Below are 52804 nucleotides of genomic sequence, written 5' to 3' on the forward strand. Positions count from 1 at the left end.
AGGTCCACTTGCCATAAATTTAAGTATTTAAAAGTTATCAAATGAACAAATGGTTACATAGTATACTCTGGTATTTCCTTGACAAATACAGCCTCATAATAACCTGAAAGGCCAGGTTGGAATTCTTGGACTCCTTGGTGTCAGTGGTGGCCTGCTCTCCGATTCCAACCCCCAGCTCCAGGGCCTTGTGGTTAACTCAACCAAACAAGATGTAAATTGGCTTTGGCCCCGCCTTGGTCTTTGGTTTGCATACACTTGTGACAGTCTCCCCTTAGGAGAATGGACCTAGGAAGAATACCACAAGTCCTGGAAGAGAGAGTAGGGGTCATTTGGGCAGGGAATTCTGGGGTCCCGGGTATCCAAAGTGTGGTCAAGGAATAGGAACAAGAGCTCTGGAAGTGTCATGCTCTATTTCTGGGAAGAATCCTTGGCTCTGGTGGTGTGTGGCTGGAGGAGAATGAGTGGAGCCTTCTCAAGTGTGGGGTCTGGGACATGGGCCAAAGTATCCCTGGGCCAGTATTAATTCTGCTTCTCCGTTTTGCATGGCCATGGTGGAAGCAAGGTAGCTCTGGCCAGCCTCAGTGTAGGTACTGGCACCTGAAGGCCAAGGAAGGTATAGCTGATTATTTTCCTACCAAATGTTAATTTATCTTGATATGAAGTTTCTGGAAAGATGCTCAGCAGGTGGCTGGAACCCCATCACTCTTTCTTTTGCACTGACTTTCCTTATCCTAGGGATCCCTCATCAAATTGTAAAATTGAGATCATGGCCCGAATTATTCTACCATTTAGCTCTTCCTTAACTGCAGTTATATTGACAGTTCAAGGGAGCGTAACTCTTTAGTCTGGATTCCAGATACTTGCCGTTTAATCTTCTCTGTTCTTTTGGGACATAGACTTGGTTTTCTGAACAAATCTATAGATTCATGGTTTTCTCTAGGCTTAGAATTTAAAGGAAGCTATTTTTCTCCATTCTATTAAGTTCCAAGTTATATTTTCTAATATCAAAAAGATATATAAACACAATTAGATAAAGATATATTAAGAGTTCTTTTTGATATAGTGTTTCATGAGAAATGGTACCGTGATGTATAAAAATAAAAGTTTACTTCTCCAACTTAATAATCATTTATTTTTTTTTCATAGAGGAGAATAAACTAAGTTCCTGTGACATAAGTTTCAAATATACATTGAGGCAAAAATAATGTTTTGGGGTTTTCTTGGTCAGGAAGTAATTTGAAGATAGTTTAAAAATTTTTAAAAATATTTGCTTATGCAGTGGAGGCTTTTCAAAAGTTATTTTTAAAGACTGAGGAATTAAGCACCTGTCATTTTCACCAGCTGGTGTAGATGTTAAAAATTACTGTCACTCTTTCACCCGCTACTCTGTTTTGCACCTGCTGCTACTTGAGTTATGGGCACTTCACACATGGTAATTTAATAAGGTTAGGTCCCATGACAGTGTGCTAGATGTTATCCCACAGGAGCTAGAGCAGTTTTATAAGGTCTTGTGGGAAAAAATATTAAATATGAAGCTTGAGACAAAAACGTTGTCACATTTTTCTAAATGAAAGATGTTAAAGGAGTATAAAAGATAGGAAATTTAACTACACATTTCAAAAAATTAGCCTTTCATGATTGGACTCTTGGTACCAGTCAACTTCTCTACGTGGTGACATTTATAAGTAAAAATAAAAACATTTTTATTGCCTTCTGTATTGAAACCTGCATTGTTCAGTATGGTGGTCATGAGCCACATGTGTCTATTTCAATTAATTAAAATGAGATACAATGAAACATTCAATTCCACAGTCACACTAGCCACAGTTCAAGTACTCAGTAGCCACATGTGGCTAGTGGTTACCCAATAGAACAATGCAGATACAGATTTACATTTTTACCGCAAATTCTGCTGGACGGTGCTGTGTGAAATTTCCAGTTCCTGGTCTTAGGCGAACTCGGTCTTAAAGACCTTGAGGCCATTGTGAATTTTCCTTATGACTGATTGTAATGTCCCAACATTATCTTGGCTACAGAAGCCTAAGTCAGAGTTGAAGCTGTGGTCTACTGGAATCCGAGAGACCTTTGCTAAAGTTAGGAGGAGCATGTGGACATGAAGCGCCTAACATCAGGAAAAAGTTGTGTCAGCTTCCAAAAATGTCTAGGCAGGCAGAGATTTTATAATCCCATATATTTCTGATATCTTTTGAGAGAGTGGGAGAACTATTTATCGCTGCATCTCTTCTAAATATATATTAACTTGCAAATTCTGCCTTTGTTCTGAAGAAAAGTGACATGTGATAGCATTATGACAAGATAAAGTAAGTTTACACTTTGAATTTTTCTATGAATTATTTGACCATTTAAGACATGTATTAAAAGATTGAACCAAGATTTGGGGACACAGGCATGTGAAATAGAGGGGAGCATAGCAGGAGACAGAATATTAATAGATATGTTCTTGAATAACAATCTCATCCCAGAGAAGTTTTTTAAGTGACAGCTGAAAGGTCACTTTAAATATTATCCTTGAAGACATTCAGTGAGAAGGATTAGGGCTTATTAGAATTTTCTAATAGGCCAGATTATCACTAGAAGTGAAATAGTTCAAACCATGAATACAATGATTTACATGCAACTGAGAAAGCCTGCTTTCATCTTGATTTGCCTGGGTAGTTTATATTAAAACATCTCTGATCCTCTGAATTTCTTCAGTTCTCCATTTCACTTTTTCTTTCTTTCTTTCTCTATTTCTCTTTCTTTCTTTCTTTCTCTCTCTCTCTCTCTCTCTTTCTTTCTTTCTTTCTTTCTTTCTTTCTTTCTTTCAATATTTTTTTTATTGATTTCAGAGAGGAAGGGAGAGGGAGAGAAACATCAATGATGAGAATCATTGATTGGCTGCCTCCTGCACGCCCCCTACTGGGGATCGAGCCCACAACCAGGGCATGTGCCCTTGACCAGAATTGAACCCAGGACCCTTGAGTCCACAGGCCAGCCCTCTATCCACTGAGCCAAACCAGCTAGGGCTCCATTTCACTTTTTCAATAATATGTGATTATCACTACTATTCATTCTGTTATTTTCTATATAGACTATACTGATTTGTTCTTTTAATTCATCAATATTCTATACATTGACAACAGAATTGAGGTTTTAAAACTTATTTTCTCTAAGAAGATAAAAGCACAATGCAAGTTGAATATTCCAGACTGAACAAAATTATTTATTGCTCTTTTAATTTAAGGATGTTGATTAACCCATGGTAGAAAATAAAGAGTGGTGCTTGGGTTTGAGATGGTCAGTATTTTATCCTTGTCTAGAGCAGGAGACACTTGGTTTGTGTTACATAAATGCAATTCAGAGAGAAGTGTAGATATAAAAAAATTCAGGGAGTCCTCAGTCTAGAATGGTCTACATTGTTTTGTTTTTCTGAATGATGGTAAACATATCTGGACATGGGTGTTATAAATAAGTTTCCAGCCAGTCTTCCTAAACAATGCTTGATCTGTAAAGAAAAGGGGAAATGAGTTAGATTTTTATTTTAATGTGAAGTGCAAAGAAGAAAAAGCACAAACGAGCCAACACTTCCAAGGTAAACTATTTCCTCGTTGTAAGAACCTGGTTGCAAGTGCTTAACTTTGACTGCGATAACATGGTTTTCTAGAGTGGTAATTGTTAAAAACCACATGTTATTCAGAAAACGTAGGCCCTTACTTTAATTAGTGTTATGTTCCAACTAAATTAATTAACTACTTTGGATTGTTGACTCTTCGTTGCATACTCATAAGTACAAAGATAGGATTTATATATTAAACTTCTGAAGTTTTTGCTTATAAACTTATACAAAATGATCTATTTCTAAATAACCCATTTCAGGGAGTTGAAGTTTTCTGGTTCATATAAATAACTTTTAAGAAATAATACTAGTTATATCGACAGACTATAAAGTGAAGCAGTTAAAGAAAATAAAAAAAAATCAAGAAAGTCTTAATAGTAAAGAGGAAATATATATATACCTCAAGAGCTCCATTTAGATAGACATGATATGCTTGACAAAAGCTGTAGGCACAATACAGACAGTTTAGAGTTAGGAAACAGTCAAATTTAACAAAAAAGAGGTTTTGAAAGTTACTTCAATCCTAATTAATCTTAGCTATAACACTGAAGCTTATTTTTTATGCTCTGTACAGCCTGCTATACATATTACTGGATTTAGGGCCTTTCCCCTGATTTTATAAACTTAATTTTTGAGTAAGGGGCACACTCACATGGTTAATTATTTCTTCTTTAAAGTATGGAAGAGTTTATAACAAAAAAGTTTCTCACCACTGTCTCCCAGATATTTAGTTTCTCCTTTATAGCTAAGTTCATAGAGCTATTAAACGCATATAAGAGAATACAAATATATGCTTCTTTTTAAAATATACATTTTTATTGATTTCAGAGAGGAAGAGAGAGGGAGACAGAGATAGAAACATCAGTGATGAGAGAGAATCATTGATTGGCTGCCTCCTGCACGCTCCCAATGGGGACCGAGCCTGCAACCCGGGCATGTGCCCTTGACCGACATCAAACCTGGGACTTTTCAGTCCACAGGCCAACGCTCTATACATTGAGCCAAACCAGGTAGGGCCAAATATATGTTTATACATTTTTTTTTACAGGAATGATGGCATACTCTGCAAATTCTTTTGCACTTATTTTTCTCACTTAGTAATATACCCAGTATATTGGAGACATTACCATAACCATAAACGAGAATGTCATTTTTTAGGGCTGTAGGATATTTCATTGTGTAGATGTACCAGAATCTATTTAATCCATCCTACATTAATGAACATTAAGTTGTTCAAATATTCTATCTAATAAAGAGGAAATATGCAAATTGACCATCACTTCAACACACAAGATGGCCGCCCCCATGTGGTCAAAGATGGCTGCCCCCATGTGGACACAAGATGGCCACCACAAGATGGCTGGCAGGGGAGGATAGTTGTGGGTGATCAGGCCAGCAGGGGAGGGCAGTTAGGGGTGACCGGGCTGGCAGAGGAGGGCAGTTGGGGGGGACCAGGCTTGCAGGGGAGGACAGGTGGGGGCGGCCAGGCTGGCAGGGGAGGGCAGTTAGGGCAATCGGGTCAGCAGGGGAGGGCAGTTAGGGGCCACCAGGCTGTCAGGGGAGGGCAGTTAGGGGTGACCAGGCTGGCAAGGGAGGGCAGTTAGGGGCAATTGGGCCGGCAGAGGAGCAGTTAGGCATCGATCAGGCTGGCAGGGGTGTGGTTAGGGGATGATCAGGCTGGCAGGCAGAGTGGTTAGGGGCAATCAGGCAGGCAGGCAGGCGAGTGGTTAGGAGCCAGCAGTCTTGGATTGTGAGAGGGATGTCCAATTGGAGAGGGTGCAGGCTGGGCTGAGGGACAACTCCCCCCCCCATGCACGAATTTCATGCACCGGGCCTCTAGTATACAAATAACCATGTATCACTCATTTCACTTGACTGCAAGAATGTCTACATTCCTTGAAGTAGATTGTTAGAACTGCTAGTACCCCATCACCACGCAAGGATTTAAATGATTTACATTCCCAGCAGGAATGCATAAGATCAGCTTTTTCTACACATTCTTCTCACCCCAGAGGTTGGTCAAACTTTTAATCTTCAGCAATCAGCTTATTTAAAAATGGTATTTCAGTGTAGTATCTATCTGCATGTCTCATGTTATTAATGAAGTTTAGCATATTATACTGTATTTGTATATATACTTTCCTTTTCTATGAGGTGTCTGTTCATGTATCTATTAATTTTTTTATTAGGTTGTGGTCTCTTTATAAATTTATAATTGTTTTTTATTAGGAAAATAAGCTCTTAGCAATACTGATTGCAAAAATATATATATATTTTTTGGTCTGCTCTTTGTCTTTTAACTCTGCTTCTGGTGGCTTTTTCCATATAAATTAAAAAAAACATTATGTAGTTGAATTTGTCAAAATTTGAAGTGCCTTCTGGGTTTTATATAAGTATTAGAGAAGTCTTCCAATTCCAAAAGTTATAAAATAATTCTTCTGTGGCTTTTATGCTTTTTGCTTTTACATTTAAATGCTTGACCCATTTGGAATTTATTATGGTATAAGGTGCAGATCTGATTTAATTTTCTAGATTACTATCCACTTGTCCAAACAGTATTTATTGACTGATTCTTCTTTTATGTAATATACTTACGGTAATAACCAAATTTAAAACATGGTTTATGGAAAAGAATTGAAGTTTAATCAAGATTGTCAGTGAAGGTATGCTTGGCTGAGTACTTTCCTTTTCTCCTGTCCTCTTCTCTCTCTCTCTCTCTCTCTCTTCCTTCTTCTTTCTTCCACTCTTCTCTCTGCTTTTCTTTTTTCACTTTTCCTCCAGTCACCAGACTTCACAAGTCTAAATTTACATGAAATCTAGCAACAGCCCTGCCAGTGTGGCTTGGTGGTTGAGCATTGACCTATGAACCAGGAGGTTACAATTCGATTTCTGTTCGGGGCACATGCCCAGGTTTCAGGCTGGATCCCCAATAGGGGGCATGCAGGAGGTAGCCAATCAATGATTCTCTCTCATCATTGATGTTTCTATCTCTCTCTCCCTCTCCCTTCCTCTCTGAAATAATAAAAAAAAAATCTATCAACATAGCTTTATTGAAATGTGACTAGATTAGCCTTTTAGGGGAATAGATAAGTTTCTCAATTTTATTGGAAAATTTTAATTTATATGTATGTCATGCAACTTTGTTTTGCATCTTTATTTTGTGTAGTGTGTTGCTTTTCAGATCCTCTGGGTGAAGCTGCTGTAGATTGGTAGCAGGAAATAGATAATTGGTCCCTATGAAAGGACTTTCATATAGTACCATGCCTATCATTAATGATGTGACATTCACTAATAACTAAACCTCTTTGGCCCTCAATTTCCTCATTTTCATATTGCTTTATGTAAAGGATTTTAAGATATCTCCAACTTTAATATTCTAATAAATTTTATTCGAACACAACCCTGTCTATATTAAAGAGATGTGATAAAGGTCTAACAAAAAAAAGTACACGTGAAAACATATTTTAAGCTGTTTAACAATATACAAGAGTGCTAAAACCCACTGGAATAAACTATATATATATATATATATATATATATATATATATATATATATTCAAATCTTCACAAGATATCTTTGAAGAGTTAGAGTTATTATATAGTTCATTGATAATAATTAGCATGTGTATGTTCAATAAGGGAGGTGAAGAAAAAGAAATTATTTTAAGCTCAAAAGGAGTCCATAATCAATCTAATCATTTAAGAGATGCAGTAACTACCAGAGCACATGAGATTGTACCTTCATAGTTGATGCATCCATTGGAGTCTTCTTGACCTTGCAGCAGCGTTTCCACCTCTTCCTCTCTCATCTTTTCACCTGATGAAGCAAAACTCTTTGTTCAGAAGGGAGGTCAGAGAATATTTTCAAAATCCCACCATAAGTGATTAGTTTGGAACTCCTGGAGACTATGACTAAGCTCTTGGAGGATAGGAACCAAGCCCTTCCTATTCCTCTCCCACTTAGTAGGTTGTCAATAAATGTTTTTGAGTGAGTGAATTAAGTGCACATTATACACGAATATCCAAACTATATCCTATGAGAACTACAGTGTTTTACTATTCATTACCAGTAATTTAAGTTACCATTTTCCCCAAACTCACTCATTGACACTGTAGTCAATTGAAATGGTCGTTAACTTTTGACTGTTCTTTTATATTTTTCCTTTGTAGTCTTTTCCCTTACCTACCTTGGTTATAACATGATTCCCCCCAAGTCATACTCCTTCTTATATAGTCTGTCCTACTAATTCCACTAAAACAAATGTCCTTACCCAGTGTGGCTAGAACGTGACGGAGTTCAGCACCCATGACTGTGCCATTGCCTTCCTTGTCAAAGACACGCAGACCCTCAACAAAGTCTTCATAAGTGCCCTGCTCCTTGTTGTTAGAAATAGCTTGCATCATGGGAAGAAATTGTTCAAACTCAATTTTCTTGACATTCATCTCTGGAAGAAATTGCAATTTGGAGAGTGTTAGCAAACATAAAATGCCATCTCTGAGTCTCAAATTAAACTTGAAAGTTTATTCTAGATGACCTGAAAAATCTTCAAACAGTGTAAATTTCAATTGGTAAGTTGCTGATGAGAAAAATTTGGTAATAGTTAGTAGCCTGAGCTCTGGAGTCCTAGTCCTTGAACTTTTATCTCCAATCCACTGTTTACAAGTATGTGATTATGGGCAAGTTGATTAACCAATTTGAGTCTCAGCGTCTTCATCTCTAAAATAGAGATATTTCATAGTGTTAGTATGAGAATTAAATGAGATGACACAAGCCAAGTTTGTTACAATATCTGGGACAACTGAGTACTTAATGTTAGCTGCTATTTTACTAGTATTGTCAATTTAATATTTTTTAAAATATATTTTTATTGATTTCAGAGAGGAAGGGAGAGGAAGAGAGAGATAAAACATTGATGAGAGCGAATCATTGATTGGCTGCCTCCTGCACACCCCCCCCCACCCCCCAACTGGGGACCGAGCCCACAACCCAAGCATGTGCTTTGACCAGGAATCGAACTGAGACCTCCTGGTTTGTAGGTCAATGCTCAACCACTGAGCAACACTGGCCAGGCTTAATTTAATATTTTTATAAATACTAGGGAAGCTATATAAAATTATACTGATACAATAAACCCATTAGCATGTGAATATAGTAAAACTTAACTGAACTTTAATATATAGTCCAACTTTGTTCTGAGCTTTTGTAGGGCCTTCGATTTCTTTAAATTTTAGCTAATTTTAAAAAGAAGCTTATGAGGAAAGAATGCGTCAAATGTTTTGTGAACTTCTGACTTTTTTGTAGTTTAGAGGCCTGCAGATGATAGGACAGTCTTTAGTAATTTTTGACAAGGTGAATCATATTCACAGTAAATGTAAAATAGACTATCCAGATGTATGCAGTGTATAGAGTTATGTACCCCTAAAATCAAAATTCCCTTTTACTAGTCTTTCCTCATAGAATACAAATCTAGTACATTGAGTAATAGTAAAAAGGTTGAATTGAAATGCTGAGTAAATGAATATTTACTTAATAATTCCATTAAAGATGGATGTTTGATAAGTTAGAAATGGCACTTAAGAAGGAAGACTTGACTTACTATTCTTTGACTTTATCTCACTCTCTCAGCTATTATTTTATGTGATTTACCTGAAAATTTCCCTCCAAAGAAAATGAACTGTGATGAATATTCTAGCAGGCTGATTTAGAGTTAGGTTTTCTTGAAGTAAGTGTTTGTTTGTTTTTTCTTTTGCAACACAAGAAAATTGTCATTTTAATTATCAAAGAAAAAAGAAATTATTTGTTTTCTTTTTTTTTCCTATGGCAAAGATAAACAGCCCACATGTCTACTTGAAAAAAACGTCAATTTGGTCTTGTTGTTGTTATTTGTGTATTTGTTTCCCAATAGACTATTATATTTTGCCATGAACCTTTGGGATTCAATTTTTTTTTCTTGTTCTAGACTGAAGCCTGGGTTTCTGTGTTGAGCAAATAAGTTCTGCAATTTTGCCACTCATGTATGTCATTGACTTTGGTCCCATGATTTAACTTGGGCGACTGAATGCAGGTTTAGCTTAGATTTTCAGGTCTTTTTGTAATTCTCTGGGCATAAAAAAATACTCTTATTAAGATGTCATCTGTTTTTCTTAATTAAGATAGCTGAGTTTCTTTTAAGAGACTTACAGAAGCAGGGTGTCAAAAGACAGGCCATTGGGCAAAGTCAGCAGGTATTTTCTGTCTCCTGAAAACATTGATTTCATTTATCTGGCTTTTATCAGAGTAGATATCCTCTCGGGGTGTGCTATTATAATTTACTTGGAGTTATTTGCAAAGTGCATTATGTTTTAGTCATATTTAACATCTTTGTCAAAATGTAATTTTGCCTTTGAAGGTTTGAAAAAAATGTGTAGATTTGGGTTTTATTTCATTTCATTAACCTTTAAATTATGAGCATTAAGATAAGATGATGATAATGATGTTAGCATTAAATATTATTTCCTCGCATTAGCATGAAATTTTATCAAGCTTGCAAATTCTCAAAGGAAGGTTAACTTACTTTATGAGGGAAAAAACTGACTCTAGCCAAGTGGCACACTTACCATCAAAAGCCAATTAAGTCCTATTCTGTGAGACTTATTTCTTAATAAATCTCTCTTACTCTAAAACACACACACACACACACACACACACACACACACACACACACACACACTTCAACTTATTGGGAAAACATGGGGTTTACCTTCATTGGTGGGATTTCCCAGAACCTTCTTGACCTCTGCATTGGTGGGATTTGTGCCCAGAGCCCGGAGGACATCACCAACCTGGCTTAAGGTGATTTTGCAATCACCTGTCCTGTCAAACAGGAGAAACGCCTCCTTGAAATCTGTAAGAAGCAAGAAGCATTAGGGGGCTTTTTTTCTTTCTTTCTACCTCAGACCTATAAGTTAACCCTAATTTCATCAAAGATCCAGTTCAAACTCTCAGCTATTTTACAAGTATTTCCAACCACTGACGTTGTGATTGCTAGATTCTCCCTTTTCCTAGTTCAGACAATCACAGACAAGCCCTTTCACTTGGGGGCTATTTTAAAGCAGCATTTCCAATTTCAAGTCATATGTTATTATTAATCGGATATGGAAATTGGAGCCTCTAGTCATATTTGTTCATATTTTTTTCATCTGCGTGGGAAGCAGGGATGGGTTAAGGAATTCTGAGGCTTTAAGAATTCCTTATATAACCTGTCATATAATTAATATTAATAACATTTCAAGAAAACAAATTTTCAAATGGGGTTGTGTTTATGAGGTTAACACAAACTTCTCAAATTACATGGGAAAAAACCTCCTCTTGAGTTACAAATTTCCTAGATACTCCCCTTAACCAGTTTTCTTCAGGAGTAACTTCATTTTTTTTTTTTTTTCAGAAAAAAAATCTAGAAAGGTGAGACAAATCTCAAAATTCTATAAGTGGTCATTTAACCATGTCAATGTGTGACTGTAATAGGCTCCTAGTATAAATTATTCAGAAGGAGGAATATGTGTTTGGGTCTGTTGCTATGATAATCTATTCTTTTTTCAGATTATACATATGACAACATGTTGCTATGTTAGCATTAAGTACATATTTCCTAATGAAAATTTTATGGAGATAATGGCAAATTCACATGCACTTTTGAGAAAAAGTACAGATGTCGTAAATACTCTGCCTAGTTTCCCCCAATAGTAACATTTTGCAAAGTTATTGTATACTATTGAAATCAGGGTATTCACATTGATAGACACCACCACTTGCATTCAGATTTCCATTTTACTTGTACGTGTGTGTGTGTGTGTGTGTGTGTGTGTGAATAAGTACATATTCTTAAAGTGAATTTTTAAAATCATGATCACTGTATTCCTTACTTTTCCTAAGTTTTGTCATTCTTCTTTAACAGAATGGTTTTGCCTTTCAGAATTACATTAAAAAAGAATTAAGGCATGTACACCAAAAAGACAGAAAGAGGCACCACTATGGATTAGGGGCCAGTAAAGACATTTTAATAGAACCTTCTAAATTTAACTAAATGAATTTCCTGGGGAACCCAAAAGTACTGATGGCAACTTGTGGGAGTTAATACTAACCACACTCAAAAATCATTTGTGAGTGAAAGAGGTGAAAGCAGTCTTCTTTTAGGCCATTAGTTGTTCAGGATCAAAAGGTACCTTCTGGATAGATTACTCAGCAAAATACCCTATTTTACTGTTCCTCCATCCACTAATCTAAGATTGAACCAGACATTTTCACTGTCAACTACTGTGATCACGTTTCCCTTCTTTGCTAAAATTTCCCCCTCATATTCTCTGCAATTTGACTATAAAAGATCATTTCCCTAATCTGAAAACATGCCCCAGGCACTGTGGGGTCATTAAGTCAAATATTGTTTCATCTTTCTAAGGGACATGCGAAACTGAACTATTCCTGTTACTGGCTCTAGGCTTTCATGCAAAATTGCTCAGCAGGCTCACTATTACCCTAGTCAGATGCTTGATATAGAAATAGGAATTTTATGGGCTGTAATAGAATCTTCCTGACATTAAACCTTCTGTTGATTTAAAGGCTAAGGCCAGAAAGATATTGTTCTTTCTACCCCAGAATTTTAAGGCTTACATTTTTCTCTTAAAGAGTCAAGAACGTGGGTTAGCAAACTCCTGCCTAGGGGCTGGCCACCTGTTTTTGTAAACAAAGTTGGAATACAGCTATTTGTGTATGTATTGTCTATGGCTGTTTTCATCAGCAACAGATCTGGGTTCTTTTTACAGAGACTGCATTTGCCAATGAAGCTTAACATATTTACTCTTTGATCCTTTCAGAAAAATAGTTGCCAGCCCCTTGTCTAGAACAATACTGCTCTAGAACTTTCTGTGATGATTGAAATGTTCTATATCTGGGCTGCCCCAAAATGTAGCTACGAGTTACCTGCAATTCTTGAGCACTAGAAGGCAACTACTACAACTGTGGAAATGGATTTTTAAATGTATTTATTTTTAACTATTTACAGTTTAAATTTAAATAGCCACATGTGGCCAGTGGCAACTCTACTGGACAGCATAGGAGGACTTAGACCTTTAGGATGCTATGATTTTCTAGTTGTTATTTCTTCTTTCCTCCAAACTTATGAAACATTCAAATAGAGTAGCCTTGAGCAAAACTATGTAATGATTAAACAAGGAAGTAATCAAAGGAAGTCTTCATTCCTTTCTGAACAAATAGGATTTCCATTTCATTTAAAATGCTACTAAGAAGCATTTGTTTTCCTGGCACAAGAGAAAAACCAGTCCACCATACCAATATTTACCAAACTCTGTATCTAAAACCTATTTCATATATGAAGTATTAGGTCTCATAGTAATAGTTTAATAGGTTTAAATTTCCCTTCTGTCCCTTTAAGGGTTTTAAAGTCTTCTATTGTTTGGTCCTACCATAGTTTGGCTTTCAAAATGACCCTGTAAAGTAGATATTTAAGAGGACTGGGATGAAGTTAGCTGAAAATGTTGCAGCATCACTAGTTACAAATGTATCAAAAATCAAACAAATTACAGTAGAAGTACCAACTATTTTGAATAAAAAATAGTCCTTTGTAGTATAATTTTATAGGATATTGAGTTCTGAGTCATGAAGTTATCTAATTGTTCTACATGAGGCCATCAACCATGATGTGGATACATGTGTCTGTACTACAGCTACTACAGCAAATATCCTCTTTTTCCTTAATTGATGTTTGCACATGAGATAGTCCAGACACTAAAACACAGGAAACTGTGGAATTCTTTAGGTGGAGAACTGAGTCTTTGAATAGGTCCTTATTAATCACCTTTATTTATAATTACATATTATATACCATAACATGTCTAATATAGAGACTTATGACCAATATTCTAAGTTATATATCATACACCTAATTTTTTCTTCCCTTCTCTCCTATAGATGTATTTCTATCTCTCTTTATTTGAATATGGGACACTCATTCCATAAAACATGCCTCAGTACACTTCTAGTGAAAAAATAAGATCTTATAGAGCACAGGATTCTTGGATTCCAAGACTGAAAGGAGAAAAAAATGGGAGTGTTAGGGAAAGTATTCTGATTCTCTTGAATCGTAAGAGTTTAAGTTTTTTAGTTAGTAACCTTTTTTATGAAAGAAATTCTAATGAATTTAAGCTAATACCAGATTTTGATCCTATCATTCATTCTTAGGGTCCTTGAGCAAGTCCCATCCCCTCCCTGGAAACCTGTCTTACTGTTTTCCCCCACAGTTTATGACAAATACTCTTCCCTCTTTGTGAATTTACTTTTATATTTACTTTACCCATTATTTCTCTCAATGCATTATAATGCCCATTGAGATTATGGAGATTTGGTAATTGGCAGTTTTATAATAATTAGTTTATTTTTCAAATTGAACAATTCAGACTTGCAAAATCTCTCTTTAAGTATTTGATTAACGAATTAGCCATCCAAAATTGACATCTTTTTGGGGTACACATATGTATAGATATTTAGAAATCAGGGCGTATTTTGTAGTGTTTATCTATTGTTTGCTTAAACCTCTGATCACTAATTATAAGGCAGGGCTGCTTGGGGGTGCTGAGAGAAGTTAGAGTGACTGAGAGCATTTATATTTAGAGTGGCAGCACCAGCGGGGGGTCATTAGGAAGAGCTAATCTCATCCAGAGGGAGTTGGCTTTCCAAATCCATCTTTCTGAGTGTGCGCATATTAACAGCAATATCTTTTAAACTTACCATCCTGCTGTTCCTGAGAGAACTCGATCTGTTAGAAAGAAATTAACCACAAAGAATATTTTAACCAACCAAAAGGTCCTGACTTTACAGTGTATCCAAGCTCATTCCCTGAGTCATCTTTAAAGTAAGCTCCCAAAGTCAGCCTACTTTTCAGAGTTCAGGCATAGCTTGGACACTAATAGGTTGAGCCAGGTAGTCACATGCCTTGGAGATAAGTGATATTTCTGAAACTAGGCAGTGTTTTGCCTACATCTGAATTAGAAAAGCTCAATTCACTTACCAGCAATCTGGTCAGCACTGAAGGACTGCAGTGGCGAGAGGGAGAAAGGAAAAAACAGCTAGTACTCTTTCAAATGCATTGACAGAATTGAGTGCTGTCTGTCCTGAGATTTTTAGAAAGCCATGTAGGTTTCATAGAATAAGAAGGTTGCCTTAGGATACGTTGGAGTCTAGGATAAATAAAAAGCTATTGCAAAAGATAGTTAGGGAACATCTCTCTTTAATGAATCAATGGTTTAACAGAGGCCAGGTCAAATACTTCCTGGAATAAGATAATAACCTAGAGTGTATTGAAGATATGTCTAATACAGGTACACTGTTTTACGAAGTACAGATGCACTGCATTGAAAAGAATCATCACAAGTCGTCCTCCTTTTAACCACCACATTTTTACTTAATGCATCGGAAGTAAATTACTCAGCTTTAGAAATTGGCATCATTGGATTGTTTTTTAAGGTGTAATATTTTCCTATAGTTGCAGAGTTTTTTTTCTTTCTAAATTTAGATATAATAAACCTTATGTGATATAGCAAAAGTTGATGAATCATAAAGTACTTTGGGGACTAAGTCTTATTTTTCCAGCTGGCATAATAGCTCAAATGACCTCTTCTATCCTCAGCCCACCTCACCCAAAACCCAAAGCAGATTCTAAAGACTCATATTGAATATGCTATCTCCCCAATTCTGTTTTACGCCTGCCTTTTTTCTCAGTAAGATTATAGCCCCTATCTCTTTCCTCCTGCAAATGACAAATACTTTTCTCGTAGGACCCACCATGATGGAGCTGCTGGGCTGCAAAACAGCGGCGAAGATGAGGAGTTGAGGGCTGCTCCAATCCCTGAGTGGGGCCACCCTGGCGGAGGCTGCCTTTTATTGCTGGGAAGCTGTGACCTCACAGTTCTATTCAGGTTTCAGAGAGAGAGAGGTAGCCACTCCCTTTGGAGAGTTCTTTAGCTTTCTTAGGGCAAAGAGGGAAAGGGATCTGTACCCTGAGGGCTATTTTTAGGAAACCAGAAACCATAGTAGACAGCCATAGTGAGCCCGAAGCCCTTCAGTACTTTTATGGTCTTTATCTCTGAGATGCTCCCCTGGAGTGTCTTCCTTTAAGAAGCTTATTTGTTCAGTGGCAGAGGAGGCTCGAATTTCTCTAGGGGCCTGGGCTGACCCCTGCTCTCAGTGAATTTTAGACTTTGCAAACTTCAAGTGAGCAAGTCTTGGTATTAATGAAACGTATTGGATAGGACTGGTTTGGGGTTTCAATTGGCAACCCCTTGTGGAAAAGTTCAGAGGACCTGAAAGGCATCACACATTCTGTGAGTTTCTTAGGGTTCACCCAAGTGGTAATCTGGCCAATTCTTGAAAATCTGCAATTAATCCATTTTTGCAACCTGTATTCTCAGAAGTATAAAGCTTATCTGAACCAGGAATGGTTTTGATCTCTGTTTTTCACCATTTTCCCTTAGTACCCTTAGGGTTGGGTATTTTCCTCCCTTCCTGTTATCTTTATGGTGGCTGACCAGTCAAATTTTTTGAATTTCTGAAGTTCTTCTAGGCAGGAAAGCTGATAGACTCTGTGTGTGTGTGTGTGTGTGTGTGTGTGTGTGTGTGTGTGTGTGTGTAAGCTTTATTCCTGTTTCTTTTTAAAACAAAACAAAACATTATGCTAAGTGAAATAAGTCAGTCAGAAAAAGCTAAGAAGTGTATGATTTCACTCATATGTGGGATATAAGACTGAAACTCATGAACACAAACAGCAGTGTGGTGTTTGCCAGAGGAAGGGGGTGGGGGAAGAAGAGGATCCTAATATATGGTGACAGGAGAAGATTTGACTGTGGGTGGTGGGCACATGGTGCAGTATACAGATCTTGTAACATAGAAACCCACACCAGAAACCTGTATGTTCATGTTGACCATTTTAGACTTTGCACCCCAATTAATGTAATAAAAAATCAAAAATAAAACAAGACATTAAATTTATGGTGGTGACATTGGAAAATAACATTATATGAGTTCAAGTGTACAATTCCATAATACACCATCTGTATATTGCATTGTGTGCTCACCACCCAAAGTCTAATTTCCTTCCGTCACCATATATTTATAAATCCCCTTAATCTCCTTCAACCTCCCCACTCCCCCCTTTCCCTCTGGTAATCACCGTTATCTGTTGATAGACCGTTTTTGCATTCTTTTTCTCTCCTTCTATTTGAGATTTAAAAATTTTATCTAAGTTCCTAGTAGAACATGCTGATTCTGTTTCTGTCATGTCAAACATTTGATGGCTCAGTCTATAGACTGAGAAACAAAAGAACCCAGAACAGGGGGCTGTGGGAGGCAAAGCTGTACTTTAGAACTTGAAAGGTATCCCAGGGAGTGGCTGGTAATGGGTTCTCCTGGTAGCTTCTCTGAACATAGAGGGCACTCTCTTCCTAGAATGGTACTGTGCAAAATGGTACAGGGAAAGATTGGTCTTAATACGTTCACTAATGTTCATACATGTCTATCAGTTTTCTACTTATTTAAAGCATCTCACAGGCATAAGAATGTTGGAAGTTCTAATGTAAGTACTATTTTCGCATGACTTTTAAAGAAATGGTCACAGAAAGCATAAAGTCTCCCCCTGCTAGACAAATGTATATTTGCAGCTTTCCCTTAAGCAATTAGGAAGAAATCAGCGCTAAAAATGTGTATTACTTTTTGTTCAAAGACTACCGATAGTGAAAAAAAATCTCAGAGGGTCTTGAGTTCCAAAATGAGGACTGAAAATATAATTTAAGCAATATTAGTACCCAGGTAAACATATCTTCATAAGTAGATTGACACTTTGAGAGAGTTAATAAAACTATTTAAACACTTTGAATCATTAGGGGAAAATAGAAGGGAGGGACAATTGATAATTGTGTAATTTGAAGCTTCATGATTTTGATGCAAAATTTAAAGGCTTTAGAGAAAACCATGTTTCTTTGTGTGTTTTTTTTTAGTCTTGTAATTATATGTATTATGTTATTAAATTTGAATTGCCTATGAGTAATATTGAGAGCTAGCATATATCTTTAGCAGAGCTGATAAATATAAATAATACAAAGTAAACTCATCAAAGTTTTCCTATATAATGATTTTTTTTTTTGAGTAGAGATGTGTATCCTTGAGTACATATAGAATATGGTCAATTTGTATAAAATCTGTTAAGTATACTGGGAAGTCATTTTAAAAGTTATGTTTATGTTGTGAAAAAGCTATTTCTTACCACTTGGATATCATGTAGAGGTTTAATATTATTAAAATAGAGAGGTAGACAGTTGCCAAACTATTTAACTCTGTTTTTTCTCTGAACTTTATCATGTAGAGAATGAGAGTTTAGGTTTTTTGAATCTATTGAGAATCAAAGTAAACATTTAAGCTAGTTATTGACAACCGTGGAGAAGGCTGCAGTATAGTCTAGTCCAGGGAATAAACTACAGTTTTCAAGTTAGAAAACCCAGGTGCTGTGCTCATAGAATAAATGGGAAATGCTATTTATTTCCTGGTACACTTTTACAAATGACAAAAGCTTTCTCTGGCATCTCTTCTGGTATTATAATGGTGAAGTAACCAGCACACCCCCCCTTTTTTTTTTTTTAAATAACCAGCCCTTTGAACATGACTTTGACAAATACAAAATGGCAGCTGATTTTGAGCTCAGTTTGCTATATCATCATTTGGTTTATTTTAAAAATTAGATTTAAGTCTCTCTTCTCATATCTGTTTCTTAGAAATTAACTATTCTTCAAAGTCCTGATAAAAGATCCTCCTCTTGAAAAGAACCTTTTCTCTCTGCTTACCGAGCTCCCTCCTTCCACTCAAAGATGACCTTTAACCTTCCGATTGTAAACTTCTGGGTAGCACAGGTCATTATGAAAGCCTTTGTCCATGATATGAACCCAGGTGCAGGCTTACTCCAACCTCTCCCTCTTGGTGAGCTGCCTTTGCCTTTATTCTTTGATGTTATCCCTCATAATTATAAAATACCTGCCTACATTAGATGATCAACGGATTTTCATTAAGTTAAAATCATTAGAACACATGCATAGTAAGCTCCTCCTTCGCACATAAGGTCCTCCTCTAGGATATTATATTCCCTGAGGGAAGAGACTTCATCAGTCCCTTCAAAGAGCTCACACTGTAGAGGAGGTGTCCTTTGACACGCCATCTCCAGCCCTGAGAACTGCCAAACACATAGTAGGCATGCTCATCTTGATTTAGTGATGTATGTGCCTTTAGATTTCCAGAGCCTTTGCTTAGATTCTGTGTAAATGTTTATGATCAAGACCACTACTTTGCAAACCCTCAATTTGTTTTCTTTAAGTTGTTTTTTTTTCTCCATCTCCGCCTATGTACTTATATTAGACCGATAGTAAAACAACTACATTCCGCATTTTTGTGAGTCATATACTGTTTGGCTTTGGATTTAGGTAGGTAGTAGTGTACAAGGTACTGGTACTAAATATGATTTTTGTTGCAATATTTATAGGTCTTTTCTCACTTTGAGAAGCATTTTTCTAAAAGTAATCATGAGGTTTGGTTATCTGATTAAAAGAAGATAAAGTCTCTCGTATATAGAAGGAATTTAAAGGAAAAGTGTAAAATGCATTTAATCAAACAGGCTCTGGAATTGATGTATGTTATGATTTGGTAGTATTAACCAATGTCACCCCAATAAATTTAATTAAAATATTTTTTAAAACTGCTAAAAAAGATGTAGTAAAACAAGAAGAGCTATAGTAAAAGGTGATTTGGGAGATATGTGTTGTTGATACTGAGGGAAAATGCCCACGAAGGAACACAGACCACAGTCTTTAAATAACTTCATCATCACTGCAAGGTACATGGGACTGATCACTGGTGAGACTGAGTAAAACAGTCAATCTACCAGGGCCAGCTTTCAATCAAGAAAACATCGCTGCAGTCTTCTCTGATTTAATGCCTGGCAGAGAGACAAAGATCTGGATGTATGCAAATCCTAAGGAAAACTTTATTAATTTTTCAGGCCAACCTCACAGAGTTACTAGGAATCACCATAAAATACCAGTAGAAGTCTTATTTTAAAACTTTGAGCTTTGAATTTCAGAATAACTCAATTTAAAGGAAATAAATATTTTTTGTTGCATTGTTTTTACCTCAACAAAGGATATACTTAGGCTGGTGACTATAATCTACACTAATAAAAGAGAAAGATCCAGATTGACCATACCTCTGTGACACCCACCAGCCAATCAGGAGTGAGTATGCAAATTAACCCAACAAAGATTGTGGGTTAATTTGCATACACAGGCACGGAGCAAAGACTGAAGGCTCCGGCCCAAGCAAAGACTAAAGACTGAAGACTGAAGACTGAAGACTGAAGACTGAAGACTGAAGACTGAAGAGGCTTGACTTCTCCGCTGTGGCCAGAGTGAAGGCCTGGGTCCCGGGTGCCAGAGAAAAACCAGTGCCAGCAGCCAGGGGAAGGAAGGCCTATTGCATGAATCTTCATGCAACGGGCCTCTAGTAATGGTATAAAAAGGTAAAATCAAGAACAATGAGAATATAGTACTGGCCCAGATTGTCCAATAGAGAGAGAATAATAGATGGCTATGTTGGATAATTGATCTGAATAGATGAAGAAATGATTAATTCTCTTCAAAGATGCTTAGACTAGTCAACTAAATTCAAGCACATTAGAGCAAAGGCTAAATTATTAAAGTAACACAATTCAGACCTACAAAAATTAACAGAGAGACCTATGTAAATTTTAACAAAACATTTAAAATGTGACCCAAGTCTACATTTCAGATTTCTCATCAGCTTTTGCATGGTTAATAGTTGATAAATAAATCTAAAATTTCTTGTGAGTTGTATTTTTTCTAGTTGTATTTATTTGCATGTAATTTGTTAAAAATCCAAGTTGTATTTTTGTTTTTCCCTTCTTTGATTTTTAAAATATGAACATCAGAAAAATTTGTTGTGTGTGTTATAAGAAACTAGAGGCCTGGTGCACGAATACGTGCATGGGTGGGGTCCCTTGCCCTGGCCGACAATTGGGACCCATAGGGGCTGTCTCACCCAATCCCGATTGGGGCTAATCAGGGCTGATCAGGGCTGGCTGGCGGCGGGGAGGGACCACGGGAGGTTGGCCAGCCGTGGGAGGTTGGCTGTGGGAGCACACTGACCAGCAGGGGGCAGCTCCTGCATTGAGCGTCTGCCCCCTGGTGGTCAGTGTGCATCATAGCAATTGGTCAACCGGTTTTTCGGTCGACCAGTCATAACAGCCACTTAAGCTTTTATATATATATAGGTTATAAGTATCTGCTTTTTCCTACTTATCTGGAGAAAAAGTTCCTTTTGTGACAATAAGTATACATGAATATTGGCATTACTATTTTAGAGGTTTCAGGTCTTTTGATATAGTAGAAAGAAAACTAGATAGGGATTAAACCATTCAGAATTTTGTTCTGGTTCTCATAACAAATCATGTGTCTTTGGATTAAATAACTTCTCTTATCATAGCTTCCTCAAATATAAACTATTATACTTAATGATTTCTAGGGCTGTTTTGGGTACTACAGTTTTCCATCTTTTTGTTAGTAGAATCTACCTCAACTCACTTTTTCTAGTGGAAAAGGGTAGGGTGACTAAAAATTCAATTAATAATATTATTTTGAAGTAGTTTAGTTAAAGAGGATTTAAGCAAAATATAATTTCAAACACTGTGTTCAGTTGAGTCAGATGTTTTATAAACAGGAGATAGTATATAACTTTGGGCACTTGATAGATTCAAAGAACCTCATTCACCACAGTGGAAATAAGTATAAAAAGTTGATTAGGAAGTGATTTTATCTTTAGGGAGAAGTTTCTTCTCTGGCTTCAGCTCACCATTATTAATTTATGACTAGAATAGCAAGGATTTATCATCCATATAATTTAAATTTTAACTAGTGTCATGATAAGCAAAGGATAGAGTCTTGCTTGTAGAAGCAAACTCTTAAAGACCTTCTTTTCATACAAAAAGTATTTCAGTATGAAAAGACGCGGAAGAAAGTGCAGTATCAGCAGACTAAATATAACCCTTCCCACAATTTCCATGAGTCAGATGGTGCTGAATGCTGGTAATTATGGACTGACTTCTAAAGACAACTTGCCAGGGGTTGGTGCAGTTGCAGCACTAAAATGTCGAGAGGCTAAATTTGGTACTGTCACTTCATGATCTTCTTGACTTGCAAAGGTTTCATTATCTTTAACGTTGAAAGTGCTACTCGCCATTAATTGGTGAACATATCTATTCCTTTCCAAACCGCATTTTACTTCACAAAGACATCAGCCAGTGGTTTGTAATTCAAAATATAATATTAGAGAGAGATACCGATGCCCTTAATATTTTTCCACTTCTTTCCACCTGTTCTCTTTTTTTTACAACCTTAGTGTTTGAAAGTGGAAACTTGATGCGGACACTCAGAGATAGTCTTAAATAGTTTCTGATTTGCTCCTGAGGTTATATTCACATCCCAAATGGATTAATATTACAATTGATTGACATTGTAGTTTTATTAAAAATTAACTCGTATTATTGAAAGACCAGAGTAAAAACAGACAAACTCTTATAATTATATAGTGAAAACTTAAAAGCAACTTATATATGTTTCCCCCCCTTTCCTTCTAAATAGAACTTGACCAAATGTGTTCTCTTCCTCAAACTGGTTGAGATTTTATTATTATACATGTGGCATTATATTTCTATAAATAACCCCAGTTAACATACAGTTGGGATTTCCAGTTTAAACCATGTTGTTTACTTGTAAGTAGAAATCCCATACCATTCTCAGAATATTAGCCTGTTGGCAAAATTTGGAGGTCAGATTTAATATATGTGTATGTGAAATTAAAAACATACTCATTTTAAAAATTTAATCAGCTTCACTACATTTAACAACATTTTAAAATAATTTGGTATAACTTAATTTTTTTCAGCTTTTTTGGGATATAAGTGACATATAACAGCGATTTTCAACCAATGTTCTGCAAGATGTTTTAAAATGTGCAGTACTTGACTATTTAGTCAGGGGCACTGACTGCTTTTCCCTTAGATTGTCAAATAAAAAAAAGGCAACAGCCAACACAATGATAGCTGTCCAGTGTGAATGAATCAAAATTATACCTATTTTTTGTCAGGTCAGCAAAAAATATTTCTTATTGTGCCACAAAATGTTAGTAATTAGTTTATGTGCCATGAGGGGAAAAAGGTTGAAAATCGCTGACATGTAACATTGTGTAAGTTTAAGGTGTACACGTGATGATCTGATATGTGATGATTTTGATACTGTGAAATAATTACCACAATAAGGTCAATGAAAACGTCCATCACTCACATAGGTATCTTTTATTTAAGTGAGAACTTTTAAGATTTGTTCTCTTGGCAGCTTTCAAGTACACAATGCCGCATCATTAGCTCTAGTCACCATGCTGTATGTGGATCCCCAGAAGTTATTCTCTTATACCCTGAAGTTTGTATCCTCTGACCACTTCACTCTTTCCTTCCACTTCCACCCCGACCCCTGGCAATTACCAATCTACTTTCATAACAGCATTGAAAAAAATATACATGTGCTGTTTCCAACTTTTTATAGGAAGCTGTAGCACAGTGGCTAGGAGTCTTCCTTAGTTCCTAATATTCCACCTTCCATGTGTAAAAGAGAACACAACCCATCAGCAACAGATAGATGATAAGATAGGAAAGCTGCGGAGAATAGAACGGTAGTGAACGGCCAAGGTTAAGGCAGGAACTTGCTCTGAGGTGTGCTTGTCCCTCCCTCTCGTGGTGACACAGGGCTGTGCAGGGTAATAGAAGAGCCACTCTACCTCACATGCTGGAGAGAAAAATAGTCTCCTTTACACATTCTTACCAACAGCAACTCACTCTTTGTAAACAGGAGGCAGGTTGTAATATGGTTAACACAGTGGACTCTGGATTGGCCTGTGAGGTTAAGCCTAGCTTCATCATTACTAGTTATCTGATCATGGATATAACACCGAACCTCTTTTAGACCCTTTAGTTTCTTTTCTTGCAAAACGAGGCTAAAACAATCTCAGTGCAATGTTTTGAGGGTTAAATAAGATAATAGGGCACAGAGTAATTCACAAGGAATGTGGTTGTTCTTTTATAAAGAACTTTATAATTTTCAAAACCTTTCATGGCCATGACCTTATTTGATTTCCCCAACAATTCTCCTAAGGGGGGCTGGGTTTGTATTAGCCTGGTTAGATGTGAGGGAAAAAAAATGTATAGATTAACACTAACAATCCCACACCCTGACCAGAATAAGTTAGGTGTCACAATGTATACATATATTTGCCTCCACTGAATATCCATAAGTAAATAGATATATTTATTAGGAATGCTATATTTCCACCTTACCCATTAAATTGAAAGTTTAAGTTTTCCCAAGCACATGGTCAATTGTTGCTGTGAGGCTTGTTACTGAATGAGTTTCTGTCAATGCATTTTGTACCTTTACCACTTTTTGTAATATCGCCTGCAATCTAGTCAGAGATGACCCGATTGAGTGGTGAATACAATGAGAATTAAAATTTAAGCCACACAATGACAGGCATGATTCTTAATCCCATCACTTCACAGCAATCCTGACATATAGGCTATGGCATGCAGCATGCAAAATATTCACTTACACATTGAAGAGCTTTAAAAATCTAGTAGCATGGTCATTTCATTACTTACTTTTGTTATTTCGTTTGGTTGTAATTTGGGGCATCAGGTGTTAATTCTTGTGTTTGCACCTACAACTGTACTATTCAGGGTAGGTTTTAATTCCTACACTTGAGATTCTGTCAGACAGTGTTCTTTAGTCAGGGCATGGTTGCTGGAAGTATCATCTCTGTGAAAGCAAAGAGCTCGCAGAACCGCCTGGAACAGTAACTTCAGTGTTCAAATATCAGCAGAAAATGTGTTTTTGAAAAAGGATACTCATAAAAAATCCATGGAGATAAGACATCATATAAGCATTTCCTCAGATATCAAAGGTTTTATGTCAGAACATTGAAGAAACTGTTCTAAACAAATAACCAACAAATCAGGAGGAAATAAAAATTTTAAAAAAAATCCTCACCCAAGGATATTTTTCCATTAATTTTTAGAGAGCTTAGAAGAGAGAGAAAGACAGAAATATCAATGTGAGAGAAACACATTGATTGGTTGCTTCCTGCATGCGCCCTGACCAGGGCCCCGGCCAGGGAGGAGCCTGCAATCTAGGTAGTGCCCTTGGCCAGAATTGAACCTGGGACCCTTTGGTCCGCAGGCTGACACTCTGTTCACTGAGCCAAACTGGCTAGGGTGGAAATAAAATTTAAAAGCACATTTAATAAAACCGCATTTAAGAAATTGATAAAACTAATTAATTTACAAGATTGTTCAGAGTTTATGGTGAGTCAACTATATGGCTGTTAAACATGGTATGTTATATGAAACACAGATACTGGCTGGGAATAATATTGAGGAATTCAATATTACCATGATTATAATATTACACAAAGATCATTATGCTTAAACTTCAGCATTACTCAAAGTCTAAAGGACAGATAGATTTCTAAGTCATATGATTTATGAAAGAAAGTTTAAAATCCAATTAAGTTTTTTATTAAGTTTTCAGAAAGTTAATGAACACATAGAATAGCTCTATTAATTTCTTTAAAGTTCATTTTCTCTGCTTGAAGAAAGTTTATAACATATGAGGTAATATAACTAGGAACATTATTAAGTGATTAAAAGCATCATAATATGAAATGTTTTAATGTGCATTTTAATTAGCCTTGTTACCTACTTGGATGAAATTAAGTTATAAAGTCCTCAAGTTGCATCACATTCTTTGGCCATGTTATCATACCTATAAATAGGTACTCATTTCATATTGATAAATGAAAATCATTGAAGGCATTGAAATTCCTTCACAAAAATATATTCATTTCACTTCTATTTTCTTTATTTACTCTTTCTATCAAGGATTGGCTCTCTGGACTGGCTGGCATGGCTCAGTGGTTGAGTGTCAACCTATGAATCAGAAGGTCACGGTTTGATTCCGGTTAGGGCTTGATCCCCAGTGTGGGGTTTGCAGGAGGCAGCCAAGCAATGATTCTCTCTCATCATTGATGTTTCTATCTCTCTCTCCCTTTCCCATCCTCTCTGAAATCAATAAAAATACATTATGTAAAAAATAATTGGCTCTCTGAATTAAAGATAAAAGTTAATTTCTTCCTGTTTCTTCTAGATTTACTTAACTTATTTTTGGGTTTGTGTTCCTTACTGGGACCTATCACATCTCTTGTTCTGCAGTGAAATAATGAAGATGGAACAGACCCCATTTTTATAGAGACTCCGAGGAGTATTTCCTTCTTTTGCTTAGTTGCACTAGCTCATACCAGCTTTAATTCAACCTATAGAGGAAAAGATAAACCAATTTTCTGCTGACTATAAACAAGGAATCCGTTTAATCTCTTGATTAAAAGAGTGATGTTTTGTCTTGTCTTGGAGTCCTCTTACCTGCCAAGCTAAAATTTTATTTATTTACTTATTCTTACACAGTTTCTCAGGGAAGAACATTAATGCCTGTTTTCATTAGTGAGATACTTCTTTTTCTTCTTAAGATAAAGGTACATTTTCCCCTTTCCAGATACTTGTAGTCCCAGATACAAAGAGAGGGTATTGTCTTATAAATCACAATAAATAAAAGGGGAATTGCTTTGACATTAATTTTTATCTTTAATGTTAGGATAGAGCACAGAATCAGAGGATAGAGACAGCCAGAATTACTGGAGTGGCTGGAATCACGCTTACTGTACAATGTAGTCAGCATGCATCTATACAGCTACATTAACAAGGTTGTGAGGATGAAACATTGGGTTTCCTCTTAATGAGCTGTATGCAGGCAGTCCTCATGGTGGAAGTATATTTATTAGAAGGTCTGACATGCATTTCTCTTCCTAAGTAGATATTCATTAAAAATAATAGTTCCTAACAACAAAAAAGTAGTTCCTAACCACCATTATTAGATTCTATGAAAATTTGACTTCAGTTATCTATAAACTCAAGATAAAATATTTATGATAATCTACTCCTACTTTGAAACATAAAATTTCATGTTTCACTGGGACGTTACAAGAATTATGAATGTATTTATTTAACTTCAGCACATATGTCTAAAGATGATCTAAGTAAATATTTATGTTAAGAATATTTTTAAAATATGCAATTATAGTAAAATAGTCAATGAAGTGTTTATCTATAGGTCGGCATTGCCATTGCAAGTAAAGTGTCAAGTTAGCAAAATTCAGATTTATTGTGTACTGAACTTTTGACTTAAGGGAAAAGAGCACGCATAGGCACTTTCACCCATGCGTTTTCCATATAAGGCAGGGTTCTTAGGATGTAGACCTTAAAACTGTCCTTTGGACCAACCTCAGCCCAGTGAATGAGGAGAAGGGGCACATCTGATGGGTTACATCACTGAGAGGTAACAGCCTCATGCATTGCATCATTTTTCTAAAAGCAGCTAACCTTTTGCTATTCAAGAACTGTGATTACAGTCAAGTGTTGACACAAAAATTAATCACATTCTCCTTAGTTCAAGGATGCAAGAGCTCAAAGACATAAACTAAAAGCCATACAACCAACAAGTTTTACAGCACTTTTTGTGTTAGTTTCATTTAGAAACAGCTCACACATTCTGAATTAAATCCTGTGTATAAATAAACAAGATGACAGTTATAGTCACTGAAACACTTGAGCACATAATTGTCTGCCCTGCGATCTCATTTAGTGTTGTATCAAGTTTTATTAAGCAAAGCTGAAGGGGAAATTAGCTTGAATTGCAAAAATCTTCTCTTTTTTTCAGATGAAATAAAGCTGCTGTCAAATAAGGACATCCGGGACAACTGGGTCTTCAGCTGTTTTAAAATTTTTGGAAATCACTGGAGGGACTCAAACATTCTTTTTGATATAGCTTTAAAGTAAGGGATCTAGTTTCTACAGAGATTTTATAAAAAATTAAACCAAGTATTTGTTTAAATACTTGTAAAGCACCTTTACACTTATATAAATTACCCATAAATTGCACTTTAACAACTTAGGGGGGGGGGGGGAAGGAAACTAGAGAGCAAAACTATAGAGAAAATACAGGTCCCACGCGCAATTACCATACTCATGGTACTTTTATTGAAATTATATGTTAGAGTTCATTTATCTTTTAATCAGGATTCTCTCCTCTCCAAATCTACCAGTTCACTTACTAATGGCATTTGTCTCGATGAAAAAAAATATACCTTTTGCAAGTTTCTAGAGTTCCCTACTGCCGAAAGATGTTTCAGTGACCAAACCATTCACCCGTGTCGTTACCTTAATGGCAGAGAGGTCAATCTTTTCTTCTTTGGGTGGGGCAGGTGCAGGCGCTGGGGCAGGGGCCGGGGCAGGAGCAGCCGCGGCAGGTTTCTTCACGTCCTTCTTTGGTGCCATTTTGTTGAAAAGGATGGGTTTTTTAAAAAAGAGAGAGAGAAGGAGCACCCAAAAGAACCTGTCAAATGATTCTTGGAAGAGGAGTGGTGGTGCCGTTGATCCCCGGCCCAGTGTCTTGAAGGTGGCCCCAGAGTATTAAGTGGTCTAAGGGCCTGCATATATATTTCACTTTGTGCCTAACAGAGTCTCGCACAGGAGGCTGGATTGGACAGCTCGCTAGTCAAGGGGGATGGCATTCCTACTCAGTCTATAAATGGAGTCTAAAGGGTCAGGGCTTCATCATATTTTTTTAAACTCCTCTTGCTTTTTTTTTTTTTTCTCCCCACCTCCATCTATAAAAGAGAAAGACGTATGCCAAAGCCCGTTTCAGATCCTTTGGTGATAGTAAAGTTGATTGACTGATACTATTTTCTTCGTGGAATTATGATTCTGCTGAAGTTGTAAATCTTTTTTTTTTTTCACGCCATGCCGAAGAAGGTACTGAGGGATTCTATTTCAACTTGGAATTTTGGCAGGGAGTGTCACCAACTTTCACCCAGCTCCTATGCTCGTGCTCCTCCCCCCTTGCCATAACTCACAAGAATATGTTGGTCAGCAAAGAGGCTGTGATGTTTAAAAATAAAAGCAGACGTATAAGGAAAGCCCATCAAGTCTTAAACTGGTTTCCTTTCTAGGGAGCACAACCTCTCTCTCTCTTTCTTCTCCCCCCCCCCGCCACCTCCCTTTCTCTCTTTTAAACTAGATGCTAAAGAAAAATAATTTAAAAATACTTTTTATAACTTAGTTTTATTTCTATGATTTAATGAAAAATATCAAATGGAATGGAAATGACAGCAAGATTTACCTTCTTGCCAAATAACTTCTTTTTAACAGTAACTTTCAAAGTAGACACCCATTTTATTTCCTAAATGGCATAAAGTCTGATTATTTATTTATCACCTACATTTTTTATCCATACTAAGGAGATAAGATAAATTTTTAAAGTAACCTAAGTGGCCAGAGAAATAAAGAGAGAAAAGGACTTTAATTATCAATATGGTGTAAGTTTGTTTGGGTGAGTGACAGGTTTCTTTTCTGTCCTTGGTGTCCTCAGTTTGCAAGGCTAGACTCTCATATTAAGAAGCATAAGAATGCCCAGCAGTGGCTCTGTTGGTCGAATGTCGTCCTGTGCACCACCGAAAGGTTGCCGGTTCAATTCCTGGTCAGAGCACATGCCTGGGTTTCAGGCTGTATCCCCAGTAGGGGTCATGTAGGAGGTAGCTGATCAATGATTTTCTCTCATCATTAATGTTTCTATTTCTCCCTCTCCCTTCCTCTCTCTGAAATCAATCAAAACATGTCTTTTAAAAAAAGCACACTGGTAAGAATAACCAATATACTATCCTTACTTCTGTTCTTTCAGGTTAATTAATGAGTAGGTATTAATTAATAAACAGTAGCTAATTTGAGATTTAAAAAGAGCCATATTTATTCATTATATATATGAGCATATATACACACATATATACACTTATGTATATAAATATATATGCATAAGTATATATATATATAAGTATACACATATACTAATTGTTGAATATAGTTGTGTTTAATGATATAGATTCATTAGCCATTTTCTTTTGGTCTGATATAAAACCATTCTCCAACTTGGAGAAGGTCATTATTCCTTTCGGTAGTACCATTGAGAGATTCAGACTGTCCTATTAGCAATAATTCACTTAGGTCACCACTGACCCCTAGCCTCCTTATCTCATATGGTGGCCTGATCTGCTGTATTATTTTATCCGTATATGTGCAGGAGATGCTTTTTGATGAGCTTCCTCCCCCATGCTGCCTCATACCCAGGACCTAAACTAGTTGTGACCTAAATTAGCTGTGGATACTCATTTCTTACATATAAGACAGTCATGAGAATCTGAGCATATTTTATCTAAGTATAGTCTTTGTCTCCAATTTAAATAATTAGAGAATTTAAAAATAATGCCATGTTTTATCATATATATGCTATTTTTGTAAATAGCAGGAATTTGTCCACCAGTTTGCTTTCCTTTGGATTATCAAAGGGTAGATGGGGTTTTTCTGCAATTATTGCATGGTGGCTATGCTCTTACTCTAGCTCGCAGCCTGTATTAATACTTTGTTCCATGTGCAGAAATCTCTTAAGACCCACGACAGGTTTACAGATAAAAGAGTTTCGTGTTCCAAGGCAAAAATTCTAAATAGGAACACATTTATTTTTCATATTTAGGGGGAAAATGGCTTGATCTTACTATAGTTCTAAATCCTTTAATGTTACCAAATATATATCACGATTTATGACTTCACAGAAGAAAATGTGCTGGTGTAGAATTTTCTACTTGAAAAGTAGAATCACAAAGGTAGAATGCCATTCATATCATATGAAGGGTACATGCCACCAGCAAATTATTGTTGATATTAACCTTGACCATGTGGCTGAGGTAGTGCTTGTCAGACTCCTCTCCTAAACCCATAACCTAGTCCAAACATGCAAAAACAAACAAAAAACACAGATCAAAGCCAAATTGAGGGACATTCCACAAAATTCTGACAAGCAGTTAAAAATTGTCATGGTGCCCTTGTTGGTGTGGCTCAGTTAGTTGGAGTGTTGTCCTGTATACCGATAGGTAGTGGGTTCAATTCCTAGTCAGGACACATAACCAGCTTATAGGTTTGATCCCTGGTTGGAATGTGTTTGGGAGGTAGCTGATTGATGTCTCTCTCTCTCTCTCTCTCTCTCTCTCTCTCTCTCTCTCTCTCCTTTAATCTCTCTAAAATAAAATAAAAAATTTAAGAAGTCTGAGAAATGGTCACAGCCTAGAGGAGCCTGAGGAAACATGAAGAATAAATGTAATGTGCCGTTCTGGGTGGAATTCTGGAATAAAAAATGGACATTAGGTAAAAAAGTAAGGAAATCTGAATAAAGCATGGCCTTTAGCTAATAATAATGTATCAACATTGGTTCATTAGTTGTGACAAATGTACCATACTAAAGTAAGATGCAAACTATAGAGGAAACTGGAAACTTTCTTCTCAACTTTTCTGCAAACCTAAAATTTCCTAAATGAAAAAAAATATATAAAAAACCCCCAAGAATTAAAAAGAAGTAAAAATCACCCTGAAACTTCAAAGAAATGAGGTATGAGATCGCATTCCTACTTTTGTGTGTTGATCAGCTATATTACAGAAAGAGCTTCTCAAAATCTTCACAATTTACAGCGCTGAGACCATGTGGCCTTTTAAAAACTGATTTGTCCTGTTGGACAGAATGAGTGTGTCACTTAGCTATGCATTATTAAAATTATGTGTGTAGAAAGAAGAAATTAGTAGCTTTCTGAAACTATGATCTTGAGTAATTTTATGTGATAATCAAAATGAAATTTCTCTCTTGACCCCTCCTTTTTAAAGGACTGTGTGACAAGAGTGACTTCTAAGGAGAAGGACAGGACGGGCGACAGCTGAGGAATCATGTTCTTAGTGACAGCTGACACACTCCGTGTCCAGATCTTCCAAGTGTTCTTCATGCTTAACTGTACCATTTGCTGTAGAAGCTTTTTTTAAATGCTTACCAAAGTGCAGGAGAATGGCCGAGAAGGGACAAGTTCATTACTAAAGATGGCTCTTTATATTCTACCTTCTAATTTCATTGTGGGTTTTCCACCCAAGAGCTGACACACATTAACCTGTATCTTACATGATAGAGGTTTTAGGTTCTTTTTGGCTAAGATAAAATACTTGTTTCCTTCTTGGGAGGTGGGGCCCAGGAAATGAGATTAACCAGTATTTCCCCTTCATTTCACTGGTCCTTATCACAGCTTAACATGCTTAACCCCACAGACTAGGCAACCACAGGGATTTACGTATTCCACACATACTGACCACCTATTATATGCTGGGCTATGTTATAATAGGCACTGGGGTTACTAGGTGTATAAGATGGATTTGATTTCTGGTCTCTTGAAGTTCTGTTGGAAACTGGGGGCTGTGAAAGATAGGAATCAATCAAATGAAATGATTTCAAGTTGTCATAAGCAATACAAAGAAAACAAACCAAGTGCCATGAAAATAATTACTTGAGGTGAGGTAGACACCCACTTTCAGCTGCCATTTCAGCTTAGAAGAAGACCCTTTCCTGGTAGTTGGCAGGTTTCACATAATTACATGCTCTAACAGCTGCTTCCTTAGATTTTAGCCTGAAGTTGACATGCCCACCATGCCCAATAATTTGCTTACCAAAGCTCTTCTATCACCTGCAATTTATTTCCTTGTCTGAGCTTTGTCTGTAAATTACAATCCACATTTGGTGGATGAGGACTATATGGAAATCACATCTTTTTATTGACTTTTCCACTTAACAAATTGAATGAAAAGTATAGTTCCTGGTTCTGAATCTGTCAAGCCTAATACATAGCATTTATTAAACCACACACTATTCCAATCACAATTTGCCCCAGCAAGAATCAGACTGTATTTGTGATTTACTCAGGTAATGATTATGTAGCTCATAAAGCTCAACCTCAAATCTAAAGCAAGTGGTGAATGGTTGAATTATTCTTCGATCAGAATGTTACTAGAGAAATCTGGTTTACTTCTCACTGACCTGACTCTGTGATCATTGACAAATTATTTTAGCTTCAGAGAGCCTTAAATATAAAATGAGAGGAATGTATGAGGTAAAAGCAAACATTTCTTTGTGCTGCAAAGTTCTGTGATTTTTGCTTTTTGAATAGTATTGTTATTATTAATGGCCATCCATTGAGGGTTAACGTGCATGATCTTCATTAATCCTTACAACTCTGAGGTAAATGTATAATTTTCAGATAAAAAGACTCAGAAAGGTAAAATATTGCTCTAGTTATAGCTTAAGTGTCAAAAAACAGAAACAGAACCTGGTTTTGATACAATCTAAAGCCTAAGCTCTTAACCAATTCTTCCTATTGGCTTAAGGAAGAATAATTAACATGTGAAAAACTATGTGGGTTGCACCTTAGCCCTTCAGTTACGACAGAATTAAATCTTGGTTTGTAAAAAATGACCCACTTTAAGGTTACCTTTCAGAAGAAGAGGGGCATTAAGGTGGAATAGAACTAGCTTCTAGGACGCTAGCAGAGATGCTGATGTCAGGGACACCTTGGGAGTACTGGGAGCCACAGAGTGGAAGAGAGCACATAATAGTGATAGAACTATACTCATGGCGTTTATTATCCAGAAGGGTGATATATATAATTCATTAATGGGATCATTTTCTATGGAACTCCTAAGGACCGCCAACAGGCTGGATTTAATATGGTACCTACTGCTTCCCTACTCTGCATTCAGGGCTCTGTTCCCTTTGTAACTGATGCTGTAGCCACACTGACCTTCCCTGTCAGGGCTTGCAACTGCTGTATGCTTTGCCTGTACTACTTTTCCACACATCTTTTGATGGCAGCCTCCTGAGATAATTTTTTTTTTACCCTGAGATCATTTTGATTTCAGTCCTAATGTTACCTCTTCAGAAAGACCTTCTCCAATCATGCTATCTTAAGCAGCTCCTATTCTGGTGATTCTTTTTAAAAACATATATTTTATTCATTTTTTACAGAGAGGAAGGGAGAGAGGTAGAGAGTTAGAAACATCGATGAGAGAGAAGCATTGATCAGCTGCCTCCTGTACGCCCCCTACTGGGGATGTGCCCGCAACCAAGGTACATGCCCTTGCCCAGACTCGAACCTGGGACCCTTGAGTCCGCAGGCCGACCCTCTATCCACTGAGCCAAACCGGTTAGGGCCTGGTGATTCTTTAGAATGACATTTGGTTTTATTTTCTTTGTAGCCTTTATAAGTTTTACATTTTTAATATGTTTTCAAATATATATAGGAAGTGAGCTCTATGAGATTGTGGACTCATCTATCTGGCTCTAGCTCCCAGATCATAGTAATCCCAAAACAAATATTTATTTATTGAATGGATGAATAAATAAATGAAAGAATGTTATAGGCTTTGGTGATGGCCAGATATGAATAAATTACCTGACAGTTTGGAGTGCCAAAATTTGAGAGCTAGGAAGAACTTGAGTAGCTAGAGGAGAAGAATGGCAATGAGTAGAGAATGAGCTATTGGAACTGTGGACAAAAAAAGTGGTTCTATGGGAAGTAACCTTACAGGGTGATGTGATCATAAATTCCTAACTGGGCAGGTCATGGTTGGTAGTTAAGCCTCAGGCATATAACTTCTTTAATAAAAGGTTTATCTTTGTCTTAAGCAAGCCCCATCGATTGTTCGGTGCATATTCATCTACACACCCTTGAAATAAGCAGCAACCACTCTCCAGAGAGCACACAGTCTTGTTAACTATCCTGTAATGCAGTCCCCGCTTGCTTTCTCCCACCTCCATGTGATCGTCCTTATTTTCCATCCTTAATTTCAAATACATAAAAAACTACAAAACTGTTATTCTCCAGAACATTTGAGATCTTGCTCCCCAGCATAAGTCGTCAATTTGGTTCAAATAAACCCCTATAAAAATTCACTCCAGGTTTGGATGTTTTTTATGTGGGTAGAATCCATTCTGAAAAGACAAAAGCTTGGGCATTATATTTAGTTGAAGTGAGGGAAAATGGTGGCTTAAAAACAATTTTAATTATGTAAAGTTTAACTATTAAGAGAATAGTCATTAGTTCTCAGTGTGAGGCTAACAGGGATGAGTGAGAAGATTTTCAGTTAAGAATAAATAACTCACCAACTGGGGATTATGAGATACTCCAAGTGTGCTGACATGTTGTAAACCATTTTCTCTTGAGAATAGTTGGGTGTTCCCAGAAGTGGAATCACTGGGTCATAAGGGAGCTTCATTTTGAATTTTTTGAGGAAACTCCATACTGCTTTCCACAGTGGTTGCACCAATCCTGCATTCCCACCAGCACTGCACAAGGGTTCCCTTTTCTCTACATCCTTGCCAACATTTGTTGTTTGTTGACTTATTGATGATAGCCATTCTGACAGATGTGAGGTGATATCTCATTGTGGTTTTAATTTGCATTTCTCTGATGATTAGTGACTTTGAGCATCTTCTCATATGTCTATTGGCCATCTGTGTGTCCCCTTTGGAGAAGTGTCTTGTGCCCTTTTTTTAATTAGATTGTTTTTTTGGTGTTGAGTTTTATAAGTTCTTTATAAATTTTGGACATTAACTCATTATTAGATGTAACATTGGCAAATGTCCTCCCATTCAGTGGGTTGTCTTTTCATCCTGTTGATGGTTTCCTTTGCTGTGCAAAAACTCTTTAGTGTGTTATAGTCCCATTTGTTTATTTTTCTTTTGTTTCTCTTGCCCGAGGATATATCAGGAAAAAAGTATTGCTATGAGAAATGTCCCAGGTTTTACTGCCTATGTTTTTTTTTTCTAGGATTTTTATGGTTTTGAGTCTAACATTTAAGCCTTTAATCCATTTTTAGTTTATTCATGTGTGTGGTGTAAGAAGGTGGTTTAGTTTTCTTTCTTTCTTTCTTTCTTTCTTTCTTTCTTTCTTTCTTTCTTTCTTTCTTTCTTTCTTTCTTTCTTTTTTCTTTTTCTTTTTGCAAATCTGTCCAATTTTCTCAACACCATTTATTGAATAGATTATCTTCAGTCCATTGTATGTTTTTGCCTCCTTTATCAAATATTAATTGGCTATAAAGGTGTGGATTTATTTTTGGGCTCTCTATTCTGTTCCATTGATCTATTTGTCTGTTTTTATGCCAGTACCATGTTGTTTTGATTACTATGGCCTTGTAGTATACTTTGATGTTTATCCCAAGAAATTTGAAACACTAACTTGAAAGAATATATGTACCCTTAGTTCAGTGGTCGGCAAACTGCGGCTCACGAGCCACATGAGTTTTTAGCAAACTGCAGCTCTTTGGCCCCTTGAGTTTTTAGCAAAGGCCAGCTTAAGAGTACCATAATTAAGTTAATAACAATGTACTTACCTATATAGTTTAATTTAAAAACATTTGGCTCTCAAAAGAAATTTCAATCGTTGTACTATTGATATTTGGCTCTGTTGACTAATGAGTTTGCGGACCACTGCCCTAGTTCATTGCTATTTACAATAGCCAAGATTTGGAAGCAGTCCAAGTGTCCACCAGAAGATGAGTGGATAAAAGAATGGGTAAGAGAGTGTATTTACACAATGGAATACTACTCTGCCATAAAAAGGAAGAAAATTTTACCCTTTGGGACAGCATGGGTAGACCTGGAGAACATTATGCTAAGTGAAATAAGCTAGTCAGAGAAAGACAAGTACCATATGATTTCACTCATGTGTGGAATTTAATGAACAAATTGAACTACCAAGCAAAATAGAGACAGACTCATAGATAGAGAGCAGGCAGACAGCTCAAAGGGATGGGAAGGATGTTGGGGTGTGGTAAAAGAATTAAGCAAAACAGAAGAGAGAGAGAGAGAGAGAGAGAGAGAGAGAGAGAGAGAGAGAGAGAGAGGAAAAACTCATGGACAACAGTGAGGTGATTGCAGGGTCTCATGGACAACAGTGAGGTGATTGCACGGTGAGGGGATGGAGGTGGGAGAAGGCATAGAGGGGATAAATGGTGATTAATTTATTTTAAAATAAATTAATTAAAAAAAGAATAAAGTGCAAACTTACTAAGAGACTAAGAGTAGGTAATAAAGTTTCTCTTTCTTTCTTTCTTTCTTTCTTTCTTTCTTTCTTTCTTTCTTTCTTTCTTTCTTTCTTCTTTTTTGGTTATTTGCACTCCTTTCATCACTAAATTTTTAACTAGCGTTATTTCTTCAGCACTCAATAAATCTCCTCTGTGTGTAAGTAGGAGACTGGTATTATTTTTCTCCTCTGGTCTTAGTTAGTTACCTTGTTAGAGGTCACACAACATCCCAGGCAAGCAGGGCCAGTGCTCAGGAGTCTCGTCTTCCCAGGGAAATGGCGAGCAGGTGGAAAAGGAGTCAGTGTGATTCTTGACTTCCCTTGGCGGTGGGAGGTGTAAGGTTTCTCAAAGAGGGGCATTTATAGTGATTAAAATTGCTCAGGGCTTGCTTCATAGTGTCATTCTGGTCCAGTAGTATGTGATTCTGGCAAGAGGGGAGTCTGAGAGGGACAGAAAATCCCAGACAGTGGCACAGAAGGACATGGGGTGTAGATGCTACCTCAGTTCATCTAATAACGTGGATCAATCTCACATAGTGTTGAGCTAAAGAGCTCAGATATAATTCCACTTTTATGAAGTTCAATATCAAGCGAAACTAATGATGGCGTGAGAGGACATGATGGTGGCTAAAGGAGGGTGGGCTAGTGATGGTGGTTACACAAATATGTTCACTTTGGGATAGTTCGCAAGCTGTACACTTAAGATTTTTGCACTTTACTGAATGCAAGTCACACTTTAATAAAAACTTCAATAAGGAAATGACACACTACTTCCCTCCAAAGTAAAATGAATGACATTGGATGGAATCAAAGGGACTTATTGTAAGGGACTCAGAGAGCAGGGGGGTGGCTGTCTTCGTTTTGGAGACGGGCAGCAACTGTGGAGATAAGAATAGCCGAGGGCTGACAGTGCATCTGCTGCTTCTTGTCCTGGTCAAGGTTTTCTAATTCGGGCCCAGGAGAGTATCCATGTCTCCGGAGGCCACACTGTGGCATGTTAAACATTCCCTAAGGAGCGGCGGCCTCTGTGCAGCTGGAGGAGTTTTAGAGGAGGGGACAGCACCAAGGGCATGCTTGTCTTCTTGTAAACTGGCACCAGGATCTAAAGAACGCAAGACACCTGTTTTTCTCTAATTACAGATTTTTTACATTGAATTTATTGGGGGTGACATTGGTTAATAAAATGATATAGGTTTCAGGCATACAATTGTATAATCTTACCTTATAATAGACAAATATGCAAATTGACCGCACCTTCGCTACGCCCAAGCCACGCCCACCAACCACGCCCACCAGGAAACCGTTGCAGGGACGTTGGGGTGTGGCGGAGCCCAAGGCCAGGAAAGCCTCCGGGCGGAGGCTTTCCCGGCCTTGGGCACCAGCAGGGACCCTGCACGGATCGAAGGCAACGACCAGGGGGTCGGCTCCTACGATCCGTAGCAGGGACGCTGGGTGTGGCCGAGCCCAAGGCCGGGAAAGCCGCCCGAGGCTTTCCCGGCCTTGGGCACCAGCGGGGAGCCTGCACCGATCGCAGGAAACCACTGGGGGTCGGCTCCTGCGATTGGTAGCAGGGACGCTGGGTGCGACTGAGCCCAAGGCCAGGAAAGCCTGGGGCGGAGGCTTTCCGGGCCTTGGGCACCAGTGGGCAGCCTGCACCGATCGCAGGAAAGCACTGGGGGTTGGCTCCTGCGATCCTTAGCAGGGATGTTGGGTGTGGCCGAGCCCAAGGCCACTGCCCGGGGCCAAGCCCCGACCCTGAAAAAGGCAGAAGGCGGTGGCCACAGCCAAGGCCGGTGCAGGCAGCCAGGTGAATGAAGGTCTATTGCACGAATCTTCGTGCAAATGGGCTACTAGTGTCATTATAAATGTCATTGTGAGATTTCTAGTTTTTTACTTGCCTAATTCATTCTTTGAGATCAAGTAATTGTGAGCTTTTCTCGCATGGAGGAAGTTGGGACCATAAAAGCTGGGGAAAAGGCCGAATGGGATGCCAAGGCTCCTTTCTCGGCTGGTAATGAAGTATTTGTAGTCAAGACCAAGCGTGAGTATTGATTCTCATCAAGTGGGGTTCTTTACAGAGTGAAAACGTTGTCTGCCCTGGAGTGAGCCCCGTGGGACGGTTCGCGCCGCACTTTTTCAAATGAACAGATTAAGCCCCTCATCAAATGTTTCTTCTGACACATCCGCACTGTATGCATTCCAGTCCCCTCGGTGCCCCTTTGGCAGTTAGGACTCTTGTAGCTCCAGCCGCACAGCCCATGTACCAGCTGGCAGGTGATTTTTCCCCTTCCCTGGACTGTGAAAAGGAAGAATGAGATTGCTGTTTGTCGAAATAGATGGTATATCTCAGAAGCCCCATTTCAATAATCTTCTGGAGGCAAGAATGAATGTGGGATTGGAAAGGGCATCAGGACATGGCTAAGCAAATAGCACGAGGTCCCTCAGCACCTGGCCAGCCAGCCGTGCTACAGTGTGACTTCGAGGCTTTCCATTTCACAGTCTCTGTCTTCAGCAAACAGACTCTGAAAGGTCTTGCACAGAGGCAGAATTTTAAGTCTGAACACTCAGGAAAGTTGGTCTTCGAAATCCAAAGCTGTCACATAGTCCCCTGAGAAGGGCCAGAAACTTTCTAACTAAACCTTTTTATGTCTCCAGTAGTTGTTAAATCCAATGTGCCTTGAGTTTTCCCTCCGATTTAGTCTTCTGAGATGTATACATGTCCGTGTACATTTCTCCAACTTCAGGACTGGACTCCGCCATCACAGGTGTATAGCAAACGTCCATGGTGCTGGGCCTTGATATTGCAAGTCAACAAATCCAAGATATCCTGGCAAAGGGAGACATGGGTTGGAGCTTGGAGAAGTGAGGAGCCAGTAGGTTCTGAGTGCTCAATTTGATGTGTGGTTTGATCCCATTTGTTTCCTCAAATTATATTTCTTTAGGTGTGAAGTAGAGGGCTATCTAGAGCAGGCCTTATGCCTGGCTGGTGTGGTTCTGTGGTTGGCAGTTGGGGGAGCGGGGGACCAGGCCTGCAGGGGAGGGCAGTTGTGGGTGATCAGGGAGGACCAGGGGGGACCAGGCCTGCTTAGGGAGGGCAGTTAGGGGTGACCGGGCCGGCAGAGGAGGACAGTTGTGGGGGGACCCAGGCCTGCAAGGGAGGGCAGTTGAGGGGGACCAGGCCTGCAGGGGAGGGCATTTAGGGATGACCAGGCCAGCATGGGAGGGCAGTTAGGGGCAATCGGGCCGGCCGGGGAGCAGTTAGTCATCAATCGGGCTGACAGTGGAGTGGTTAGGGGGTGATCAGGCTGGCAGGCAGAAGCGGTTAGGAGCAATCAGGCAGAGGCAGGCAAGTGGTTGGGAGCCAGCAGTCCTGGATTGTGAGAGGAATGTCCGATCACCCGTTCAGGCCCGATCCTGGTGGGATCGGGCCTGAACGGGTGGTCGGACATCCCTCAAAGGGTCCCAGATTGGAGAGGGTGCAGGCTGGTCTGAGGGACACCACCCCACCCCAGTGCATGAATTTCATGCACCGGGCCTCTAGTGAGATTATAATCAAGATGTTGGCCGCAGTCATCTGTAGAGTTGACTGGGGCTGGAGGATCCAGTTCCAGGGTGGTCCAGTCACATGGCCACGTTGTAGGGACTGGATATTGACAAGAGGGCTCAGTTCCTTGCCTTATGGGTCTCCCCGAATGACTGCTTGAGTGTCCACAATATGACAGCTAGCTTCTCCAAGAGCCAGTGAACCAAGAGAGCAAACTGAAGCTGCAATGTCTACTATGACCTAGCTTCAGGAGTCACACCCCTTTATTCTCAATGTGCTGTTTGTTACTCTTCAGCCCTATTCAATGTGAGAGGGGACACAGGATGTCCATATCAGAAGGGAAGAGTCATTAGAGGTCATGTTGCAGGCTTGCTTCCATGGATCCCTACATGGTTGTGTCCTTTGATTTCTGGGGTTTTTCATCCCTGTTTCTCTTCCTCATTCAGCCAATAGCAATATCAACCCTCTAATAATGAGATATCTCAGGACACAGAGACCTATAGTAGAGATCTGCATGCAAAACCGTATGTGCTTATTAGTATCAATTTTCACATGCACAGAGATATCTTCAGGCCAATCGTTGTGCCTGCTTAAGTAACAAACACCTAGAAGGTTCTCAACAAATAGAATTTTTTTGAACAAGAGAATGAAAAAAATAAACAAAGGGATTGACTTTTCTCCCTCATGCACCTGAGGGCTGGTTTTGTGCTGTGATTTACATACACAATTGCCAGACATCAGAAATACACATCAATTTTAATCAAAAAGAATTAAATGGGCCATTAACTTTTAATTTTCATAGTCTGGGTAGATGCCTATCAGACTTGAATCCCATTCAACACAAACCAGACAATTCTTTCACTTTCACTCATGGGCAGTTTTATCCCTTTCTTCTTTGGTTTTTCTTAAAAAGTATTTACATTTGGTGAGTTTGATTCAACCATTAAATTTAATGCCTAACACCCAGCATGGGTATTTTTAATTCTATACCTACTTGCCTTAGTCATAATCCATCTCTAAAACTATTCTATAAATGTTATCCCTCTGGCCTCAACTACTATCATTACATTTATATCCTACTTACTTGTAAATGCTTTTGGAATTTTAAAAGTATCCACACTCCAATAACCTACCCAACTTATCTTTCCTTAAAAGGTTCAGAAACTGTATGATCCAACTGTAGCAGTGAAGCATCGAGTGACATTTTATACCATAAGAATGCCATTCATTATGATTCTCATTAAGTGATTTGGTGGCTAGACTTTGCTAAAGAGATTTTTTAGAGCACGGCCAGAAAATCAATATTAGGAGCCCCCATCCAGTGCTTGTGGGAGAATATAGTTATGGGTTAATTACGTTGTAGATCAATTAACAGTATCTAGTGCAGTTGAAATTGTATATATCCTATGGCCCAGTAATAACAGTGCTCGGTGTAGATATGCTCAACCACTGGGGCCTGAAACTGTACCCTGCAGCATTGTTATATAAAAAAATTGGAAAGCATAAACGGTAAAAACAAAAGCGGATGACAGCACAAGGCATTAAAAATATAAAATATTGATATAATTCATGCAATGAAACATTCCATCAAAGCAAAAATGAATAAAATAGCACACATATCAACATAGGTGAGCCTCACAAGCATTACATTGAAGGACAAAAAGCAAGTTGTTCAAGCATCCATAGTGCATGAGTCCATTTGTATTGCTTAAAACATGCAAACCAATATTATATGTTATTTATGGCCTAAACAGAATGAAAATACAATATCAATAAAAATGACAAACCTCAAATTTAATATAGGAATTTTCTTTGTAAGAGGGAGGGTGAGTCAATGGGACCTGGGGTTGGTAGATAGAGGGATTTAATTGTAGTTTTAATGTTTTATTCCTTGTGCCTGATGGTAGGTTTTTACTTTGTTATATATACTTTGCAGGGTATTGCATAATTTAAAAAAATCCAAAGTGTGTACATCTTCTGAGAACTATAAGTTGGTGGCTTGATGATGAGAATTGGAATAGGGTTATAACAAAGCCTAATATATGTGCAAACAACATTTATGCAATAATTCTCACTGGAGTGTCCACATTTTTTTATATAGACCTCTGCTACATCCAACATTGACTTCATCTTTTATCCAGGTAATTATTCTGTGTAAAATCAGATGTAGCCCTCTCTCATTTTCATCTGTAAAAGTGAGTTGGTTGCATTAGGTCATTTTTGGCCTAAAATGTATTATTTGGCTGTAATATTTGATTAAGGTCTAAAATTTTGGGTATTAAAAATAAAGAGCCTTGAAAATAATCCAGGTTACAAAAGGGAGAATTAGCCTCTCAAGAATTTCTCAACTACTTCCCTCACATATTTTAAATAATGTTTAAAATATAAACATTCACCCAGCCAGTGGTTGAGCGTCGACCTATGAACTAGGTGCTCACAGTTTGATTCCCAGTCAGGGCAAATGCCTGAGTTGCAGGTTCAATCCCCAGTGTGGGGTGTGCAGGAGGCAGCTGATTAGTGACTCTCTCTTATCATTAATATTTCTCTCTCTCTCTCTCCTTCTCCCTTCCTCTCTGAAATCAATAAAAATATATATTTAAAAAATATATAAACATTCAATGAATATTTGTTCTCCTACTCTTTCTATTTGCCTTTCTAGTGTTGCAAAGCTGTTCAGGAAAAGGAAGGGAGAAAGAGATGAAGGAAGGGATACTCTGAGGGTGGCTAACTTCCTCCCCCACCCCCTTCTGTATAAGATATAGTTGCTATACTTTTATCACTAGGCAAGTGCCTAGAGATTTGCAGATTAAATTTGTATAAGTGCTTTGGGGTTTCCCTCATATAGTCTCTGAGCATTCTATCCTTTGTTGGTGAAATACAGGTCTTGATGCTTATCATTGGCTATCCTGGAATTCCAGTAATTATATCTGTACTCTAAGTTCCAGTAATTATATCAATACTAGAGGTCTGGTGCATAAATTTGTGCACAGTTGGGGTCCCTCAGCCTGGCCAGGGACCCCGATCAGGGAGAGACCATGGGCTGGCCGTGGGAGGTTGGCTGTGGGAGCACACTGACCACCAGGGGGCAGCTCCTGCATTGAACATCTTCCCCCTGGTGGTCAGTGCGCATCATAGCGACCGGTTGACTGGTTGTTTGGCCGACTGGTTGTTAATGGTTGCTTAGGCTTTTATATATATATATAGATATAGATATAGATATAGATATAGATATAGATATAGATATAGATATAGATATAGATATCTTTAATTTTTAGAAAATGACACCCCAATGTTCACAGAGTGAAATTTCCATCCTCCCAGCTGTCAGAAATATAGAAAAAAAATCTTAGGGAATAAGGAAAAATAAACTCCAGATGCAAGGACATAGTTGTTCCAAGTTTCATTAAAGCATTGGTTCTCAACCTTGGCCACACATTGAAATCTAGGGGAGTTATTAAAAAACAAACAAACCAAAAAACCCAAACACTGATGTCTGGTCTCATTTCCAGAGATCCTGATTTGTGTATTATGGATGCAGACTGGACATCAAAAAATCAAAGACTCAGATTATTCTAATGCACAGTAAAGTTTTGAAACACACCTTAAATTATTAGAATTTTTTATAAATTATTTAAAAACTAGAGGTCCGATGCATGAAGATTCGTGCAAGAATGGGCCTTCCTTCCCCTGGCTGCTGGCACCACCTTCACTCCGGCCCAGAGCCGCCTTTCTACCTTCCAGAGGCCAGGAGCAGCTGGGGTGGTGCAGAATGCCTGCGTCGTCGCCATGGCGATGATGCAAGCATCCCGCCCCACCCCCAGCCACTTGGCACCTGTGTATGTAAATTAATCTGCCATCTTTGTTGGGTTAATTTGCATACACATGCCTGATTGGCTGGTGGGCGTCATGAAGGTATGGTCAATTTGCATCTTTCTCTTTTATTATTGTAGATGTGATTGAAAACTTATTGACACCTGTTGAGTCGGTTTATGCAGATTAAAGATAACTAGTTAAAGGTCAGTGCTCTCCAGAGCCAGGCCCAATGCAGACAGAAACGAGAACCACCAGGCAGAGTGTGAGGGAGGAGGAGTAACATTCCTTCCTTCCTCTGTGTGAGTAGAAGCAGAAACCTATTACCAGTATTGCTGGGTGTTAAACATTTGTGAAATGGTATCATATGTACTTAGCAGGTGCTTTGGCTATAGTGAGATTTAATACATATTCACTGAATAGATGAATGAATAAATGAATAAAAGAAGGAAATGTTGAATAAGAGGAATACTCAGTGATATATAATCATACTCCTGAGAACTAAAAATCACCTAGCAATTCTATGCCACTTCAGAAATAAAGAAGTTGAAAGTCCCATATCCCTATTCTCCTTATTCCCCTGGCATTGTAGAAAAGCACTATATCTTTGTAATGTTGATTCTCCCTAGTCTTAATGGAAATGAATATTGCCTCTCATCTCAGCTCTGGTTCGAGTTCACCCATCATTTTAGTTCCCTCTCAGGAAGCTGGAAAAGGGAAGTTCTTGCTTCACAGCTGTCCTGAGATCAAGATGTTCCCAAAATAAAATTAAACACTAAACATTCAAGGACATTTCAAGATGAGATATGCTTCTTTTTAAAAAAATTTTCTCGGCAGTACCTTTAAGTGTTGAAAGGAACATTTGCTGAGTGATAGTTTGGGGCTATATTTCCTTATCCGCTAGGGAAGTTGGTTCCGTATCCCACTCCCCCTTGCTGTGTCTTTGCCCTCTGCCCCGAACAGCTGTGAGCTTGTTCACAGAAGATGCGCTTTCGCTTCCAGACAGCGTTTAGCTCCCCTACATCAATTCTGTTAAAGGGGCTTCATCTCAGGGTGATATTTACACCACTTCAGGTTCAGTGAAGTTCTCCTCAGCCATCCCAAGGGAGGCAGGAACATACTGAAGAGCCTGCTTCCCTTATCTCTCTGCTAAATCAATACTGCACTTGACTGCTTCCCACTTGACTCATTATTCACAGTGTTAGAAAAAAAGCTCAACTCACGTTGAAGAGAACTGGACCAAAAACGAAGTTCCTAAGTGTGTCAGACTAACAAGAACAGGGAGGGGGGAAATCCAGGAAATAATTTTGGGTGATTATTTTCGCCTTTCATGTGGGTTTTGTTGTCATGATACAAGGTTTCTGTTTCTTTTGGGTCCCCAGTACAGAAGAGAAGGAAGGCACAAGAAGTGTTTGTTTTCTTTTACTTTGAAAACTAGAATTACTGCCACTCATTTACTTTAGGAAAAGTCTTATTTTATGTTAAACAAAAGTAAAAATGTTAACATGAAAACAGGAAAAAGACTCAATGACATAACTCCTTGGGTTAATTCTTTTTTTTTAAGTTAATTTTTTTTCTGTTTATAAAACTACACCTGCTTATTGTAAAATAATGCAGAACTCTATAATGTAGAAAAGGTAAATTTTCCATAATTTCTAGCAATAATAGTTTAGCATGTATTTTCAAGGGTTTTCTATACATAATCTAACATAGATAATCATAATGTAATAATAATAATCACATTGTTTTTATAAAAACAGGTTGTATTCTTATTGATTTCAGAGAGGAAGGGAGAGAGAGAAACATCAATGATGAGAGAGAATTATTGCTAGGCTGCCTCCTGCACGCCCCCTACTGGGGATTGAGCCTGCAACTTGGGCACGTGCCCTGACTGGGAATCGAACGTTCATACTAGTAGGTCAACGTTCAACCACTGAGCCATGCTCACTGGGTTCTCTTGGTTTTTCTTTAACACTTCCACATGGCACCTCTAACAGCTACGGTGTACCAGGAAGTGCTGTGATTTAGTGTGTGGGGATATTTTGCAAATTAAAAGAAACGTGATGGAAGTCCCTTCATTATTTGCTTGCTTTTAATGCTATCAGACCCCAGTGTCTTTAGAAAAAGAGATTGTGTTTCTCGTGGTGTGTGTGTGTGTGTGTGTGTGTGTGTGTGTGTGTGTGTGTGTGTGTTTGGGGGGTAATGAATAATTAGATATAATGTAATTCCGTCTCAGGAAATATTGGTGAACAAAAGACCCATCATGGACTTGAGGCAAGCCCTGTGCTTAAAATATGGTGTGGCATGCACTAGAAAGGGTTACCAGCCATCTGCTACTCATAATGAAAATTTTCATACCTATAAAATTATAAAGTACTTTATGCATGTAAAAATACACGGACTCATAATAAACTATACACATACTGCTGCATCTCGCTTTATACATTTAGCATCGTTTTTGAGATTTATTCATATTGATACATTGCTCTAATCCATTAGTTTTTCATGACTGTATAATATTTCACCATAATTTACTTATCTCTTTTCCTGTTGATGCTGAAATGAGCATCACTGTGTATGGGTTCCTGTACACCAGCATGAGTTTCTTTAAGGTATACAGAATGGACTTGCTAGTCCATAGGGTTTAGGCATCTTCAACTTTGCTAGATAGTGCTGTGGGTTGGCTTCCAACAATAGACCTCAGTTGTATATTTCTGTCATGTATGAGAGTTTCCAATGCTACAAGTCCTCATTAAATCTTGAAAAAGTCAGGTTTTAAAAATACCTTCCAATCAGAATAGGTATAAGATAATATCCTTTAATTTTAACTTGCATTTCAACCATTAATGATAATAAGCATTGCTAGTAATATGCTCATTTGCAATTCAATTTACCTTTTGTAAATTGCCTGTATGCAGCCTATGCCCATTTTATAACTAGATAGGCTTTTTTGTGTGTATTTCTCTTATTCATTTGTAGGAACTCTTTATATATTCTGAATATAAACCATTTTTATATGCTTTGTAAATATTTTCTCAGTCTGTAATATATGTTTATATTCATGTGTTGTTGTATGCAGCTTTTTTATTTTAAAGTTGTCAAACTTATTAATCATTTATAGTTTGTGCTTTTTATTTAAGAAATCATTTTTAAGAAATCTTTTATAAGACCAATACTTTACCCATATTTTCTTTTATATTTCTATATCTTTGAGTATGATGTAAAATAGAGATAATTTTTTAGCATATAAATAATAAAATATCTCGAGACTAGGCATTGAACAGTCCATTTTCCCCTCTACTGATTTGTAAGAACATTTCCAAGAAATTACAAGTGTCCATATAGCTGAGAATCTGTTTTTGGTATTTCTACTCTGCTCCTATGGTATATTTCTCAGTGCCTGTGCTAAAATCTAAAAGGCCAATCACTATAGTTATATAATAATCAAGCTATACAGAAGGATGATTTTCCCAATGATTCTATCTTGGAGAAATATCATATTCAAGTGTGTTATGGTTAAAATACATTTAGTACTAAATGTATGATTCAATGAAAGAGACCAAATACATTCTTATTCCCTCCAGTTCCCTCATTTTTATATTGTAGAAGGAAATTAGACTCTTGGTTAAAATATATCTTTCTTTAAATTCAAGCTCTGCAAAGAGTACTTAGCATGCTTGAAGGTCACCGCTGATGAATAACTTGGAATCAGGCTATTAATATTCGCAGAACATGCCTGTGCTAAGTGACATGATTGTAAAATATTCTAGAAGCCAGCCTTGTAGTGCTTTCTCGTAGTATTAAGTGTTTCCAATAAAATCCCACTAAAGAATGGAGATTAGTGTCCCTAGTAACAACTTTGTATATTTCATCTCACTATAATTTTATTAAAAAATGAATCTACTGTACATGAAGCCATCTGTCTTTGAGAATTGATTACATGTTCCTTAATATTTTTTTCTTTTTTGCTAGTTACTTAGAAGCTTTACACCTATTTTAGATAACTTTACATTAAGGATACTTGCAAATATATTTCACTATGAATTTGAATGGTAAAGCAGTTTCTACTGGCTTTCCCTTGAGAAAGCTGAACACTTAAGTACACACTTACCTTCTCCTTCTCAACTCCTAGAATTTATTGATGTCACCTGGAATTTTAGGCCCACATCATTATTTTTTTCATTATGCATCTTTTTCTCAAAAAACATTTTAACATTAATGATACTTACTTACATAATTTTCAAATTTATTTTAAATTTTGTATATTCCCCTTCCTCAGGTTCTTTAATTTAGATGGCTCACATCCTTAAATGAAAATTTCTAGCAATGTTACCTAACCATACAGTTTTTACGTGTGAGTTGTAGGAAGTTCCTAGATCCCCATTCAGTGTGGACTCCTTATCAGCCTGGAGCAGTGGTTCTCAACCTTTCTAATGCCGCGACCCTTTAATACAGTTCCTCATGTTGTGGTGACCCCCAACCATAAAATTATTTTCGTTGCTACTTCATAAATGTAATTTTGCTACTGTTAATGAATCGTAATGTGAATATCTGTGTTTTCCGATGGTCTTAGACGACCCTGCTAGCGGTTCTCAACCTGTGGGTCGCAACCCACAGGTTGAGAACCGCTGCTGTAGAGCCTAAGACCATCGGAAAACACAGATATTCACATTACGATTCATTAACAGTAGCAAAATTACAGTTATGAAGTAGCAATGAAAATAATTTTATGGTTGGGGGTCACCACAACATGAGGAACTGTATTAAAGAGTCACGGCATTAGAAAGGTTGAGAACCACTGGTGGAGATTCAAACAAGAGTGGAATTTTACCACAGTCATTGCTCCATGTCATCTTCTGATTGAGCGGATTTTACTGTGAATGGGAGGGTCAAGGAAGAATTCATTATTCTTCTGGTTTGGCTTCCTCTGTGCTGTGATTAACAGTGATAATGTTGTTTCTTTCTTTCTTTCTTTTTTTTCAGTTGCTATATTTCCTGCAGAATGTCATGTTTTTTATGAGACTTAAACTTTGTTCACAGGTAGTAAGGGTCATTCATATATTCAGGAAATAGCTCAAGTGCTTCAGAGATATGGGCAAAATTATTGTCAAACAGGATTGGGAGTATCAGAACTTGGATGGACTTGGCAGTAGTGCTTAATAAATCTTTGTTGAATAAATAACACATGTGTTCCAATTAGAGCAGGGGCAGAGGGCTAACCTATCCTGGAGTTTCCTACATTATCTTAGCAAATACTACCTCGTGAGAAATCCCTCAGTTTATCTTTGCTCCTCCCCTTGTTGACAGGTTTCTGGTTATGAATTCTTAGTATTTTCTTAATGAATTTCATAGTGATTTCATATCCAACAGTTGCAGGGTTTTAAAAAATTAAAATACAACTGTCAGTTTATTCAGTAAAATATTGCTAATCAATATAGATAACTTGTAATAAGAATTAATATGCACCCACAATCACTTTAGTATTTTTAAAACACCCAGAAAATGGTTTTGATAACTAAATTTAATGACAAATGTTTGTAAAGATGTGAGGGTCTCTTTGAAGGCATTGATGTTTAATGTGTAATTTAGAACTGTTTCCAGTTGGAACTTTTGAGGCAGTACAAAGCTCTCTTTCAAATTCAGTATTATTGCATGCAATTGAATACTGTTGGAGAATAAAATGAGCCTAAACTGGTATATGTGTAATTAGTTCTATACTGCATTTTGTTAATTTTGTGAGGAATTCAAAGCAAAAGAGACAAAGCTTCAGCTACAGTATTAAAATGAACACCAGCAGAATATTTCTGAAAACTCTTTTTAAAAAATATATATATATATTTTTATTGATTTCAGAGAGGAAGGGAGAGGGAGAGATAGAAACATCAAAGATGATAGAGAATCATTGATCGGCTGCCTCCTGCATGGCCCCCACTGAGGATGCAGCCCACAACCCAGGCATGCGCCCTGCCTGGAAATCGAATCATAACCTCCTGGTTCATAGGTCAAAGTTCAACCACTGAGCCATGCAGGCCGGGCCTGAACACTCTTTTCCGAGTCTATTTGTTTTCTGTTTTCAGAGATTATGTGAACAATATCCTTTTCTTCTAAGCAGCTCAGAATAAAATGAATGAAGGGAACAGTCCAGGAAATGATGCTGGGAAATGCTCATAGCAATAAGACACCTGGAATCAGGGAGACTTTCCTACTAGCAATCTAGGTGGCTCAAACATGCAGTGCTTCTTTAGCATTCTTCAGCGTGGAGGCTGTTAACTGCCTGATCTCAGTGTAATGTCTCTTGGAGGCCTCACCCATTTAATCATCATTTTTAACAAATGCAATGGTGCTGTAATTGTACAATTCGTAACATTTTGTACTTGTCCTGGCAAGTTTGAGTTATCAGCCCCGTTTTTTTTTCTCTCTTCTTTGTCATAACTGTTGCTCAGACACATCTTAAATGGCAAGAACTACTCATCACTGACAGGAATGAGAGTCTAAGGTGTGTGTGGCACAGCACTAGACTACAGGTTCAGACTTGGACTTGACACCCACTGCCTAGCCACCCTGCCAGAATCCTGAGGGATGCTCCAGGCGGCCGCATAGCTTATTAGTCTCTAGGGATTTGACTCTGAATCCCTGCCTCCGGGTCTTTACCTTATTTTGCCAGATCAATGTGAGTTTTGACGACTCTTTTTACTGTTTTATCTCAAGGTCTAGCTAGATTTGATGCTGGTGTAGAGAATCTGCTTCTGTTTCCCTTCTGCAAAGGTCTGGATGAGATTTTGAAGCTTAACTTCTTTAATGTGTTTATTAAGAGAGACGATCTTAAGTATGTCAAGACAAAGAGGTGGCCTCTGTGATGTTACAGAGGGTTTGCCGGACCGGGTGTCCCTCCGGACGCTCATGGCCTGGGGCGCTTCAGCCTGGGGAAGCGCCTCCGTGATGAGGCGGGACGTGCTTTGCGAGTGAGAAAGCGCCAGGCCTTCACATGAGAGCAAAGGGACTTGGGGACTAAAATAAAACCAAACCAAAGGGTGGAAACATGCTCAGCTCCTTAATTTATCTGATTAGAGTCAACAGGTGCCACCGTGCAGAACATTTGCTCCTGCCCCAAATGCCGTTAAAGCAGCCCTGGAACCATTCCTAGGCTTGGCTCCAGATCCACAGGGGATGGACTCACGGTGGATTTGGTTTCTGCCCGGAGTCACTGTGACACGGCGGCAGACTGCAGCCACTGCTGCAGGTATCCGTGTTCTCTGGGACACATATCTGGCTGGAGGAGGTTCATCAGCCCCGAGGACCATTCACCTGCCCAACCCCAACTCCCGCCCGCTAGTCCTCTGCTTTATTACCTTTTGTCTGTTTAGAGAGGCAGACTGCCACGTGCAGTGCCTCCTTTGGATGTGTCTGGAGTCTTGGGAGCTCGACTACCCCACGTTCTCCTATCGTGACCCCCGTTCTCCTATCGTGACCCCCGTCTTAACTGCATCACACCCACCTGCTTAGTGGTAGAACCAGAGTTCTTCACCAAACTTTGGTGGTCATTAAGCAGATTTGATGGTCTGTGAACATGAATGGAAAACAATCACACGTTAATTTTCACTCAGTTCTAACTGGAATTAAGTATTACCCTCATTTACTAATATAGGCAACAAACACGGTTGTAATTGTACTACCTTAGGCTTCTTACTGATAACATCACCCATATTTTTATACCACATGATACCAGTTATTTCTTTTCTTTTTTAAAATATATTTTATTGATTTTTTTTACAGAGAGGAAAGGAGGGGGATAGAGAGTTAGAAACATCGATGAGAGAGAAACATCGATTCAGCTGCCTCTTGCACACCCCCTACTGGGGATGTGCCCGCAACCAAGGTACATGCCCTTGACCCGAATCGAACCTGGGTCCCTTGAGTCCACAGGCTGACGCTCTATCCACTGAGCCAAACCGGTTTGGGCAGTTATTTCTTTTCATCAGAGGTATCAGATACTTCACTAGACTTTGTTTATTAGATGTGCTAATAAAGAAAAGCACAGATACTACACACATTTAAAACTACTTTGATATCTACATTTCAATATAGTTGATTTCCTTTATAATCTACATATTAAAGTTATTTACATACTTAAAACAGAAATCCTATGTACTTTATATATTAAAGCATTATTCTGATAAGCAGACTGTTAAAGGGTCCATGACGCCAGAAAGGTTAAGCGCCCCCATGGTAGAAGGTAAGGTTAGGATTGAATTCTGTTGACATCTACTTTACAGCATAAATTTGGTAGGAGAATTTTTTAAAAAGCAGTAGAAAAAAATTCAAGTTCACTCTGGATGCTCCAGTTTCTCTTTAAGGAGCTCATAACGTAATAGAATGGCTAATGAGTTGTACAGAGTGTTTCTTCTATTATTGTGTACAAACTGCCAGTGAAACATCCTTTGATTTCTTGGGCTACTTGCTCACAGTGCAGTAATAGTTAAGCTAATTTCTAATATGTCTCATCTCATTATACATCCGTGCAATAGTCTCTTTCATTTTTAAATTGAGCTTCAGGGAAGATTAAATACTTAGGTATTCAAGTTTG

At 38.0% G+C, this 52804-nt stretch overlaps 1 protein-coding gene across 2 annotated transcripts; it reads right to left on the bottom strand.

The window, feature by feature from the left end:
- Positions 1-3202: 3202 nt before the first annotated feature.
- Positions 3203-28206, bottom strand: MYL1 (myosin light chain 1; the record flags this gene model as incomplete). Of its 2 annotated transcripts, none has more annotated exons than XM_079782511.1 (7): positions 3203-3505; positions 4017-4059; positions 7356-7433; positions 7888-8061; positions 10357-10500; positions 14397-14424; positions 28090-28206. In XM_079782511.1, the coding sequence occupies 6 exons, from the start codon at positions 28204-28206 to the stop codon at positions 4031-4033; spliced, it is 570 nt and encodes a 189-aa protein (XP_079638637.1). In that variant the 3' UTR covers positions 3203-3505; positions 4017-4030. The 2 variants fall into 2 exon arrangements, with proteins under 2 accessions (XP_079638637.1, XP_079638638.1); XM_079782512.1 differs by lacking the exons at positions 14397-14424; positions 28090-28206 and adding exons at positions 14677-14701; positions 15450-15509.
- Positions 28207-52804: the final 24598 nt, after the last annotated feature.

This window comes from Cnephaeus nilssonii, assembly GCF_951640355.1.
Source record: "Cnephaeus nilssonii genome assembly, chromosome: 10".
NCBI lineage: Eukaryota > Metazoa > Chordata > Mammalia > Chiroptera > Vespertilionidae > Cnephaeus > Cnephaeus nilssonii.